The following is a 72,089-nucleotide window of genomic DNA, read 5'->3' as shown; positions in this document are numbered from 1 at the left end:
GCAGAACATGCTTTTCAAGTTTGTTGAGTGGAGCAATAGCTCTCTTTCTGTCATTTAGCACTATCGTTTGTAGTGAGAAGCAGTAGCTTTCTGTCAATTAGCACTGTCTCACATGTACACATATTGCATTTATAGACAATAAAACGTTATTATTAATGTCTGTTAGCATCTATAGTTGCAGCAAGTAAGATGTTAATTCAACGTTTCTATGTAAAATCATTCCTTTCTTTTTAATACACCTCATATATGAATCAATATCTAAAAGATAAAATAAATACACACATTCATTCAAACCAAGGAAGGAAAATGAGTTTCCAAAAGATTTTATAATGTGATGTTATTTTAATAATATGATTTTATTTTAATTACTTAATAATTATTTTGAAATATATTTTTAAGATATAAAACAATCACTCCATTTTATCTATTATTTTTCATATAGCTTATCCATTTTTTATGTTTTTGATTAGAGTAAAATGGGTTTTGAAAGGACTTGAAACTCTTGACACTAAGAGACAACCAACCCTAAAGAGCCAAAAGATAACCAACAACTAGCTCCAACTAAACAAAAGACAAAAAAAGGGTATGGCGCCCAACCCAATAGCCTATAGAATTTCAGCATTCTTGTTAATAATATTTTCATTGATATTTAGCACATCCTAGAAAACCTGGGCTTGAACAGTCTTACCTTTGTCCCAACTTTGAGTTCTAGATCAAGGGCCAAGAATAGGTCTATCTGCATCATGTTGAACAACTGCATCATTCTTCCTGGAAATAGAGGTGTCTAATGCCCACCAAAATACCCTAGAGAAAATAACTAAACTAACAGATTTTTTTTTTAAAACATCTACCAATACAACATATTCATCCCATTATTCATTAAGCAAACATCCAAACATACACATCTAATTCATAATCATAAACAAATGAATGTAGTATGCTAGTGGAATAACAATACATCTCACTAACAATCATTCCCTAGGGTATCTCAACACCATTACTTAACTATCGTTAACACATAAACAAATCCATATACCATGATACCATTAACCTCCAATTTATTCATACTATCCATATACACTCAGAAGATAACCAAATCACATTACTTAATTGTTTAATTCCTTTCCAATCTAGAATTACATACATAAATAATATCCATTTACAACATTCATAATCTATTACAACATATCATGATCTCAACCGACAACAAGTCCTATCATGTGTGACCACAGGATATTAGTTACACAATCTCCTAACCAACAATTATCCATGCATATCCAATCTTCAATTCTAAAAAGTAAACATTTCTCCTTTCTAATAGAAGATTGCACACAAGTCTAAAGAATGATTTTCATTTCAATCACATAAGATACACATATTCCCAATCCAATAACTTCATTCTTCATTCATGAACCTTAATCCCTAATAGCATAGATATTCATTAACCAGGATACAATATAGGGCAAACAAGGATTACTACACTATATTTTATTACAAGGGTAATGGTCACATCCTACCACATCCTAATCTAGTTCCAGCAGGTAAGATGTTAATTCAATGTTTCTATGTAAAATCATTCCTTTCTTTTTAATACGCCTCATATATGAATCAATATCTAAAAGATAAAACAAATACACACATTCATTCAAACCAAGGAAGGAAAATGAGTTTCCAAAAGATCTTATAATGTGATGTTATTTTAATAATATGATTTTATTTTAATTACTTAATAATTATTTTGAAATATATTTTTAAGATATAAAACAATCACTCCATTTTATCTATTATTTTTCATATAGCTTATCCATTTTTTATGTTTTTGATTAGAGTAAAACAGGTTTTGAAAGGACTTGAAACTCTTGACAATAAGAGACAACCAACCTTAAAGAGCCAAAAGATAACCAACAACTAGCTTCAACTAAACAAAAGACAAAAAAAGGGTATGGCGACCCAACCCAATAGCCTATAGAATTTCAACATTCTTGTTAATAATATTTTCATTGATATTTAGCACATCCTAGAAAACCTGGGCTTGAACAGTCTTACCTTTGTCCCAACTTTGAGTTGTAGATGAAGGGCCAAGAATAGGTCTATTTGCATCATGTTGAACAACTACATCATTCTTCCTGGAAATAGAGGGGTCTAATGCCCACCAAAATACCCTAGAGAAAATAACTAAACTAACAGATTTTTTTTTTTTAAACATCTACCAATACAACATATTCATCCCATTATTCATTAAGCAAACATCCAAACATACACATCTAATTCATAATCATAAACAAATGAACGTAGTACGCTAGTGGAATAACAATACATCTCACTAACAATCATTCCCTAGGGTATCTCAACACCATTACTTAACTATCATTAACACATAAACAAATCCATATACCATGATACCATTAACCTCCAATTTATTCATACTATCCATATACACTCAGAAGATAACCAAATCGCATTACTTAATTGTTTAATTCCTTTCCAATCTAGAATTACATACATAAATAATATCCATTTACAACATTCATAATCTATTACAACATATCATGATCTCAACTGACAACAAGTCCTGTCATTTATGACCACAAGATATTAGTTACACAATCTCCTAACCATCAATTATCCATACATATCCAATCTTCAATTCTAAAAAGTAAACATTTCTCGTTTTTGATAAAAGATTGCACATAAGTCTAAAGAATGATTTTCAATTCAATCACATAAGATACACATATTCCCAATCCAATAACTTCATTCTCCATTCATGAACTTTAATCCCTAATAGCATAGATATTGATTAACCAGGATACAATATAGGGCCAACAAGGATTACTACACTATATTTTATTACAAGGGTAATGGTCACATCCTACCACATCCTAATCTAGTTCCAGCAAGTAAGATGTTAATTCAACGTTTCTATGTAAAACCATTCCTTTCTTTTTAATACACCTCATATATGAATCAATATCTAAAAGATAAAATAAATACACACATTCATTCAAACCAAGGAAGGAAAATGAGTTTCCAAAAGATTTTATAATGTGATGTTATTTTAATAATATGATTTTATTTTAATTACTTAATAATTATTTTGAAATATATTTTTAAGATATAAAACAATCACTCCATTTTATCTATTATTTTTCATATAGCTTATCCATTTTTTATGTTTTTGATTAGAGTAAAATGGGTTTTGAAAGGACTTGAAACTCTTGACACTAAGAGACAACCAACCCTAAAGAGCCAAAAGATAACCAACAACTAGCTCCAACTAAACAAAAGACAAAAAAAGGGTATGGCGCCCAACCCAATAGCCTATAGAATTTCAGCATTCTTGTTAATAATATTTTCATTGATATTTAGCACATCCTAGAAAACCTGGGCTTGAACAGTCTTACCTTTGTCCCAACTTTGAGTTCTAGATCAAGGGCCAAGAATAGGTCTATCTGCATCATGTTGAACAACTGCATCATTCTTCCTGGAAATAGAGGTGTCTAATGCCCACAAAAATACCCTAGAGAAAATAACTAAACTAACAGATTTTTTTTTTAAAACATCTACCAATACAACATATTCATCCCATTATTCATTAAGCAAACATCCAAACATACACATCTAATTCATAATCATAAACAAATGAATGTAGTATGCTAGTGGAATAACAATACATCTCACTAACAATCATTCCCTAGGGTATCTCAACACCATTACTTAACTATCGTTAACACATAAACAAATCCATATACCATGATACCATTAACCTCCAATTTATTCATACTATCCATATACACTCAGAAGATAACCAAATCACATTACTTAATTGTTTAATTCCTTTCCAATCTAGAATTACATACATAAATAATATCCATTTACAACATTCATAATCTATTACAACATATCATGATCTCAACCGACAACAAGTCCTATCATGTGTGACCACAGGATATTAGTTACACAATCTCCTAACCAACAATTATCCATGCATATCCAATCTTCAATTCTAAAAAGTAAACATTTCTCCTTTCTAATAGAAGATTGCACACAAGTCTAAAGAATGATTTTCATTTCAATCACATAAGATACACATATTCCCAATCCAATAACTTCATTCTTCATTCATGAACCTTAATCCCTAATAGCATAGATATTCATTAACCAGGATACAATATAGGGCAAACAAGGATTACTACACTATATTTTATTACAAGGGTAATGGTCACATCCTACCACATCCTAATCTAGTTCCAGCAGGTAAGATGTTAATTCAATGTTTCTATGTAAAATCATTCCTTTCTTTTTAATACACCTCATATATGAATCAATATCTAAAAGATAAAACAAATACACACATTCATTCAAACCAAGGAAGGAAAATGAGTTTCCAAAAGATCTTATAATGTGATGTTATTTTAATAATATGATTTTATTTTAATTACTTAATAATTATTTTGAAATATATTTTTAAGATATAAAACAATCACTCCATTTTATCTATTATTTTTCATATAGCTTATCCATTTTTTATGTTTTTGATTAGAGTAAAACAGGTTTTGAAAGGACTTGAAACTCTTGACAATAAGAGACAACCAACCTTAAAGAGCCAAAAGATAACCAACAACTAGCTTCAACTAAACAAAAGACAAAAAAAGGGTATGGCGACCCAACCCAATAGCCTATAGAATTTCAACATTCTTGTTAATAATATTTTCATTGATATTTAGCACATCCTAGAAAACCTGGGCTTGAACAGTCTTACCTTTGTCCCAACTTTGAGTTGTAGATGAAGGGCCAAGAATAGGTCTATTTGCATCATGTTGAACAACTACATCATTCTTCCTGGAAATAGAGGGGTCTAATGCCCACCAAAATACCCTAGAGAAAATAACTAAACTAACAGATTTTTTTTTTTTAAACATCTACCAATACAACATATTCATCCCATTATTCATTAAGCAAACATCCAAACATACACATCTAATTCATAATCATAAACAAATGAACGTAGTACGCTAGTGGAATAACAATACATCTCACTAACAATCATTCCCTAGGGTATCTCAACACCATTACTTAACTATGATTAACACATAAACAAATCCACATACCATGATACCATTAACCTCCAATTTATTCATACTATCCATATACACTCAGAAGATAACCAAATCGCATTACTTAATTGTTTAATTCCTTTCCAATCTAGAATTACATACATAAATAATATCCATTTACAACATTCATAATCTATTACAACATATCATGATCTCAACTGACAACAAGTCCTGTCATTTATGACCACAAGATATTAGTTACACAATCTCCTAACCATCAATTATCCATACATATCCAATCTTCAATTCTAAAAAGTAAACATTTCTCGTTTTTGATAAAAGATTGCACATAAGTCTAAAGAATGATTTTCAATTCAATCACATAAGATACACATATTCCCAATCCAATAACTTCATTCTCCATTCATGAACTTTAATCCCTAATAGCATAGATATTGATTAACCAGGATACAATATAGGGCCAACAAGGATTACTACACTATATTTTATTACAAGGGTAATGGTCACATCCTACCACATCCTAATCTAGTTCCAGCAAGTAAGATGTTAATTCAACGTTTCTATGTAAAACCATTCCTTTCTTTTTAATACACCTCATATATGAATCAATATCTAAAAGATAAAATAAATACACACATTCATTCAAACCAAGGAAGGAAAATGAGTTTCCAAAAGATTTTATAATGTGATGTTATTTTAATAATATGATTTTATTTTAATTACTTAATAATTATTTTGAAATATATTTTTAAGATATAAAACAATCACTCCATTTTATCTATTATTTTTCATATAGCTTATCCATTTTTTATGTTTTTGATTAGAGTAAAATAGGTTTTGAAAGGACTTGAAACTCTTGACAATAAGAGACAACTAGCCGTAAAGAGCCAAAAGATAACCAACAACTAGCTCCAACTAAATAAAAGACAAAAAAAGAGTACGGCGACCCAACCCAATAGCCTATAGAATTTCAGCATTCTTCTTAATAATATTTTCATTGATATTTAGCACATCCTAGAAAACCCGGGCTTGAACAGTCTTACCTTTGTCCCAACTTTGAGTTCTAGACTAAGGGCCAAGAATAGGTCTATTTGTATCATGTTGAACAACTGCATCATTCTTCCTAGAAATAGAGGGGTCTAATGCCCACCAAAATACCCTAGATAAAATAACTAAACTAACAGAATTTTTTTTTTTAAAGTATCTACCAATACAACATATTCATCCCATTATTCACTAAGCAAACATCCAAACATACACATCTAATTCATAATCATAAACAAATGAACATAGTACGCCGACGGAATAACAATACATCTCACTAGCAATCATTCTCTAGGGTATCTCAACACCATTACTTAACTATCATTAACACATAAACACATCCATATACCTTGATACCGTTAACGTCCAATTCATTCATACTATCGATACACACTCACAAGATAACCAAATCACATTTCCAATCTAGAACTACATACATAAAGAATATCCATTTATGACATTCATAATCTATTACAACATATCATGATCTCAACTGACAACAAGTCCTATAATGTGCAATCACTGGATATTAGTTACACAATCTCCTAATCATCAATTATCCATACATATCCAATCTTCAATTCTAAAAAGTAAACTTTTCTCATTTCTGATAGAAGATTGAACACAAGTCGAAAGAATGATTTTCAATTCAATCACATAAGATACACATATTCCCAATCCAATAACTTCATTATTCATTCATGAACCTTAATCCCTAATAGCATAGATATTGATTAACTAGGATACAATATAGGGGCAACAAGGATTACTACACTATATTTTATTACAAGGGTAATGGTCACATCCTACCACATCCTAATCTAGTTCCAACCACATTAGACATACATACAACACTAAATTCACATAAATAGATCCATTCACATCATTTCCATCAATGAATCAATATCCAAGATACAAAAAACACAATAATGTGTTCTCTTACTAGAGTAATAACTATATCCCAATATATCTGCTATCATTACATATATATCATAGGGTCATAGTTCTCATCTACATATGCAATTATCTTAGGAGATCCACAACACATATGCTATATGAATCATGTGCATCCATCTGTTACAATATCCATCCATAAGCTGTAGAGATAAGAATTCCACATCCATGCACAAGAGTATCCAACACGAACATCCCAATGGAAGAAGGCATCAAAATACCTGACCATGGGGAACCATAAGGAACCACCCCTCATGCTAGGAGATGACATAGGGTTCCAGCTCACACTCAAGAACTAGGTTGACACCTAACATCCAAGGAAATCAACATGACACCCACAAAATAATAACCAAGAGCTTGATAATCAACTCACATCTCAAGGCTAATCATAAATCAATAAACTCCCAGAGGTGTAATTGGTGTAGGAGAACCTACCTATGAAGGCATGAGCCAGGAAAAAGATGATTTTCTATTAGTTAGAAGAAATGTAATAAGACCCTATGGGTCCCTTTTGTAATTCAATTTCCTAGGAGTGTGACAAGTTTGTCCATGTTTGGGTCAAATTGTCATCTAGCATTTGGTAGAGCAAATTGAGTTAATAAGGGTCACAATGGTCTAAATTGGGGGATCAAGTGACCACAAGTCTATTTGAGTCCTTTTTGATGTTTTAGAATCAAATTTAATCATTTTGGTGGACTATGACACTCTACAGTCTAAGTTGGTCGAATTATGCAAAAGTTGTCATATTGTCAATTTTTTGTCTTGACAATTTTGCACTTTTTGTAAGTTGTGATTCTACAATGGTGAGTTCGGTTTGAAAAAAATTTGGAGTAGGTTGTTGTCATTTGGAAAACACATTTAAAGGCCCCAGAAATATAAGAATGTATGTTGGTTCTATTGGTTGATTTTGGAAAGAAATTGAAGCATCAAGAACTATTGGAAACTCGGAAAAACTGTCTAATTTCTATTGATTGCATACTGAAGGTGGATTGGTAAGAGTTCTCATAGCATAAATCCTATAATTAGATTGTTTTACCTTTTTTTTTCTATCAGTGTGAAGTCTTGAAGTGATCGCTTCCCCATTTTACAAGCAAATCTCTACCAGGTAGCCTAAACCCTTAAATCCCTAGGGTTTGACTGCAATAATGGGTTTTGGCCTATCAATCCTTAATTGAACACTTTGTCATTATAGGAGATGATAGGCCACTATATCATACGTCAGTAGCCAAATCCATTAAGAGGATACAATAGGTCGAAGAGGATGGAGAACTAACCCTAGGTCTAACATCTCTATGTGATAAATTGGTTTGATGAGTGCAGTGCGTGAAAATTGAGTCGTAGAGCACTGGAAAAGGGTTTAAATGTGGTAGAAGAGTACTTTGGAGGTTTACATCACATTTCATGGTCAGTTATGGTCACTCATTAGGAGAAGAAAACTAGTTTGTGAAAGGCATTCAGTCAAATAAGTCTGAAAGCCCTATTAGGTATGTTAGTGCACCACCGGTTGGAATATTTGCAAGTTAATCCGGTACTGAAAACTGAGATATTGTTTAGAATAGTTCAAAAGGAGGCCTAATAGCAATTGGATCAAGTTTGTGGGCAAGTGAGTCAAATTGGATATTCCTGTGGAACTAAACCATGAAATCCTATTTCATTTGTGTTCAGGTGTTGTGAGAACACCCTTCCAAGGATTGGTGTTTTGAATTGGTTAAGTGGTCCATTCAAACCCTTAAGCCTAGTAGTAGCCCACTCATTGTATGCAAAGGTGTGTGTAGTCACATGAAAAATTGAGAAGTGCTAGTTGTCTGTAAGTGGACATAGTAGAGCCTTGGGGTTGTCCAAGGTGTTTTTTGGTGTCATTGAACTATTTCTTGAATTGATGTTCTGTAAGGATATTTGGAAACAGGGATTACCAGTTGAGTCTATGAGCCTTAGAGTTTGGCAGGTTCAAGGTTTACCTCCTTTTGGTCTGTTGCCTCCTCATCACATTGGTATCAGAGAAGGATTTTTGAAGATCACTTGGGTGGTGTGGTCTTAGTGTATGTCAGAGGAAGAGATTGAAATAGGGGTTGACTAAATGCCTCCTAAGAGTATGTCATAAGATGCGGTGAAGATGATTGAAGAGATGCTTCAGTCCAAGCTTGAAGAATTGAAAAAGACTAAGGATAAGGAAGACAAAAGTGACACTGATGAAGAAGGGGATAAAGAAGATGGGGAATCCTCTAAGCGGGTAGAGGATATACCTGCAGATCAGAGGGTATTTGTAGATGCCTTGAGGTTAGTCAATAGGGACACCATTGATGGGTTGCCTATATATAGTGGAAGTACGGAAGTAGAAGAGGTGATGGGATGGATTGAGGCATTGACCTATCATTTTGAGTACAAAGAAATCCCTAAAGATAAGAGAGTTAAGTTGGTAAAAATGAGGTTGAAGGAGTTTTCCCTTACATGGTCGAACTATGTACAAGGGGATAGAGTTAAGGAGGGAAAGAGTATGATAACCTCCTAGGAAAGGATGAAAGATAAAGTCAAGGCACAATTCATGCCCATTTTCTATGAAGTGCAGATGTATAGGAAATTGCAAAACCTCAAACAGGGAGACCTTGATGTGAATGCATATACAGAAGAGTTTCATAAACTTGGTCTCAGATCAAAGAGACGAGAAGAAAAGTCAGAGAAAGTGGCCAGGTACTTGAACAACCTAAGGATAAACATCCAAGATGAGATCATCCTACACTAGTTAGAGATATGTCCAAACATCCCACAAGCATAGCATCTCTTGTTTTGAAAATTATTCATTAATGCACTACACATATTTAACCTGTGACCAAAATTATTGCATATGAAACAGTGACCGGAAAAGGTAGGACCATTGTTCATATTATTCATTTCATTATTCATCCTACTTCTACATTGATTTGCCATATGACCAAATTTATTGCAAATAAAAAATCTACCATTGAATTTATGATCATTAGGCTATCTTACCAAAGGGTTCTTTCTCTTCTTCTGATTTGGCTTTGCATTGCTTTGTCTAGATTGGGAGGATTCTCCTTTCTAAAATCCAATTCCTCTCATTTCCTTTCCATGTCTTTGACTTTCCAGCATCTCATCAAGCCTTGCGAAGCTAGCATTGAATTTTTCTTTGTATTCATTTGCAGTAGAAAGTTCATCTCTTAGGGCAATAATTTGTCACTCAAGTTCTTGACCATTATTCTTTGATTGTGTCAACCCAAGCTCCAATTGATCATTCTCATAGGTAATCCTAAATCATTCGTCTTCTCTATCCTTCAATGATTGAGTCAAATTCTCTTCATTCTTCTTTCGGTCTTCAATATCCTTAGTTAGCTTCATCACAATGGATTGTATTTTATTCTTCAAAAAAATAGTCTCTCTCTCAAGCTTGTCACCTTTGTCCTCATTCTCCATGCATTGATCTTCTTTCTCCTATAGCTTGTTCATCAACAATTTCCTCTTGTCTCTTGAAGTGTTGACCTTATCTTTCAAATCATTAATGGAGTCTTCAGCTGCATTCAGGTTTGTCTTTAAGGAACTTATCTCATTTCTTGTTGTGTCAAGATCCTCAAGTGCCACACTAAGTTGTCTCTGAAAATTGAAATCCATTGACTCAATCTCTTGGACCTTCCTCAAGAAGTTAGGCTCTAATACCAATTGTTGGAATCAAGGAACACTGAGAGGGGGAGGGGTGAATTAGTGTTCTATCAGTTATTAAATTTTTGACTTAACCTTAAACCACTAGAAGCATAAGCATGAAATTGAAATGCAAAAACATAAAAAAATCAACCACAAAATCATAACACTAGGATTTTTATGTGGAAACCCAAATGGGAAAAACCATGGTGGGATTTGAACCCACAATATTATTCTACTATGGCCAATAGGAAAACAATATTACATGAAGGGGAATGCACAAGCATTCAAGCACATTGCCTAGAGCTTACAACTTAATTACAATAAGGACTACAACCCCAGAAGGATCACTGCTTTACATATCAATTACAATGATGAATTAAAATGAAAGAACTCCAAAATAGAACCTAACAATGCCTGGATGAGTTCTGATTAAGTGCAAAACTCTGATTGTATCACCTATGCTACTCTACTCTATTTACTATCTCAGTCAGCTACCAGATCAAGAATGCGCATGTGTAACTATGCCAAAAGGGATTCTTGATCACTACTCACTCATATTACCTCATACCATACATCAAAAAAGATCTTCTCTATTGGTCTTATATATCCACAATCACAAAATAGATAATTATCAAGTCGACCCATAGTGTAAAGTGTAGAATTGAATTGGCTTGATTGGATAACCAAAAACAAAAGTGGATCATAAAAAAGATGATAAAATGATGTCTCTATGTTATCCCTATCATCCCATGCACGATTCATAACAACGCAATCACTAGAAAGCTTCCACACCAAAACTGCTTTTCTCAACTTGAAATATGGGTTAATTGGTTATCGATTCACATCCACTTCCGGTAATCAAGGTTTGTGATTACTAGATATGATTCTCATGAAGAGTTTCCATCAATGACAACCCAAAAACTATTATCCATGCAACAAAATTCATAGGATGAGTGTCAATTGCCAATAGTAAAACAAGAGGCCTTAGACATAATTCAGCCAATTAAATGCTTAAAGGAAAATAAGAAATTACGCAAGATTAATTTAATTTTAAAAATTATGATTTGTTGCATAAACCACTTAATTTTAAAAATTTAAATTTGAAAATTTGAATTTTGCAAGGAGGGAAAATGAATTTTTGAAATTGAAGCAAAGACCAAATTCAAGATCTACACAATCCACAAGGTCAATTTTAAAATTAAAAATTAGGGTTTTGTGATTTAACCACTTAATATTAAAATTTTGAAAATTGAAAGTGTAAATGAAAACTTTGAATTACAAAATTGAAGAGTTCTCAGATCTGAAACAATCAATCCAATTTAGACAAATGACAAGCTCAATTTTGAATCTTAAAATTAGGATTTTTGTGAATTCCACCTCTAAATTTTTAAAAATTGTAAGGAAATTAAACTTGTAAATGAAAATTTGAATTTTGAATTGCATACACTCAGATCTGAAAAATAAAATCAGAATTAAGGGTGTAAGGAGTTGGGCTCACCAAAATGTAAAGCAAAAAATTGGAGAGCTTAGCTAATTCTCCACATGGGAAATGCGGATTCAGTAAGCTCAATTTTCACTTGGGGAAACTTTACATTCAAAAGAGGGGTTGAATTTACTAGATCCAATCCTAAATGACATGCGAGGACTGAATACTATGTATATTGGTTGAAATTAGAATGCAATTGATCCTCTTTTATAACTTGATTAATTGAATTAAGATTAAGTGCTAGAAATAAAGACAAAGTATGAGAAAACAATGAGATACATATTCGGGATTTAGTCGTGCACATGGATCAAAGAAGTTTGAGATGATTCGGAGCTGCTCCATGAAATCAGTAAAAATTTGTAGAGACCGTGTGTTTGGACAGGGGCACCCTCCAATCAGTCCTCCAAATGTTTCGCATGTCGAAAAGGGTTTTTCATATTTGTGAATAAAGGTTAATTCCATAAGTACAGTTGTAGATCTATTTCCTGCACACATAAAGAAAGGGAAATATGTTGGGAATAGGGGTTTGCCTTCAGGTCAAACCCCAATTTTGGAATTAACCAAGTGGTTGAAATAATGTAAATGAAATGACTGAAAGTAGAAATCCTGCTCTTTGAGGGGATGTTGAATTGACTGAAAATGAAATGCTTATACTTCCTTGTGAATTTTTTGTTGCCTCCACATGGAATTATGATTTCATGTAATAGGATGATGATCTCCTCTTCAATGCTTGCATTCTTGACTCTATTATTGCTTCATATCTTGAAGGAAGATTGAAAATGTTCAATTGCTCTTGAATGCTCAAATTCTTGATAATGATTGCCGATGGATTTCATGTTATGTCAAATGAGAGGGGAAATCCCTCATATATACTTTCCAGTAGGATTAATTGACTGATTTTTTCACTTGAGCCAACATAGGGGGGATTTTCTCGCTATAAGTTTGAGTTAGGTCAAGGGGAGGGGATCAAGATAGGTCCCCATTAAGGGGAACCAGGGTGCCACGCCCTAGTCCCGCCCTATTTTGAGGCAGGATCAAGGTATCTTTTGAGTGCATTGTTTAGTTACAAGGTGTTTCTGATGTGAATGAGCATATTTAGGTCTTCGATGAGGCTGAGGGGTGCAAATACTAAGGCGAAGACCCAAATACAATCAAAAATTGAAAGGGGTGCAATTTTAGGATGTTACACTTGCCTGTCGGATTAATTGACTAATTTTATAACATGAGCCGACATGGAGGAGTTTTTTCCACTTAAATTTGAGATGGGTTAGGGGGTCCAAAATGGGTCCCCATTAAGGAGGACCAAGGTGCCACACCTTAGTCATGCCCTATTTTGGGGCGGGATCAAGGTGGCATGTGAAGTGCACTTTGAGTTAGATGACGTTTTTGAATTGTATGAGCATAATTAGGTATTTATTTAGGTCAAGGGGCACAAAACACTAAGGAAAAGACCCAAATGCGATCGAAAATTGCAAGGGGTGCAATTTTAGGATGCTACATTTAGCCCCCACTTTAGTGAGAGTATCAGCTTATGCAAATAATCATGGTAAAGTACAAGGATTTCAGATTGAAAGACTTTCACCATGTCAAAGAGGAAAGATACACCAAGCCCCTAGTTGATTTCAAGATCTTACAACTTCAATGATAAGGTAGAAGGGAAGATCATGAGAGGAAAATAAAGAACCATGACTAGAAATACTAAGGTTCTCTTACTATGAGTCATGAACAAGAGAAATACCAAAAATTACAAAGCAAAGACAAAGTTCGCTAAGTAACACTAAGCATGAAAAAGAGAGAGTCATGAGGAAAGTGTATGCCCCCACGTTAAAGAAATTGCACATGCCTTGCTAGGAGAAATGGCTTTAAGGTAGAATTCACCCAAAAGACAAGCATGTTATCACAATAATTTAGCTTCCAAGAGAGAGAAAATCAATAGATAATGAATGAAGAACACAAAGCACGAGGTGGTTTCACCTAATTTTGGATTCAGCATGCTTTTTATGATAGCTCATGTACATCATATATATGTGTGTACATAGAATTGTCATCATCCCCCAAAGAAAGGAAACCACCATGGAAGAAGGGAACACATGTGTCTTTTGAGACAACATGGGAGAGACCAAAAGATATCTCAATTCTTTGCATCATCCTCAAGTAGAAAACACTAGGGACAACAAATAGAAGAATAGGGAAACAAATAGAAGAAGGACCACAAAAAAGAAAGAGAGGAGAGAGAAAGAGAGTCCATGGTGCTAATGAAGCTAATCAAGCATGCCATTAGATGCAAAGGGTTTGATGATAATGAACAATCTCCTTGGCTTCTTCTATGGGTTAGTACTTAGCACCATCCAATGGTCCAATACCTTCAACCTTCCAAAGGTTCTTAAGATTTCACTTGACCCCTTCCAAGGATCAATCCACTTAGGACAACTTGGTTTCACAAGGAGACTCCTACTCCTATGTGCTCAACCCCCTAAACTAAGACACCTCACAACTCCAAACCCTTGCCGAAAGGACCTTTTGTTCAAATGGTGAAATATATCATGCATGGGTGTTTGAACATGTTTGACATGGTCTTTGCATTTATTTGGACCTCTTTGGTCTATTCTTACAAGACCCTTCTGTCTTTTGTTCTTAGTGACCTAGGAAATAGTGCTACAAGCAATTAGGCCTTTATTTAGGATTTTTCCTCTCTACCTACCAATATCTCCAAACAACCCCTTGAAAAAAATTAATATTTAGACACCCATTTGGATCCCCTCAAGGATTTCAAACTTTTTCATCTATGTTTTGAATGTAAGTATTCAAACCCTACTTTACCTATTTTGACCTTGTTAGTTGGTATAGAGGTTTTGGGCTTCAAAGTCTTCACAAGTCATATGGGAATAAAGATTAGACTTTATTAAAAGGTCTACACATGTATAAGGGTCCCCTCCATGCAATTTTTGACCATTTTTTGGTCCATTGTACCAAGGATTCAATCAATCATTCACTGCATAGACTTGCCACATGGGAAATGTCAAGTCTAGGGAATCACTCCAAAAATGTAAGATGAGGTCTCCTACTTCCAAAATCAAGAAAATAATTTAGTATACATGGTGAACCAACATTCCCCAGGGTTTCAGACCATCCCCATAGAGGAATGTTGAATGGTGGCACCTTTTGCATCCAAACCTTGATTTTTGGGTTTTTCGAGAGGCAGCGAGAAAGAAATTTCAATAACTTTGCAACCACTAAGTTTCAAGTCCTCAAACATACATAAAATTAAATATGATTCACTTTTACAACCTATTGAAGACATTATCCCTTCTATATGTCCATACAAATCTGTACCAAAGTCAAGAACACAAGAAAATGTAGTAAAAATGGCAGTTGCTGAGTTGTTGGAAGAATAAATTTCATTCAAAGTCTCTATCTGACCTTTGGGAATCATTCCTCAGGCTTAAATAATTCCAAGGAACTCCTCTAACCACCTCCCAATGTACAAGTTCAACCAATTAGCCATTGGGTAACCACAGCTCAAATTTTGACAAAGTTGCCTATGACAACATGGCAACTTTGGAAAAATTATTACATTACAAACTTGCCTTCACACCAAAGGTTAAAAAGTGGACACACAACACCTCTAGGACCCCTAAATAACAAAAACATAAATATAATTCCCATACAAGGATTTTGACCAAGTACACACACCTTGGAGCCTTAGGGCTTATTACATAGCATTGGACCTACCACATCCATTTAGGACCTACTCAAGAAACCTTCAAGGAAACACTAATTGTTGCATTCAAACATATGTTGAAAGATACTAACACACCTTTGAGTTCCCCTACACCATACTCCCTAGGACAAGAAAACTCAAGTCCCTTGAGTTGCTAATTGGGTGACTGAGGTTCCATACTTTCTGATGTTACTTTCAGACATCCAAGTAGCTTCAAACTTAGGGAGGCCCTTCCACTTGACCAAGTAGTCCTTGTAGACCCCTCTTCTAGATTTTTTGATTACCTTGGAATCAAGGATACTCTCCAACTCCAATGATTTTCTAGGTGGAAAATTCTTCACCCAATCTACATCCTCTTCCACAAGAGATGAACCAGGTGTTACATTAGGTAGAAAAGCCTTGAAGGCTGTCAAATCACATATATTGAAAATAGGAGAGATCCCCAAATCTGCCAGAAGTTCAACCTCATAATCATTATTACCAAATTTATGAACCACCCGGAGAGGTCCTATCTTCTTCATGAGTATCTTATATGGTTGGCCCTTGGGTAGGCTTTTTTTCCCTAGGTAGGCCATCACAAAATGTCCTACCTTAAACTAAACATCCCTTCTCTTAACATTTTCCCTGAGTTTGTATTTTTTTGCACTTTGGTGAAGTGAAGTCTTTACTTGATCATGGATCTCCTTCATAGTGATGGAAAAGTCCTTTCCCTGGGAACTCCTTCTTTCCATACCTCCAAGGTCTCTAAGTTTAAGTATCCCTCTAGGATGTAATCCATATACAACCTCAAATGGGCTTCTCTTTTTACTTCTATTAACTAAATAATTATATGCATATTCAACTTGTCCAATCACCAAATCCCAACTTTGTCCATGCTTCTTGGTAAGACATCTAAGAAGACTGCCAAGAGATCTATTAACCACCTCACTTTGGTCATCAGTCTGAGGATTTTATGCTAAATAAAATGATAGATTGGTACCCAATTTCTTCCAGAGAGTCCTCCAAAAATGACCCACAAACTTGGAGTCTCTATCAGTGACAATATTGAGAGGTAGACCATGTATCCTTACAACTTCTCTAAAGAAGAGACCTACAATATGAGATGCATAATTTGTGCATTTACATGGCACAAAATGAGCTATCTTGATGAACCTATCAGCAACTACAAAGACACTATCAAACCCTCTAGGAGTTTTGAGCAAACCAACTACAAAATCCATTCTAAGGCTTTCCCAAGGCCTAGTAGGAACCAGTAAAGGTTGATACAATCGAAAATTAGTAGAAAATCCTTTTTCCCTTTGACAAATGGGACAATTCTCCACAAATATTCTTACCTCTACTTTCATCTTAGGCCAAAATTAAAACCTTGATACCTACTCCAAAGTTTTATCCAAACCAAAATGACCGGCAAGGTTGCCATTGTGCTTTTCCCTAATGGCATTCTCCCTCATGGAGCATTGAGGAATACATAGTTGATTCCCCTTAAAGAGAAATCCATCCTGCAACATGAAATCAGGGAACTCAACATGAAAGGAATAAAAAAACTTAGTACATACATCATAAGCATCCTTAAAATATTTATCCTCTTTATACATGGTTTTAAGAGAATCAACACCAACACTTTGCCATTGGATTTCTTGGATAGTGAGGACTCTTCTACTCATGAAATCTACAACCTTATTAGACACACCCTTCTTATGCTTGATATTAAAGGTTTTAGGTTGGATTTGTTTAACCCACTTGATATGCCTTTGATTCAACTTCTCCTGCCCATTAAGAAAACTCAATGCATGGTTATTAGTATAAAAAATGAACTCTTTTGGAAGAAGGTAATGGTGCCATGTTTTGAGTGCTTTCACAATAGCATAGAGCTCCAAATCATAGGTTGAATACCTTTTCTTATCCTCATTCAACTTCTCTTATAAAGAATGTCACTGGATGCCCTTCTTGATTAAGAACTACAGCTATTGCCTACTTGCTTGCATCACATTCAATTGTAAAAAGTTGATCAAAATTAGGGAGCCTCAAGGTATGAAGTTTTGCAACCTTCCTCTTCAAAATATCAAAGCTTTGGGATGCCCTCCCTATCCATTCAAACATGCATTTGATTCCTCCTTTTATAGTGTCAAGAATTGGAGCACAAATATGACTTAAACCCTTGATGAATTTTCTATAAAAGGAAGCCAATCCATGAAAGCTCCTAACATCACCTACTATCCTAGGTGTAGGACAATTGATAATATCCTCAACCTTTGAAATATCCATTTTTAAATATCCCTTAGAAACCACAAAATGTAGATACACCAATTCAGTTTTCATGAAGTCACACTTCTCAAGATTGATTACCATTTTCTCCTCATGAAGCTTCCTCAAAACCTGATCCAAATGCTTCAAATGATCCTCCTTGGACCTGCTAAACACAAATTTGTCATCAAGATAAAAAATAACAAATTTGCGAATAAATTCAACCAATACCTCATTCATGAGGTGCATAAAGGTACTAGGTGCATTTGGGAGCCCGAAGGGCATCACCAATCACTCATATAAGCCCTCATTTGTCTTAAATGATGTCTTCCACTCATCACCAAGTTTGATTCTAGTTTGATGGTAACCTTATTTCAAATCAATCTTTGAAAAGTAGCAAGATCCCCCAAGATAGTCCATTAGGTCTTCAATCCTAGGCATAGGAAATCAGTACCTAATTGTGATCTTGTTAATGGCTCTAGAATCAGTGCACATTCTCCATGTTCCATATTTTTTGGATGCCAACATAATAGGTATAGCACATGGAATTAAAATCTTCCTAATCAACCCCTTATCCAGTAGTTCTTGCACTTGCCTTGATATCTCCTCATTCTGTTTGGGAGTCATCTTGTAGGCAACTTTGTTGGGCAAGGTTACACCAGGGATCAAATCAATTTGATAACTAATTTCTCTTATTGGGGGAAAGTTATCAGGCATGTCTTTGGCTATAACTCCTTAATACCTATCCAAAATGGTTTGTACTTCACTACGAATATCCCTCTTTGCACCATTCTCTTGTTGAGGTTTATCCTTTGGGTATTAGACTAAAGCATAGCCTTGGGTCTCCTCTTTCTTAAGGACATCTGATATTGTTTCCCACTAACCATGATGACACTTGGACTAACAATCTTCTCTTCCCCTTGATTAGGAAAAGGTTTCATCCTAAACTATTTACCATTCTTGGAAATGACATACAGATTCTTTTCCCCATCATGTTGGGCTTTGATATCATACTACCAAGGGTGGCCTGGCAACACGTGGCAAGCATCCATAGGAAGGATTTCACACAAAATCCTATCCTTATAGTCTCCTAGTTCAAAATCCACCCAAGTTTTTTCATCTACTACTACATGTTGCCCCTTCTTAGGCAAAGATACCCTATAAGGTCTCACATGTGGTAACCTTTTCAATTTTAACTTCTCTATAATTTCCAAAGCAACAATATTCTCAATGGATCAATCACCTTACAAACCTTACCATGAGACTTACAAGTAGTCTTGAAGAGTGACTTTCTTTGTGGTGGCTCCTTATGTTGGGGTACCTTCAATAATGTCCTCCTTAGCATGAGGCTTTCTCCATCCAAGGTAGGACCTACATTTCCCATGGGTGAATTGACACTTTTTCCATCATCTTCTTGTACAAGTTGATTCCTTCTTTTTGGTCCATGTGAACTAGAAGCTTTCTCCAAGCATCTACTCATGGTATGACCCACTTGGTTGCAATTATAGCACTTGCTAGTGAAAACACCAGGACCTCTGCCTTGACTTCCTTGTCTACCCCTACCAAAGGGTCTTCTTCCTCCTCTAAAGCACCCATTCTTATTGTTGAACTCTCCATTGGACTCTTGTTGGTTAGAGTCACCATCTTTTGAAGGAGTTTTTCTTCCTATTGGCAATATGAATGAATTGATTATGTGTTGCAATATGGTTTTGGTTACCGACAGAAGATCTAGTGTTACCGGCAAAAGGGACTATCTGTTGGACACTTCCAGCATGCTTGGATCAATAAAGTATGTTTGGTTTTATGTGTTACATGCTTCTTTAGCATGTTTTGGTCACTTGGTTTTGACTTGGTGATCAGATGCTATCATACACTCTTGTAAACCCTTACCGGCATGGGTTTAAGGTTTAAACGACATATCTTTCACTCAGAATCCTTGACAAAATGCTAAGCAGTGTTGGTGTGGCTTCTAGATGGAATTCTGGTTGCAGAAGGTGATCCTCGATTGTGTCTCAACTAATTGAAATTTATTTGGCATGGTAGACCCAGATTAGGTTCGATACCTATCTAGGTTATGGACTGGTATCATGTTAACGTGTTCTCTATATTTTATCAAGATGATTTATGGATTGGCTATTGTTGTTTTGGTCTAAAGATGACATGACATATCAATGTAATATGGATGTATGTAATGATCTTATTGTAATATCTTTTAGGTGGCCGACCTAATTGGTTTATGCCTTGTAGTTTGTATAAATTAATGTAAGATCACATTGTAGATCATGGTATGGTATGGGAATGAAATAAGTGTGTCGTGGTCGTGGAATGCAATATCATATATGAAGGAAATTTGGTCAATCATAGGTGATCAAATTGGGTTTACGGAAGAGGTCAAAGGCCTTCGGTATTGATCTTAATTGGGACTATAATCAAGCATGGTAGATGCTATCTCTATTATTTCACTCTTCTGGATTGTTGTCCAATTATCTTGAGGTGGTTATAACCTCTCTATAGTCAATGAGACTCTTTTGTAATGAGCAGTACGCTCTAGGTAGTGTGCCTTTTTGCATGTGCAGTATCACATACTTTTTGCAGAAGTATCATCTGACTGTGAGTAGGATTCCCACCATGTTTTTTCCCTTTACCGAGTTTTCCACATACAAATCATGGTGTTATGTGGTATGGTTGCATTGTGTTAATTCTCTGTTTCATTCTTAATTTTTTTTGCTTACTGTTATATGTTTCTGCTATTCTGGTATTCAATGTTCATGTGCTCTAATTAAAGGTTATTAAGTTGTTTGATTGATATAATCTGTTAACAACTGATTCACCCCCCCCCCCCCCCCCCCCCGTCTTAGTTGTTCACCAATTATCCTAACAATTGGTATCAGAGATTTGGTCCTCTGTTGCAGAAGCTTAACCTCTTGAGGTAGATCCTATGGTACCTAATACTTCAAATCCACCAACAACTATTTTCAAAAGAGAAATTCCTAAGGTTGATGGAATAAATTATGGGATATGGAAAATCTAAATGGAGACTCATCTTAGATGTATTGGAAAGAACATTTGGGAGATCACTGAAAAAGGATATACACCTTATGATCTGGCATCTAGAAATCCTACTCCTGCAGACCTGGACAAGAATATTAAAAATGATTGCAGAGCTAGAGAAGCCCTCTTGTGTGCACTTATTGATCAACAAATCATGGGACTGACTGATAAATCATTGGCAAAGGTCATGTGGGATAAATTGCAAACTCTGAATGAAGGTGGTCCTACTATCAAAATTGCTAAACTTGATGGTTACCGGGTAAGGTATGAAAACTTGAAGATGGAAGATAATAAAAGAATTGCTACATTTATGGAAAGAGTAAATGAGATTGTCATGGGATTTCTATATTGTGGAGGATCTCTAAGTGAAGATGAAATAATTTCCAAAGTCTTGAGAACCCTTCAATCGACTTACAAGATGAAGGCAACTGCAATTAATGAACTGAGAACAATGGAAAACTCTTTAGTTAATAGAGATATTCTGATTGGGAAATTATCTGCTTTTAAGCTTGAAGAATTTGGACCTTTTGAAGCTGCAAAGTCTGAACCTTCTTTTCATGCATCATCATCTATCGGTAAAAGTGATTGGAAAGCCTTATATGCAAAGGAATTGGAAGATATGAGGAAAGAGGATGAAGAATCTGAGCAACTTGAAGCCTTATTTGCTAGAACAGTACCTAAAGGGCCGACATGAAGTGAGTATGAAGGAAAAGCACCTTTTAAATGTTTTGCATGTAATAAGATTGGTCATTTTGCATCTAGATGTCTTGAAAGGAATGTAAGATTTGAAGAAAGAGTTAAGAAATCATTTAAGCCTAATCAGAACAGATATAGATTCAAGAAAAGAAAACAATGCTACATAGCAAATGAGGAAGGAGTAAGTGATGACTTGAGGATGAACCAACAACAGACTCTGCTAGTGGATCTGGCAATGGAAAGGAATGGGTGTTCTATGATTTAAAGGAAGATGAACTAGAACCGGATATCAAAAATGAAGAAAAGGCCCTGGCAGTAAAAGTTGAAGACAAGGATGAATGGGTAATTGATAGTGGATGCTCGCATCATATGACAAGAGATAAAAGAAAAATTTTGTCCCTGCAAGAATACAATGGTGGTCAATTCAGATTTTGAGATGACACAGTATGTATGATCAAAGGTAGAGGTATTATTTCTCTAGAGGGAAAGCATAATACTGATAATGTCTATTATGTAGAAGGTTTAAAGCATAATCTTTTAAGTGTTGGTCAATTGGTGGACAAGGGTTTCCAACTTCAGTTTAATGATAGAAAATGCAAAATCATTAAAAAAATTAGTTTGGAGATTGCAACTGGTACTCAAACTAGAGGTAATATCTTTCACTTGAACACTGGTAATAAGACATGTTTGATTGCTCATATTGATGAGAGTTAGTTATGGAATAAGAGGTGTCGTGTTAATTTAAAAAAATTTATTGTTAAGATCAGTTCAACTAAGTCAGTTAGAGATATACCTATGATTATGATGCCTCATAATTCGGCATGTAGGGAATGTCAATTGGGAAAGAAAGTTAGAAATTATTTTAAGAGCATACATGATAAATCTAATGATGTACTTGATTTGATCCACACTGACTTATGTGGTCCGACAACGACTAGAATCTTTCAAGGTGATAGGTATTTCATGCTGATAATTTATGACTATTCTAGGATGATGTGGGTGACTTTTCTTAGGGAGAAGTTTGAATCCTTTTAGAAATTCAAGATCTTAAAGCTAAGGTAGAAACAGAAACCAGATTGAAAATGAAATGTCTGAGATTAGATCAAGGCGGCGAGTTCACTTCTCATGAATTTAATAGTTATTGTGAGACAAATGGAATTAGGAGACAATTATCTGCACCTCAGACTCCTTAGCATAATGGAGTAGTGGAAAGAAATAACATAACCATTTTGGATGTAACAAGAACTATGGTGATGGAAGCCAAATTGCTTCACATCTACATGAGAGAAGCAGTGAGTACAACAGTCTACACATTCAACGGAGTTCACATCAAAGGTGAAATCGGTAAGACCTCTTATGAATTATGGTTTGGACATACACCTACTATTATATATTTTAGAATTTTTGGAAGTAAATGTTATATCAAAAGGAATGATTCAATTAGGATGTTTGATCCTAGATGTGATGAAGGGATATTTCTTGGATATTCAATTCAAAGTAAATCATATAGATATTATAAAAAAAGATTGCAAAAAATTGTGGAGAGCACAAATGTGAAAGTGGATGAGCAATATAGAAATCAATCTATATCATATGGTAGGGAACTGGTAGTGGAAATGATCATAACTAAACCAACAATGCCTCAATCGATACAAGATACTGAGACAGTTACACCAACACAATCTAAAATTTCAACTGTGACTGATGATCAGATCAGTGAACCTAAAGTTTAGAAGACACCAAGGTATGTGAGGTTAAATCATTCTGAAGATCAAATTATTGGAGATAGGAACAAGGGAGTTATGACAATAAGAAGACTGGAAAATGAAGAGGTATGTCTTATTTCTCAAATTGAAATGACATCTGTTATTGAAGCTTGTAAAGATAAAAAATTCGTTAAAGGCTATGGAAGATGAATTAGATCAGATAGAGAAGAATGAGACTTGGACTTTAGTTCCCCAACCTAAAAATAAGAATGTTATTGGAACTAAATGGTTTTTTAGGAATAAACTAAATGAGGATGGTCAAGTTGTAACAAACAAGGCTGGACTGGTTTGTAAAAGATATTCTCAAATGGAAGGAATTGATTATGGTGAGAAATTTGCACCTGTAGCTAGAATTGAAGCTATTAGACTACTTCTTTCTTATGCAACTTATAAGAACTATAAGGTCTATCAAATGGATGTGAACTTGAGGAAGAAGTATATATTAAGCAACCTAATGGATTTTCACTAACAGGATGATAAAGATATGGTTTTTAGATTAAGGAAAGTTTTATATGGATTGAAACAAGCTCCTAGAGATTGGTATGCAAGGTTAGATGCATATCTTTTGAATGTTGGTTTTACTAAAGGTAGTGATGATATTGATTTATATTATAAGATCATTGATGATGATATTCAGATTATTGAAGTATTTGTTGATGATATCATTTTTGGAGGAGAAGATAAATTGTGCATGGAATTCTCTATTAATATGAAGAATGAATTTGAAATGTCCATGATTGGTGAGATGATATTTTTCTTAGGTTTGGAGATTAATCAAACTAACAAAGGCATCTTTATCTATCAATCTAAGTATCTAAGGGAATTGCTGAAGAAGTTTGGTATGGATAATTCCAAACCGGTAAGTACTCCTATGTTGACAAGTGAGAAATTATCTATCAAAGATACATCTGCACTAGTAAATCCGAAAAAAGGTATAAGTATATGATTGGTGGCTTGTTATATCTAACTAAGACTAGACCAGATATTATGAATGTAGTAAGTATTGTTTCAAGATATCAAAGTAATCCTAAAGAAAATCATGAATGTGTTGTAAAGAGGATATTTTGATATTTGCAAGGAACAACAGAATATGGCTTATGGTATTATAGAGATGATAACTTCACTTTATGTGCATATACAGATTCAGATTGGGTAGGAGATACAAATGAAAAGAAGAGAACTTTTGGTGGAGCTTTCTTTCTTGGAAAGAAATTGGTTTCATGGATCAACAAAAAATAGTCATGCATTTCTTTATCTACTGCAAAAGTTGAATATGTTGCAGCAACAACTAATTGCACTCAAGTCTTGTGGATGAAGCAAATGTTGAAGGATATCAAGGTAAATTATAGTGAACTAGTAGTTATCTATTATGATAACTCTGCAGCTATTAACATGTCTAAGAATCTAGTATTTCACTCTAAGACTAAGCACATATAAATAGAATATAACTTTCTGAAGGACAAGGTAGAAGAAAAGGAAGTCAAATTGGTTTATGTGAACACTAAAGAGAAGATCACAAATATATTCACTAAACCACTATCTAAGGATTCATTTGAGTATTTGAGAGATAGGTTATGGGTTTCTGTCCCTCTGCTAGAGACTTGATTGATGCAGTTTGGAATCAATCTGACATGCATTATCAGAGATACTATTCATTTTGACACTAATGTAGTGGTCCTATTACTCAGGGGGAGTGGTCAGATTTGAGATTTAAAGGCTTATATTCTTGCATTTATATTTTTGTCAGATTTCTAGCATTGATGTCAAAGGGGGAGTGATAGTGATGTGAAAAATAACTTTACAAAAATATTATTCACAGGAGGAGAGTTATTGATATTCAAGAGATTGCTGGTTGTCTTCTATAGGGGGAGACTTGTTTGGCATTTCTTGTTACTTAGATGTTTTTCACATCTAGTGTTTCCATCAATGCCAAAGGGGGAGATTGTTAGCAATATGGATGAATTAATTATGTGTTGCATTGATATTTTGTCATTGATGTCAACACTAGCTATTATGGTTGGTTACCGACAGAAGATCTAGTGTTACCAGTCGAAGGGACAATCTGTTGGACACTTTCGGCATGTTTGTATCAATGGAGTATGTTTGGTTTTATGTGTTACATGCTTTTGGAGGATATTTTGGTCAGTTGGTGTTGACTTGGTGATTGGATGCTATCATACACTCTTGTAAACCCTTACTGACATGGGTTTAAGGTTTAACCAATAGAGCTTTCACTGAGAATCCTTGATAGAATGCTAAGTGGTGTTGGTGCGGCTTCTAGATGGAATCCAGGATGAAAAAGGTGATCCTTCATTGTGCCTCAGCTGATTGAAGACATTTCTTTGGCGTGGTGGACCGAGACTAGGTTTGGTACCTATCTAGGTTATGGATCGGTCTCATGTTAACATGTTCTATACACGTTACTGGGATGATTTATGGATTAGTTATTGTTGTTTTGGTCTAAATCTGACATGGCATATCATTGTAATATGGATGTATGTAATGATCTTATTATAATATCTTTAGGTGGTTGACCTAATTTGTTTAGGCCTTAGGGTTTGTATAAATTAATGTAAGATCTCGTTGTAGATCATGGTATGGTATGAGAATGAAATAAGTGTGTCATGGTCATGGAATGAAATATCATATGTGAAGGATATTTGGTTGATCATAGGTAATTGAATTGGGTTTAAGGAAGAGGTCAAAGGCCTCTAGTATTGAGCTTAATTGGGACTGTAATCAGGCATGGTAGATGTTATCTCTGGTAGTTCACTCTTTTGGATTATTGTCCAATTATCTTAAGGTGGTTATAACCTCTTTGTAATGAGAAGTACGCTCTAGGCAATTTTCCTTCCTACATGTATAGGCCCCTTATTGTATCGCATACTTTCTGCAAAAGTATCATCTGACTGTGGGTAGGCTTCCCACCATGGTTTTTCCCTTTACTAAGTTTTCCAAGTACAAATCAGGGTGTTATGTTCTATGGTTGCATTGTGTTAATTATCTATTTCATTCTTAAGTTTTTTTGCTTACCAATATCTTTTTCTTCTATTCCCGTATTCAATGTTCATGTTCTTTGGTTAAAGGTTATTAAGTGGTTTGATTGATATAATTTATTAACAACTAATTCACCCCCCTCTCTCATTTGTTCATCGATTATCTCAATACTTCCTCCATAGCCACCTCTACCTATAAAGTTCCTACCTCCTCTTCCTCTATTGTTTTTCTCTCCTCTTCTCTTTATCTTATCTTCACTCTTAATGCCAATTGGAAACATTTCTGCATAGTGTCCTAAGCCATGATGTTGATCTCATCTTGAATGTTTTACTTTAACCCATTCAGATATCTAGCCACCTTCTCTGCCTCTTCTTCATGCTTCCTTGACCTAGGACTTAGTTTGTGAAATTATTTAGTATATGCATTCACATCTAACTCCCCCTATATGATATTTTTCAGCTTCTTGTACATCTTAACCTCATAGTCTATTGGTAGGAATTGATCCTTGATTTTTCTTTTCATCCTCTCCCAAGAGGATATCTTCTTCTTCCCTATATTTATCCTTTATTTTTGAAACATTGTCCACCACAACAAGGTAGACCCCTTGAGTCTAGACTTTTCCAAACTCACTCTTTTCTCCTCAAAAACTTCTTTGTAATCAAAGTGGTTGTTGAGTGCTTCTATCCATTCAAGAACCTCTTCTCAATTCAAGCTACCACCATAGATAGGTAAACTTTCCACATTGTCTCTATTTACTGATTTTGAGGCATCCAAGAGAATCTTTTGATCAGGTGCCATATTCTGAGCCTCTTTATAAATGGCCTCTTGTTCTTCATTCTCCTCCTCTATTTCATCATCACAATTTTTTTCATTTCCCTTGGTCTGTCTGGTCTCTTTGAGTTTCTCTTCAAGAAACTCCTCTACCATCTTCTTGATGGCCTATGGGTTCATTGGCTTAGGAGGCATTGTATCAGCCTCACTTCCAAATTTTGTGTCTGAAATACACTATTCCACCCTTGGTATAACTCTGGTACAATATGATGCAAAGGGTTTGGTGATAATGAGCAATCTCCTTGTGCTTCTTCTATGGGTTAGCACTTGGCACTAACCAATGGTCCAATACCTTCATCCTTCCAAAGGTTATTAAACTTTCCCTTGACCCCTTCCAAGTATCAATCCACTTAGGAAAACTTGGTTTCACAAGGAGACTCCTACTCCTATGTGCTCAACCCCCTAAACCAAGGCACCTCACAACCCCAAATCCTTGCCAAAAGGACCTTTTATTAAAATGGTGAAATATGTCATGTGTTGGTGTTTGAACATGTTTGACATGGTATTTTTATTGATTTGGACCTCCTTGGTTTGTTCTACAATCCCCTTATGTCCTTTGTTCTTAGTGACCTAGCAAACATGGCTACAAGCAATTAGGCCTCTGTTTGGGATTTTTCCTCTTTATCTACCAATCTCTTCAAACAAACCCTTGAAATTTTTTTATATTTAGACACCCAATTGGATCCCCTAAAGGATTTTAAACTTATGCATCTGGGTTTTGAACGTAAATATTCAAACCCTATTGTGCCTATTTTGATCTTGTTAGTCGACATAGAGGTTTTTGGCTTCAAAGTCTTCACCAGTCATATGGGAATGAATATTGGACTTTAGGAAAAGGTATGAAAATGTCTAAGTGTCCCCTCCATGCAAGCTTTGACCACTATTTGGTCCATTGTACCAAGGGTTCAATCAATCCTTCACTGCACAGACTTGCCACATGGGAAATGTCAAGTCTAGGGCATCACTCCAAAAATGCAAGATGAAGTCTCCTGCTTCCAAAAAAAAGAAAATAATTTAGTATACATGGTGAACCAACATTCCCCAGGGTTTCAGACCATCCCCATATAGGAATGTTGAATGGTGGCACCTTTTGCATCCAAACCATTATTTTTTTCCCCAGGCAACGAGAAAGAAAATTCAATAACTTTGCAACCACTGAGTTTCAAGTCCTCAAACCTAAATCAAATGAAATATGATTCACTATTACAACTTATTCAAGGAATTATCCCTTCTAGATGTCCATACAAATCCATACCAAAGTCAGGAACACAAGAAAATGCAGTAAAAGTGATAGTTGTTGAGTTGTTGGAAGCATAAATTTCATTCAAAGTCTCTATCTAACCTTTGGGAATCATTCCTCAGGATTAAATAATGCCAAAGAACTCCTCTAACCACCTCCCAACATACAAGTTCAAGAAATTAGCCGTTGGGTAGCCACAACTCAAATTTTGACAAAGTTGCCTATGACAACATGGCAACTTTGGATGAATTATTACATTACAAACTTGCCTTCACACCAAAGGTTACAAAGTGGACACACAAAACCTCTATGACCCCTAAACACCAGAAACATAGATAAAATTCCCATAAAAGGCTTTTGACCAAGTACAAACACCTTGGAGCCTTAGGGCTAATTACATAGCATTGGACCTAATAAAGAAACCTTCAAGGCAACACATTATGTTGCATTCAAATACATATTGAAAAGATGCTAGCACACCTTTGAGTTCCCCTACACCACCACCCTCCACTCAATCTTCTTGATCATCATTTTGGGAAGGTGGACAACACAACATTGTCCTAGCAACATTGAGCACAGTAGATGGAGCTATCGCAAGTTCCAAACAAGGACCATGCTCTAATGATGATTCACTATGTTCGTTACTAGGAGCTAGGATAAATGCTTTTGAAAATTTTGTAGATAAATCATTGTTAACATCAACATATTTATATTCATCATAAAAAATATTAGGATAAAAATTTTCATCATTAACAACATTTTCACCCATTCTTCATCAAGATTAATAAAATTAGGATCTCTAATAGGAATAGAACTTGTTGGTTCCGAAACCAACAGTCCTTGAGCCCTAGAGGAATTGCCACTAACTCATTGACAAACTCGGTGAAGGTTTTTGGCCAACGAATGGGATTCAATCACAAGATTAAGATCTCATGCACTTTTGGCTTTGCGAGACCAAGGTGAGTGAACCTATGCAATGTCTAACAACTTTTAGCTTCACACTACTTAGAAAACTACAACTTACAATAGATCATTTGAATGAAAGATACTAAGGAAGATGTATAAAATCATTTTTATGGCTTTGACCTTAGTTTGTAAGCATCTAAGCACTCATTGAGGAGGTTTCTAAACTACTCCTACTCCTAATGTAGAAAGGAAATGTAGAAAGTAAAAACAAATTGATTTAAGGAATGATTCTGAAAACTGGAAGCAACAAATATGACTAGTGCCTTGTATGGGAAATAGAGTTAACCTCACAACATGAAATTTTAATAGTCAAATAGGGAAAAATTCAACATTTGAGCTTTGAATGTTAATGCATTACATCAACATTCTCCCTTTTGATTTCACCAACAACCATACTGAAGAATCTGAGAGATACACAACATTATTCCTACACCCTGAAGAAGCAAATCAATCTCTTCCTGGAAGAGAAGAAAACAACAAGATATACACTTGGATTGCAGGGACAAAACAAAATATCCTTGATCATTTCATTTCATAAAATAGAGCATACGTAAGAGAGATGGCTGCAAATAAAACCTCTAAATCTGCTTGTACTCTAGTTACAGCTGTTTGAAACATTAAGAACTACAAACTAAAAGAAAACTCAAAATAGCATTAAAACTTGCACTATACATGGAAGCCTTTCTTCTAGGAGAAATTACATTCAAAATCAACCCATTCACAATGGCCCTGAATTCCCTTTTATAAGAACAAGGGAGAAAAACAAGTCATAGGCCAAGTGAGATACACATGTCAAAATTTGATTGCCTCGGACATAGATGGGCCACTATATGTCTATTTTCTTGCTTTGTACACAATCCATCAAGAGGCAATTAATGCAAGTAGGTATGAAGATAGCCTTTGGGACTTGGGACCATGAGCTTGAGGACAATTATAAGTGTTTTAATCCACACAAAAATTTGCCTTAAGTTCGTCCTCTGCTACATCCTGACCGATCTCTAAACCTAAATTACTATACTTAGCAATCTATATCTTTGTGTCCTCTCATCTCCTTGTTCAGTGATTGTTTGGCATGCTCGAGGTAGTGAAATATCATAGACAAAGGATCCTCAAATTTCATGGAGCTTCTCAATTGGTCATCTATCCGATCCTCATTAAATGTTATCTCCCTCTTGGGCTTTGTCGCTGTGATCTGATTTGATTCGGTCATAGAAAACTACGCACAACATGTCGGCACAATTATTTTCATTGGCATCATCTCCTCTTTTGATAGATCAAATTTGGCCAATTTGAACATGCCACATCTCCAAAATATTCCCCCTACCCTTTAGTCCACCTTCATCAACCCTTCACGTGGACAATTTAACAATCGGGTTGCATGGCAGTGTTGTCTACAAGTCGCATAACATGTTTGTCATGTGCACTATGACTCCATCTCATGGCCTTAAGCACTACGGTTTAGCAAGTTACGTCATTCTCCTTGTTCTTACTTATGCAGCGAGCCCCTCATTATATTTCTTTCATATTGAGGGATAATGGGGAGCTCTATCTCCCTCTGCAACTTCAACATTTTTCATTACCCTCGCGGGGATGTGGGGGATAAGGAAATTCATCTCTATTTTCCTTTGCTTTATTATTCCACAAGCCATGGGGGTACTCTTATTTCCTTCACGAGATAAGCCCCTTCTCCATCACCTTCATGTTTCCTTATCCCGCATCCTTTGGAGAGATCTTCCTTATCGCCATGGGATAAGCCTGTCGAGTCTCCCTTTTATCTTTTGTCTTAACATTTTCTTATCCCACTGGCCTTAACTGGTTGATGGGAACCTTTACAAGACAAGTATTTCTTTAGTATCTTTCGATCATTCTTATCACATGTTGTATTTTCATGTTCTCTCCTTGTGTCTTCATACACTAGCAGTATTGATCTTTGTTGCCATGTGGATAAGTCTTTTCATCTCTTGCTTTGATATTTTGTTATCCCAGATTGCTCATATTCCTTTTATATTTTCCCTTCTTGATCATGTCTCTTTATCATGTTCTATGATGATGCAGGATAAGCCTTTTGCCCTTTACCTCAGTTCCTTCTTATCCCCATGGGGACACGAAGGATAAGAAAACCTTCTACTTTTCCCTTGTTAACTTGTCCAGCATGACCCTTGTTTGTTGGTTTCTTCTCCACAAATTAAGGAAAACCTTTCCTTCCCTTTATTGCCTTTTGGGCCTTATCCCACTTAACATTTGTTCATCGCCTTTTACCCTACGGGATAAGGGAAATTTCCCATTCATTGCTTCACCTTCCTCATCCCGCATGACACTTTGGCTGGTCATGTTGTCTCATGAGATAAAAAATGATGTTACTGCCAGCTGGTAATGATGAGCCTAGGAGACCAGCCGACCAATGGTATGAAACCCATTAGACAGCGAAGCTTAAGTGAGTTGACTGGCTAGACCGGTCAACCTAAAAAATAGATTTTTGGAGCTTGAAAAGACTTCATCCTATGCTGCAATATATTTAGCCACCTGTCGCTGCCCCAACGATCAATAACATGCTTCCCACATACTCAAGGCAGTCAATAACATGACATGTTATTGACATGATATGTTGATGTTAGACATAGGGTCAATAACATGTTATAATCAACACATTGTTGCCTACCAGAGTATGATAACTTGCATGTTATCCTACACGGGGATTCTATGTGCAAAAATTTAAAATATCATGCCCCTTGTGGGCATGGAAAGACCCCATATCTTTGGGGAGTAGACCAGGTGCCTTCTCCATTAGGTGACAGAGTCAAAAAATGTCTTCTCTACCCCCAAACTATTGTTGCTTGAGCATCAAACCACATATGATGGCCCAAAACCACCTGAAAATATCAACCAATGCTTTCCTCTATCATACACACTATTCCCCTCATAATGCATTGAAGCCAATGTGAAAGTATATCTAGGATGCCACTGATCAAACATGTTGGCATCTCTTACCCAACCACCATACTAAAAATTAACAGTGTGCTCACTATCATTAAACATCTGAAACCCATGCAATGACTGAAAACTCTGATTATTGTGTGACATAAGTGTATTATGCTCATCAAAAAATACATTGGCCTGCTCTTCATTACACACATTATGGCCGAAACCACTATCACACCTCATGGAAACATCACCCAGCTGAAAACGAATAACCTCTTGCACAAGCATGCAGCTGGTTTCATTTTAAAAAAATTCAGCACAAGTTTGCATGTCAAACTGAAAAAACTCAAGAGGATACTCTTGCAAATTTTGTGACTCCTTCAAACATTCATCCAATACATGCATTGACAAAGAATCACATATTGGTTTACTTTGTGACAACAAGTCACTATTATGGAAAAAAGGATCACTTGGAAGCTCTAGTATACCCATAGGTTCATGCAATTCTTCATCTACCAAGCATGTTGTTGCACCATTGTCTGTGTCCCATATAGACTCATAAGAGTTTGATTCTAGCTAATTGGAAAATTTTGGCTCAAAGTGATGATCATCTTCCACATCTATGTGAAGGTTCTCCAAAGAATTCTTACACTCATAAGAAAACTCATTGTTCAGTCCAACAATATGAATAATAAATATAGTTAAAGTCTCAACCCAAAGTTTGGACATTCACTCTATGAAGTTACTATCTCCATAGCTGGAGTTCATTTGATTATCAACCTAGGGACATATTACTTGGAATGGGTTTGCACTATATATGCACTAAGTTCCTGTGATAGCTACCCTGCATTACTGCAACAACTAAAATCTATGCGAAAAAAGTAAGAAAGAATTAAAACAACTGAATGGCTATAGGAAAACTATGCATTAACATAAATCTTACTCAATAAATACCAACTAAGCCCAAAGTTGTCAAACAAGAATTAATTTATTTGCTTTGGCAGCAGGAACTGTCAATGGATCTGTTTCCAGTGGTTGCAAGAACAGTTAATGCAAGGATGTCTATTGCAATGAAAGAAGAGAACTAAATTTAACAAAGGGATAGGAACAGTCACCAAGTGGGCCCACTTGGATGAATGTATCCAGGCTTCCAAAATAACTCAAAGTTCTCAGAATAACATAACTTTTTTCATTGTTTCTCAAAAGTCGATACATTATTCAGAATGAAAGGAAACTCAAACACTCTACAAGTTTATTTTTAAATCTTCTTCTCTTTTTCCCTCTCTTTCCTTTCTAACCTTATAAAAGAGATGGAGACACATATTTAAAAGAAAACAACAACTTCCTACAATTAAGATCACACCGATGGGAAGAGGCAGATAACATTCATGAAGGAGAACATTCGGAGTTAAGCCACTAAAAGTGTGGATCTAAACTAAACCATAGCCAAGAACATAGCATGGCGGTATTACAAGATTGATACCCACTAGATCAGACATAAATGAGTCTTGTGTGCCCAACTTATCCTCTAACATTCCTTATGCTCATTATCCTCTTCGCTGATTTGAACTTTTAGTCACCTCGTTGAATATCTCAAACTGCCAACGATGTGATAGGACAACCTTCTCCGCAACATCTCATTTATTCTTGCAATTGAAAAGAGAGAACATACAAGCATATGCATATCTATTTTAATTAATCATAACATCCATTAATTTCACACATGATATCACCTATAATAATCCGTATGGCAACATGAATAAAGCACATGGCTACAGGAATAACTAGCAAACACAAAACATGGTTTAATGGGTTTAGTTAACATCTGAAATGCATATAGACAAACTTTAATACATCATTACCATCCCATCATATAAATCAAAACGTGACAAAAACTTATGAGTTCTAGGAATAAAAGGAGCTAATATCTCAACTCATCACTCATCACCAAGGAATTTAATGCACATGGTTGAGGTCTGGCATGTGTGTGATAAATTGGATTCATCATCACACTCATCAAAGCTATTACTACTTTGATCATGGCACTCAAACACCACATCCCTATCATGTGCATTATCATTATGCATGCTGACCCACTCACTAGTAAAAGAAAAATCAGATATGTTGTCATATATGGCCTCACCAAAAGTTTAATCCTTGGCCTAAGAAAAAAAAAAGGATTGAGAACCACTTCTACCCATATGTTTCTGATACTCAATTGACAACAAATCTGAAATTTGATCACTATTTAATAGACCACTTCTTTGATCTATATCTTCTACCTACTCTTCTTCTTGATCCTCACTATTGTTGTTGGTATACTCAAGCTATAACTCATGATCAACAATGCTATCATCATCAAACTGTGAAAACTCAAAGGGCTGATCACAAAGTAGTACTTCATCATCATAGGAGATTGCATCTCCAACAACCTTAAAAAACTTATAGTCTTAGTCTTGCATAGGATGAAATATTTTTGTAGGTTCATCTTAATTTGCATTTGGGTCTTCATGGTTGCACTTCATGCTTACACATTGGTCTTCAATGGATTGATTACACTCTTCATCTTGTTGATGTTCATCACTGTACTGAGTTTTATCATTGTGCATCTCATTGATGTCTTCTTCTGATATGTATCCCTATTGAGACTGGGAAAAAGGAACACCATTTCCATCAATCTCAAGGATGCAATTTTCTTCTTCTTCGATCCCTACCATGTCAATCATGCGCTGTTCTTCTTTTGAGAATGAAATTTCTTGGTCACATGCATCCATGCAGCTGTTTGCAACTTGAACACATTTTCTACCATCATTGAGACTTGTGGACAATAATTTTTTCATGTATTCATGTCTCATTCTATCCATAATGTCCATATAATTATAAGCCATCTACATATTAACAATTTTGAGATCTTCCAATAGTGCACTAGAACCTTCTTCAAAGGCTTCAAAATACATACTAGTAAATGTTGTGGTATTAGGCCTAAAACCTTTAAGGATTTGTGAAAATGAACTTGCAAACTTGTGACTGAATGCGATGCTAGTATCTTTATCCTACCTCCTTATCTGAGATAATTCTTTGACAAGATCAGTAGGTTCTCTTACAAATTCTTCCAAATATGCACCCACTAGCTCACCCCAATAAGCAAAGAATTTCTTGAGGAAACCTAAGTACCAATCCTTAGCTCTTGCATCAAGAGACCTAAAAACAAATCTCATGGACATGTCCTCTTCTCTAAACAAATGTTTCTGTATGAAACTATGAAACCTTTGGACATTAGCATTCCCCTCACATATGTTGAAACCATCAAATCTGCTCATCTGACTATAAATTTGAGTTGGTATGGTTTGGAATTCATCCTCCACCCATGATAGGTTGAACAGATCATACAACGGATCAAGAGAATAAATAGGGGGTCCAACTACTTGAATGGGAGGTATATCATGATTAACACTTAGCTGAGCTTGTCATGACATCAACCTCTCATTCAAATCTGCAATACTTTCATCAAGCACTGCCTCTTCATTTTGGATTAGCACATGTGCATATACATTTGGATACATGATATTTAGGGACCCCCAAATCTGAAACTTACTTAGTTCCTCAATCTTTCTATTCATTTGGGGCAAGGCTTCTAACATTTTTTCCATTCTATCATGGTTATACACAAGAATTTGCATATCTAAATTTTCAAGAGGTGTAGAAGCATAACTACAATGCAAGGTAGTACTACTAAGATACATATCAATATGGCAATGCCCAAGATTCAAATCATAAATAATAGGAAGAACACCCATGGGATGAACAAATCCATTACATTCAGGCATCACTAATAAATCCTCAAGTAATTAATAGACACTCCTAAGTGCACCAACATTTATATTTGGTATATTAGAATCAACAAACAAGAACAAGAAGAAACTTGTGTACCCTCTCTCCCCTAGCTAATACAACTTTGAATGGACAATTTTTCTGAGATACACATACATTTTCTAAGTTCATCTAGTAGAGTCTTCAACTTTGTGTGAGTTACAAACAAACACTCTGAGACCTAGAACCTTTTCCACACAACTTTCTAGTTCCTTTCATGACAGATTCGCCACCTCCTTGCAGAGGAATATTTTTAGCAATAGGGAGCCATTCAAAGTATTTTATCATTCTGGGTCCTTTCTTCACCAACAAAATTGTTTGAATCTTTCTTCCTAAAGGCTACTACAAAACTTCTTCCAAGCTACAAACCACATAACATCTGAAATAAAGTTTAGAGTCTTCACTTTGTTGACTCTTTCCAAATGGAGTGATGGGGAAATGTATATGATGATGTAAACTTTAGAAACAAGAGATTCTAGACACTTCCCCAGTAGATTTGCCATTTTGTTGGTTTCCAAACCAATAGTCCTCGAGTCCCAGAGAAATTTCCACTAACTCATTGACAAACTCGGGGAAGGGTTTTGGCCAACGAATGAGATTTAGTCACAAGAGTAAGATCTCCTACACTTTTGGCTCTGCGAGACCATGATGGGTGAACCTATGGAGTGTCTAACAAATTTTATCTTCACAATACTCAAGACACTATAGCTTACAGCAAATCATCTCCATGAAAGATACTAAGGAGGATGGATAAACTTTTGGTTATGGCTTTAACCTTAGGTTGTAAGATTATAAGAACTCATTGAGGAGGTTTCTACATTACTCCTACTCTCAATACAAAAAGGAAATACAAAAAGTAAAAGAAATTGGATTTGAGGAATGATTCTGAAAGCTAGAAGCAACAACCATGACTAGTGCCTTGTATGAGAAGGAGAGTTAACCTCACAACATGCAGATTTAAAATTTAAATAGGGAGACATGCAACCTTTGAGATTTGAATGTTAATGCATTACATCAAGATTCTCTCTTTTGATTTTAGCAACAACCATACTGAAGAATCTTAGATATACACAACAATATTCCTACACCTTGAAGAAGAAAATTAATCCTTTTCTGGAAGAGAAGAAAACAATAAGATATACACCTAACTTGTACTGACAAAACAAAATATCCTTGATCATTTCATTCCATAAAATAGAGCATACATAATAGAGACAACTACAAATAAAACCTCTAAATCTTCTTTTATTTTGGTTACAACTATTTTTAACATTAAGAACTACAAACTGAAAGAAAACTCAAATTGGCATTAAAACTACATGGAAGCCTTTCTTCCAGAAGAAATTATATTTAGAATTAATGCATTCACAATGGCGTTGAATTCCCTTTTATAAGAACAAGGGATAAAAACAAGCCACAGGCCAGGTGAGATACACATGTCAAAATTTGATTGCCTAAGACATAGATGGGCCATGATGTGTCTATTTTCCTTCTTTGTATGCAATCCATCTGGAGACAATTAATGAAAGCAGCTATGAAGATAGCATTTGGGACTTGGGACCACAAGCTTGAGGACAATTAGAAGTAAGTGTCTTGAGCCACACACAATTTTTCCTTAAGTTCATCCTCTCCTACATCCTAACCGATCTATGAACCTAAACTACTATACTTAGTAATCTATACCTTTGTGTCCTCTCATCTCCTTGGTGAGTGATCCTCTGGCATGCTTGAGGTAGTGAAATCTCATTGATAGAAGATCCTCATATTTCATGGAGCTGATCAACTGATCTTTTGTCCAATCCTCATTAAATGTTATCTCCCTCCTGGGCTTTATCACTGTGATCCGATTTGATTTGGTCGCAGAAAACTACCTGCAACATGTTGGCACAATCATTTTCATTGTCATTGTCTCCTCTTTCAACAGGTGGAATCTGGCCAATCTGTACATGCCACATCTTTAAAATATTCCCCCCTATCCTCTAGTTAACCTCTGTCAACCCTCCACATGAACAATTTGACCATCAGGCCGCATGGTGGCATTTTCTGCAAGTTGCATAACATGTGTGTTATGCATGCTATGACTCCATCTCATGGCCTTAGTGACCACAGGATAATAGGTTACCCCATTCTCCTTTTTCTTACTTACCCTGTGAGCCCCTCATTTTATCTCTTTCATAGTATAGGATAATGGGGAGCTCTATTTCCCTCAGTAGCTTCGACCTTTTTCTTATCCCTATGTGGATGCACAGTATAAGGAAATTCAACTCTATGTTTCTTCACTTTCTTATCCCACAAGTCATGGGGGCACTCTTATTTCCTTCATAGGATAATCCCCTTCTCTTTTTCTTAAATATTTCCTTATGTCATAGACTCTGGAGACATCTTCCTTACCTCTGTGGGATAAGCTTGTCGAGTCTCCCTTTTGTCCTTTTTCTTAATATTTTCTTATCCCGCTGGCCTTAACTGATTGATGGGAACCTTTGTGGGATAATGATTTCTTTACTATCTTTTGATCATTCTTACCTCGTGTTGTATTTTCATCTTCGCTCCTTGGCTCTTCATACACTGGCAGTCTTTATCTTTGTTGCCACATGGGATAAGTCTTTTCATCTCTTGCTTTGATATTTTTTTATCTCGCATTGCTCATATTGCTTTTGTCTTTTCGCTGCCTTACCATGTCTCTTTACCATGTTATGTGCCAATCCGGGGTAAGCCATATTCCCTTTACCTTAGTTCCTTCTTATCCCGCAACCCTTTTCTTATCCTCATGGGAACTTGTGGGATAAGAAAATCTTTTACTTTTCCCTTGTTTTCTTGTCCCACATGACCCTTGCTTGTTGCTTTCAGCTACACAAGATAAGGAAAACCTTTCTTTTTCTTTGTTGCCTTGTGGGCCTTATCTCGTGCAACCTTTGTTCATCACCTTTTACTCTACGGGATAAGGGAAACCTCCCCTTCCTTGCCTTGCTTGCCTTATCTCGTGTGACCCTTTCGTTGGTCACATTGTCTAATGGGATATCAGATGATTTTACCACTAGTTGGTAAGGATGAACCCTGGAGATTGGCCTCCCAATGAGTTGAAACCTATTAGCCGGTGAAGCTTAAGTGAGTTGACTGGATAGATCAGTCAACTCAAAAAATAGATTTTTGGATCCCAAAAAGACATCGTCTCGCGCTGCAAAATATTTAGCCACCTGTCACTGCCCTAGCAATCAATAACACGCTGCCCACATACTCAAGGAGGTCAATAACATGATGTGTTATTGACATGAGATGTTGATGTTAGACAAAGGGTCAATAACATGTCATAAACAACACATTGTTGCTTGCAACAGTACGATAACTTGCATGTTATCCTCCAAGGGGGTTTTTGAGTGTAAAAATTGAAAATTTTGAGCTTGGGATTTTAAAATTAGACAATTTTTTAAGTCCCAATAGTGGTTCTATCTTTGGAATACATGCCCCTTGTGGTCATGCCAAGATCCCAAATCTCTTGGGAGCAGATCGGGTGCCTACTCCATTGGGCAATAGAGTAAAAAAAGGTCTTCTCTATCCCCAAACTATTGTTACTTGAGCATCAAAGCACACATGATGGCCCAAGGCCACCTAAAAAGAATAGCCAATGCTTTCCTCTAGCATACACATTCTTCTCCTCAGATTGAATTGAATCTAATCTGAAAGTATAGCTAGGATGCCACTGATCAAATATGTTGGCATCTCTTACCCAACCACCATACTAAAAATTATCAGTGAACTCACATCTGAAACCCATATGTGAGGCCCTACCCTGACCCATCCTATCTCTTCACTTATTTTCATAATTGGAACTATTATGCATGCTTTATTTTGATACATTATGGATATATAACTTTATATGGTCCCACAAATTTGGTAATATTGATATATATTGATGCTTCATTTCTATGCTTTGTGGATATAGAATTTTATATGATCCTAGAATAGGGTAACATTGAGATGATGTATGTCATTATCTGATTTGTAGGATTTGATTATGATGCTAGAAATATGATTGCATATCTTGTAAATAGATCAATTTATGAGGACTATGATGAATTGATTATGTGAATTGCTTTGATATGTTACAATCATATTGTGTAATGTCAATTCTGTGCAGAATGATTGTATTGTATTCTAATTATGTGTTTTATATTATATGAGGCTATTGGAAAGTGCTAATGTTTAAATTGAGATGCACAGGAAATTATCCATGTGACCATGGAAATATTATGGAGAATCAAGCCTAGGCCTATGTGTGTTCGTAAAACCAAGGGTTGTCTATTTGGAGAGACAACACCCCATATGTATTGTATTTTATTCATAAATTTAAAATGTTGCATGAGGGTAAATTGTATTTATTGAATTGTTTAAATCATTTAAGGGACAATTGCCATGTGTGTATTTGTGATGTGGAATTATTTTGTAGTGTCACTTGACACCTATGTTGTATATTGTGTTGGCAATTTGTCATGTCACCTTTTTGGAAAGTTTTTATTTTTGTTAATCGTTATCTCCTAATTATCCTTGAAGGAACCAAGATATCTAGGTTAGTGAGCCACAAGGAGGGTCAACTCAGAGTTGACCCGTAGGTTAACTTTAGGTGGACTTTCTAAGGGTTAAATCAACTCATAGAGTATATTTTAGAGCATTTTTATTAGGCCTCATGGGGTACCTATGGGTGAAGGCCAAAATTGGCCATGTTTCTTTCCCTTGGGGCTTGTTTAACCACCCAAAAAAGTGGTTTTCCCAAGATGGACGAATTCCATCTATAGGAGTGCCATCCTTGATAGCATAACTTTCTTGATAGGTGTAATCCCCCTTCCCCATTTCATTCCCTTCCTCTAGGTGCCTTGGTTAGGGAGTGTGTAAGACCTAGGGAAGGCCAACCAATGGGAGTCCCTCACTTTATCCAAGAGGGTGGAAGGAGTGAGAGAAGCTTTCTTAGGCTAGGAATGGAAGCTTAGTGAGTTAATCACCCACTCTCCATCCTTGGAGATTTTTGAGAATTTTTGGAGGAAAAATAGTTTGGGATAGAAAATTTGCCTAAGTGTTGCAGAAAAGATTGAGGATTGGGCTGCTCTTCATCAAGCTTTCCCCTAGAATACCCTTGGCAGAGTCAAGGTTGGTGTTTTCTTTTCTTACTTGTGAATATGAGAATCTTTTGTAGAATGCTGGAATGGAAAATGTTGTATTTTATTTGTGTTGTACTTATGAAAGCTTTATGTGATTTCTTGCTTATTTTCTGTTTTATCCATTGTTGTGTTTTGGGGAGTGTCCAAGACCATCTTTCCCTTGGGAGGGAAGATTGGTCTTGTGGGTGGAAGGAGTATGACAACCTTAGGATGAGAGGCTCTCATTATGAGAGTGATCTCAAGGGTCTGTCCATGTGACCCTTGCTGCATTTTTGTGTTATTTCACTTGGGGGTCCTAAGGGGAGCAAATATGGTATGTTTGCCTTTTTTGGGGGTCATAAGGATGTAGTGGTTAAGAATGAGTTTTGGTTATGTTTTCTTGGGTGCCATGAGTTGGCTGTGAGTTCTATCTAGTAGAATCTCCCCTGGGTACCTCGGTCCACTTCCGTCCTAGTAAAACATCAGATAATGTGATGAAGTTTCAGCTTGGGAAGGGAATGTGTTTGTGGTGTTTTGTTTCCCCTCTACTTGTTGTGTGTTTGCTTGATTGTAACCCCATCTAGGACTTTGTTCTCCAAGCTCGGGGTAGCTTCTAGTAGGCCTAGGCTAGGAGGTGAGCACCCCATGGTTAGAACCTTATGATTATTTGCAGGTTGCTTGGAAAGAGGAAATTAAACTAGGAGTTGCAGATTCTATTTGGTTCAGATTTTATTCAGTTGCAGAAAAGGAAATAGGAAATGTAATCCTATGATTTGTTGCAGCAATGTAAATAGGGAAACTCAATGTTGTTTTTATTTCTTTATAAGGAAATGTATTCTTTTATTCAAGTCCTCATTATTATGAATGAGAGAACAGTTGGTTATTTCACCCATTGCAATAGTGGGCCATTGTATTCAAAAAAAAAACTGTACAAGAAAAATGCATTTTATTTAATTTCTGAAATCTATAATGTTGCTATAAATTTTATTAAATTTTGTCTCAAAAGGAATTCTGTTAATTTGTTTATTCTACAAATTGAAGTAAAGAAAAGAAATGAAATAAAGAAAAGAAATGCAATATGTTTTAATAAGTATTTACTTGCAAAGTTTAAATGCTATTAAATTCTGTCATTTATTCATTTTCTGTTTTTATATAATAGAAAATTAACCCATACACAAAATAAATTTGATGTAGAAAACCTGTTTGTATAACTGTCATAAAACCCCTAATGCTGCATATTAAATTAAAACACACCTAGGAAATGAAACATATAGTCATTGAAATGATGTCATTATTTTATCCAATCCTGCAAGCTTTAAAACAATATATATATATATATGTATTGTTGTTAAAAGAATAGGGCCTGCATGATTAGGTGTTAATTTATTCAAAAAAAAACAAAAAAACAGAGATTTCCAACCTTAATACTTGATATTTCTTTATATATATATATAATCATGTATTTAAAAATATACTCAAATCAAAATATTAGAATATGTTCAAATTTGTTTCTATATACATTTATATATAGATATATATAAATATATCTATATATATATATATACATATAAATATTTATAAATATATATGTTTATTTTATAAAAAAAAATTGATACAAAAAAATAATGATTTGTTGGGGGGGCCGAAACCCTACCCCTCCTCATGAGAGACATCGTCGGCCATGCCGCTAGTGTGGAAACCCATAGTGGGCAGAGCCGAGTCCGCCACTATGGAAACCCACAGTGGGTGGAGCCGAGTCTGCCACTATGGGCAACCATAGTGGGCAGCGTCGGCGCCACCACTGTGGGTGTCCACAATGGGTAGCGACGGGGCCGCCATTGTGGGCTTCCACAGTGGTATCCCCATGTTCGCCCCCCTCCCTCTTCAAACCCTCTTTGCCTCCCATGGTCGTCATGCCCTAATCCAACCATGTTCCCGCATACACAAACACACACACACCACAAAACAAAAGAAAAATATAATACAATAAACCCTAACCCATTTCGGGTTAGGGTATAAGTTAATAGAAAGAAAATAAAGAGGTGTTAAAATAAAAAGAAAATGCAACCCTAACCCAATTTTGGGTTAGGGTTAGCATTTTAAGAATAAGAGATTTTAAAAGAATTTAAATTAGATGTAAGGAAAAATTTCCTCAACCCTATTTAGGGTTTAAAATTTAAAAGTTTAAGTTAAAATAAGAAAAAGGGGGAGGAAATGCTTTTCAATTTTGGAAAAGAATTTCCCCCATATAACTTAGCCATATGTGTTATTTAAATAAAAAAAATTCATTAATTCGTTTGGGAAGAGAATTAAATTTTAGTGTGGTCTTTTTCTTCAAAATTTAAAATGGTAGATTAATATCATTTACATTGATCGTATGGTTGATTTAAATTATTTCGGCTAAGGACACTTTACATTTATTTAATATATTTTATTTGTATATAGTCATTAAAGTTAAAATTGGAAAAAAATTTATAATTGAAGATTATTAAGTATTTTTAGGAATTCTTAGCCCTTGAGGCCAATATTGGCCAGATTAATTATATCGTCAAATTTAAAGGTTTAGGGGAATTAAAACCAGATTTAGCTTGCAAACATCATTATAGAATTTCAAACCCTTATCAGTTGGATTTAAATAATAAATTTGTGTGTGTATCAATTAATTAATAGCATTATCATTATCTTGTCGAGAATGATTTAAATGCATTCGAGATAACTAATTATTCCTCATTTTTTATTAGCAACAACTTAATTAAGATAATTGGACTAACTAACTGATTTGCAACATTAACTAATCTCCACTAAATAAAGTTGCTCGTTTGAGTTGGTTAATTAATCCAACCTTAGAAAACAATTTTATTTACATCCTAGTTAAGACAAAACTCTATTGAACTTATTATAATTTAAGATATGTTATGAGTTTATGTGTTCAAAAAAAAATTTGTTGTTCCCTTTTTTTGCCCAAAAGTTTGGGCATGACATTTTGGTATCAGAGCAAGGTTTCCAACACTAGGAACCTTACTCCATTATGTTTCACTTTAATTATTTAATTAATTAAATTTTTTGCCAAAAAAAATAAATTATTTATTTATTTGATTTTCATTTTATTTATTCAAGGATGCCTTCGGCTACGTGACAAGCTCGCAAGTGTGGAAGGGGTCCTAAGCATATGTGTATGACAGGCGAGGATGTTGATAGGGAGGAACCAGTTCTAGAAGGGAACCCGGAGGCCCCTCCCAAACCTGTGGTTGCCCCAGACCAAGCCATCTTATTAGCACTTTAGAACCTGATTGGGATAGTGCAGGATAGGCTTCCAACAGTTGACCGTCATACATAAAATTAGAACTCAGAGAGCCATAGGTTAGAAGATAGGGAACGGAGTAGGAGTCCACCTCCTAACACCGTAGAGGGTCAGGCTGAGCATGAGCCTGAGTCTATTCATCTACCCAGACCACCTCCAGTAGCAGCACCTATGTATTATGAGAGAGCATGTCGGGAACCAAGAGATCTAATTAGGGAGGTTTTGCGCCTCTAGCCACCATCTTTTGGGGGATCTACTGATGGAGTAGAGGTTGAGGCATGGCTTTTGAGCCTGGATCGGTGCTTTGCATTGCATTCTTACGAAAGCAATCTGAATGTAGTCCACCTTCTGAGATCGACAACCTCCACATGGTGGAAATAGGACGAATTCAAGTGTGGTCTCACTACAGACACCCTCACATGGGAAATCTTCACAAAGAGGTTCAAGGAGAGGTACCTGTCAGAGCACTTTAGGTAGTGTAGGATCGACGAATTCTACAACCTCTAATAGAAGGGTCTCTCAGTGACCCAGTACGAGAGAAAGTTCATTGAGCTCCTACCTTATGTAGACTACGTGAAGGATGAGAAGCTTCTCATCAACTGATTTATCAGGGGACTTAATGTTGGGATAGTAGGACCGGTGAGGATGGCCGCTCCAGGAAGCCTTCGGGTTGTCGTGGAGAAGGCCCTGATAGCCAACGAGATTCAGATTAGGCCACAAGACACGAGGGATCAATTTCAGAACCGAAACCCAGCACCCCAGTCTTTCAGGTTTTAGAAACCCCATTGGAAAGGCAACCACAAAAATTCATTGGGGTCCTATAAACCCCCTCCTCCGCAGTAGTCATAGCAGAGTTAGATACAAAGGCCCCCTTAGGGACAGCAGGGCTCCAGGCCCAAGTAGTGGCAATCACAGGGTCCTAGGCGTGACCAGAGAGCATAGGGTACATACACACCTCTGACACAGACTCAGCAGTCCTCTAGGGGTGGGTACAATGGTTCTAGCAGGATAGGTGGGCAGCCCTTCTCTAGGCCTCAGGGCACACAGTTTCAGGCATGCGATGCTTATTTCATGTGTGGAAACATGGGGCACATGGCGAGGGAGTTCCCACAGGGTTAGATGATAGGAAATCAGAGGATGGTAGCATCAGAGCCTATAGTTGGAGATATGGGCAAGTCCCATAGAGTCGTCGCAGCGGTTGACAACCGCCAGGCAGAGCACCAGGCCACAGTCATTGAGGCTGTAGGTAAGATCAGAGGTAGCAGTATTTCTATATTATTTGACTCAGGAGCGACTGACTGCTTTATATCTCCATTGGTTATTGAGCATTGCGGGCTAGTGGTAGTTAGGCAAGGTGTCAGCTGGGAAGTGGAGTTAGCTTCAGGGGCTAGAGTGTTAGTGGATTAAGAGGTTAAGGGATGTCCGCTCTAGATTGGTAATACCACCACCTTAGTAGACCTTAGAGTTACACCACTTGGATCTTATGGCATCATACTTGGTATGGATTGGCTTTACACCCATAGAGCCAAGATGGATTGTCACCCAAAAAAGATCCAGTGTGAGGATGATCATGGTGCTCCCATAGTAATCACTGGGATTCAGAGACCCGTGTCTCTTCATATGATTTCCGCTATGCATCTTAAGCGGAGCATGTGGAAGGGATGCCAGTTGTTTGTTATCACTATGAGTGATAGAGAGGAAGAAAATGAGAAGGAGCCTTCCATAGATGATTATCCCATCCTTGAGGAATTTGCAGATGTGTTTCCAGCTGAGCTACCTAGTATGCCACCTAGCAGAGAGATGGACTTCCACATAGATTTGGTACTAGAAGCCGAGCCAGTTTCGAGAGCACCTTATACGATGACCACACATGAGCTTAATGAGCTCAAGATGTAGCTAGAGGAACTTTTAGAGAAGAGTCACATTCATCCTAGCATCTCCCCTTGGGGTGCACTAGTCATCTTCATGAAAAAGAAGGATGGGTTCCTTCGGCTATGCATGGATTACAGGCAACTGAATAAAGTAACCATAAAGAACCGCTATCCCTTGCCTAGGATCGATGACTTGTTTGATCAGCTTCAAGGTGCTAAAGTGTTTTCCAAAATAGATCTGAAGTCGAGGTATCATTAGTTGAGAATTGTGGAAAGTGATATCCAGAAGACCGCGTTTCGCACCAAATATGGCCACTATGAGTTCACAGTGGTCCCATTCGGTCTTACAAATGCTCTAGCTATATTTATGAGTCTCATGAATGGGGTATTCTTCACCTTCCTTGATTGATTTGTGATTGTGTTCCTTGATGACATATTGATATACTCTTAGAACGAGAAGGAGAATGAGGAGCATTTGAGGCAGGTTTTGCAGTGTTTGAGGGACAACCAATTGTTCGACAGTTTGTTGAAGTGTGCTTTCTTTAGATCAGAGGTCAAGTACCTAGGGGATGTTATATCCAGCAATGGGATCTCAATTGACCCATCAAATATCAGAGCTATTATGGATTGGCCAGCGCCAACCAGTGTGACAGAGGTCAGGAGCTTCATGGTTTTAGTAGGATACTACAGACGTTTTGTTGAGGGATTTTCCATAGTTGCACACCCCATCACATCCCTCCAGTGAAAAGGAAATAAATTTGAGTGGACAGAGAAGTATGAGAGGGCTTTCCAGGATCTAAAAAGGGCACTTACTAGTGCACCTATTCTTATTGTGCCAGGCCCCACGGCCAATTTCATGGTATGCGCAGATGCTTTCTTAGATGGATTAGGAGCAGTCCTTATGCAGGAGGGTAGAGTTATAGTGTACGAGTCTAGGAAACTTAAGACTCACGAGCTTAACTACCCTATGCACGACCTAGAGCTTGCAACAGTTTTTCATGCACTTGTGAGGTGGAGACACTTCCTTTTAGGTCATCACTTTGAGCTTCATTCAGACCATTAGAGTTCGCAGTACATCTTCACCCAGCCTAACCTTAATGCACGTCAGAGGAGATGGATGGAGTTCCTATGTGAGTATGATTTTGATGTCCACTACATCAAAGGGAAGGAGAACGTAGTCGCAGATGCTCTGAGTAGGAGACGACATGAGGTATACACCATATCTATGAGCACAAATGTGAGAGACTGTATTTTGGAGTGGTTGCCAGAGGATGTATAGTATCTAGAGGTTTGTCAGAGGATTTGATCTCAGGAGACCCTAGAGGGGAAGTTTATGGATTACTCTTTGCAATCCTATGGACTATTACACCATAGAGAGTGCATCTATGTACCTTCTCCCAGAGGATTGTGAGATTTCATTATCATGGAGGCTCATAGAGCTCCTTATGCAGTGCATCCCGGGGTTAAGAAGATGCATGCTGACTTGAGACAGTTATATCATTGGCCAAGTATGCAGCAGCTTATCACTAAGTTGGTATCCCGATGCCTTGAGTGTCAAAGAGTCAAGGTGGAGCATCACCATCTAGGTGGGTTACTTCAGTCCCATGATATACTAGAGTGGAAGTGGGATACTATATCCATGGATTTTATCATTGGTCTTCCCATGTCATCTCGTCGCCATGATGTCATCTTGATGACAGTTGACAAGTTGACCAAAGTAGCCCATTTCTCACCTATTCGGACTACCTTCACAACAGCAGTAGTGGCACAAGTGTTCTTGTTAGACATAGTCAGACTTCATGGTATTCCACGCAAGATTATATCTAACAGGGATTCCCTCTTCACTTCTTCCTTTTGGAAGGCGTTATAGGCAGCTATGGGCACCAAGCTCAATTTCATAACAGCCTATCATCCAAAAACGGATGGACAGACAGAGTGGGTTAATTAGGTATTAGAGGATATGCTCCACATGTACGTCATGGATCATCAGACCAAATGGGAGGAGTACCTACATTTAGTATAGTTTGCCTACAATAATGGGTATCACATGTCCTTGGGGATGCCACCTTTTCAGGCCTTGTATGGCAGACCTTGCAGGACACCTTTGAGTTGGGACCGTATTGAGGATAGAGTGGTCATAGGCCCTAAGATGGTTCGTGATATGGAGCAGTAGGTAATTTTGATTAGATGTCACCTTAGAGAGGCATTGGATAGGCAGAAGAAATATGCAGTTGCAAAGAGGATAGACCAGAGGGGATAGAGTTTTCCTGAGAGTGCGATCGCATAAGAGTCCAATCCATTATGGAAAGGGTTTTAAGCTTGCAACTTGCTTTGTCAGACTTTTTGAGATCCTTGAGAGGATAGGACCAGCTGCTTATCACCTAGCTTTACCACCTAGCCTGTCACGCATCCACGATGTGTTTCATGTATTAGTTTTGAGGAAGTATATCTATGATGAGTCTAATATTTTAGATTGGGATGCTTTGCAGGTGGAGTCAGATGGGAAGATAGCTTTGGAGCCTATTTTCATTTTGGCTCGCTGGACATTGGCCCTTTGAGGTCGAGAGATGGACCAAGTTAAGGTCTAGTGGGATTGCTATGATGAGGTTATAGCTTCATGGGAGGATGCAGCACGTATGAGATCACAGTACCCTCATCTTTTTGATGAACTCCAGGAGGACATTCATGCCTAGAGGGGGAGGGTGTGAGGCCCTACCCCAACCCATCCTATCTCTTCAGTTATTTTCATAATTGGAACTATAATGGGTGCTTTATTTTGATACATTATGGATATATAACTTTATATGGTCCCACAAATTTGGTAATATTGATATATATTGATGCTTCATTTCTATGCTTTGTGGATATAGAATTTTATATGATCCTAGAATAGGGTAACATTGAGATGATGTATGTCATTATCTAATTTGTAGGATCTGATTAGGATGCTAGAAATATGTTTGCATATCTTGTAAATAGATCAATTTATGAGGACTATGATGAATTGCTTATGTGAATTGCTTTGATATGTGACAATTGTATTGTGTAATGTCAATTCTGTGCAGAATGATTGTATTGTATTCTAATTATGTGTTTTATATTATATGAGGCTATTGAAAAGTACTAATGTTTAAATTGAGATGCGTAGGAAATTATCCATGTGACCAAGGAAATATTATGGAGAATCAAGCCTAGGCCTATGTGAGTTCATAAAACTAGGGGTTGCCTATTTGGAGAGACAACACCCCGTATGTATTGTATTTTATTCGTAAATGTAAAATGTTGCATGAGTGTAAATTGTATTTATTGAATTGTTTAAATCATTTAAGGGACAACTGCCATGTGTGTATTTGTGATGTGGAATTATTTTGTAGTGTCACTTGACACCTATGTTGTATATTTTGTTGGCAATTTGTCATGTCACATTTTTGGAAAGTTTTTATTTTTGTTAATTGTTATATCTCCTAATTATCCTTGAAGGAACCAAGATATCTAGGTTAGTGAGACACAAGGAGGGTCAACTCAGAGTTGACCCGTAGGTTAACTTTAGGTGGACTTTCTAAGGGTTAAATCAACTCCTAGAGTCAATTTTAGAGCATTTTTATTAGGCCTCATGGGGTACCTATGGGTGAAGGCCAAAATTGGCCATGTGACTTTCCCTTAGGGCTTGTTTAACCACCCAAAAAAGTGGTTTTCCCAAGATGGACGAATTCCATCTATAGGAGTGCCATCCTAGATAGGATAACCTTCTTGATAGGTGTAATCCCTCTTCCCCATTTCATTCCCCTCCTCTCGATGCCTTGGTTAGGGAGTGTGTAAGACCTAGGGAAGGCCAACCAATAGGAGTCCCTCACTCTATCCAAGAGGTTGGAAGGAGTGAGAGAAGCCTTCTTAGGCTAGGAATGGAAGCTTAGTGAGTTAATCACCCACTCTCCATCCTTGGAGATTTTTGAGAATTTTTGGAGGAAAACCAGTTTGCGATATAAAATTTTGCTAAGTGTTGAAGAAAAGTTTGAGGATTGGGCTACTCTTCATCAAGCTTTCCCCTAGAATACCCTTGGCAGAGTCAAGGTTGGTGTTTTCTTTTCTTACTTGTGAATATGAGAATCTATTGTAGAATGCTTGAATGGAAAATGTTGTATTTTATTTGTGTTGTACTTATGAAAGCTTTATGTGATTTCTTGCTTATTTTCTGTTTTATGCATTGTTGTGTTTTGGGGAGTGTCCAAGACCATCTTTCCCTCAGGAGGGTAGATTGGTCTTGGGGGTGGAAGGAGTATGACAGCCTTAAGGTGAGAGGCTCTCATTATGAGAGTGATCTCAAGGGTCTGTCCATGTGACCCTTGCTGCATTTTTGTGTTATTTCACTTGGGGATCATAAGGGGAGCAAATATGGCATGTCTACCTTTTTTGGGGGTAATAAGGATGTAGGGGTTAATAATGAGTTTTGGTTATGTTTTCTTCAATACCATGAGTTGGCTGTGAGTTCTATCTAGTAGAATCTCCCCTAGGGTACTTGGTCCACTTCCACCCTAGTAAAACATCACATTATGTGATGAAGTTTTAGCTTGGGAAGGGAATGTGTTTGTTGTGTTTCATTTTCCCCCTGCTTGTTGTGTGTTTGCTTGATAGTAACCCCGTCTAGGACTTGATTCTCCAAGCTCGGGGGTGGCTTCTAGTAAGCCTAGGCTGGGAGGTGAGCACCCCATGGTCGTATCCTTATGATTATTTGCAGGTTACTTGGAAAGAGGAAAGTAAGCTAGGAGTTGGAGATTCTATTTGGTTCAGATTTTATTCAATTGTAGAAAAGGAAATAGGAAATGTAATACTATGATTTGTTGCAGCAATGTAAATAGGAAAACTCAATGTTGTTTATATTTCTGTATAAGGAAATGCATTCTTTTATGCAATTCCTCATTATTAAGAATGAGAGACCAGTTGGGTTGTTTCACCCATTGCAATAGTGGGCCATTGTATTCAAAAAAAAAACTCTATAAGAAAAGTGCATTTTATTTAATTTTTGAAATCTATAATATTGCTGTAAATTTTATTAAATTTTGTCTTAAAAGGAATTTTGTTACTTTGTTTATTTTGCAAATTTAAGTAAATAAAAGAAATGAAAAAAAAAAGAAATGCAATATGTTTTAAGAAGTATTTATTTGCAAAGTTTAAATGTTGTTAAATTCTATCATTTATTCATTTTCTGTTTTTACATAATAGAAAATTAACCCATACACAAAAGAAATTTGATATAGAAAACCTCTTTGTATAACTGTCATAAAACCCCTAATGCTACATATTAAAATAAAACACACCTAGGAAATGAAACATATAGTCATTGAAATGTTGTCATTATTTTATCCAATCTTGCAAGCTTTAAACGAATATATATATATATATATATAAAATCATGCATTTAAAAATATACTCAAATGAAAACATTAGAATATGTTCAGATCTATTTCTATATACATTTATATATAGATATATATACATATAAATATTTATAAATATATATGTTTATTTTATAAAAAAAAATTCATACAAAAGATAAATAAACGATTTGTGGGGGGCGCCGAAACCCTACCCCTCCTCATGAGAGACATCATGGGCCATGCTGCCACTGTGGTAACCCACAGTCGGTGGAGCCAAGTCTACCGCTGTGGGCCACCATAGTGGGCGGCATTGGTGCTGCCACTGTGGAAACTCATAGTGGGCGGAGCTGAGTCCGCCACTTTGGGCAACCACAGTGGGCGGCATTGGAGCCACCACAGTGGGTGGCGTCGGGGCCGCCACTATGGGCTTCCATGATGGTATCCCCATGTTTGCCCCCCTCCCTCTTTAAACCCTCTTCGCCTCCCATGGCCGTTGTGCCCTAATCTGACCCTGTTCCTGCATACACAAACACACACACACCACAAAACAAAAGAAAAATATAATACAATAAACCCTAACCCATTTTGGGTCAGGGTATAAGTCAATAGAAAGAAAATAAAGAGGTGTTAAAATAAAAAGAAAATGCAACCCTAACCCAATTTTCGGTTAGGGTTACCATTTTAAGAATAAGAGATTTTCAAAGAATTTAAATTAGATGTAAGGAAAAATTTACTCAACCCAATTTAGGGTTTAAAATTTAAAAGTTTAAGTTAAAATAAGAAAAAGGGGGGGGGGGGAATGCTTTTCAATTTTGGAAAAGAATTTCCCCTATATAACTTAGCCATATAAATTTAAAAAATTCATTAATTCATTTGGGAAGAGAATTAAATTTTAGTGTGGTCTTTTTCTTCAAAATTTAAAATGGTAGATTAATATCATTTACATTGATCATATAGTTTATTTAAATTATTTCGGCTAAGGACACTTTACATTTATTTAATATATTTCATTTGTATATAGTCATTAAAGTTAAAATTGGAAAAATATTTATAATTGAAGATTATTAAGTATTTTTAGGAATTCTTAGCGCTTGAGGCCAATATTGGCCAGATTAATTATATCGTCAAATTTAAAGGTTTAGGGGAATTAAAACTGGATTTAGTTGGCAAACGTCATTATAGAATTTTGAACCCTTATCAGTTGGATTTAAATAATAAATTTGCGTGTGTATCAATTAATTAATAGCATTATCATTATCTTGTCAGGAATGATTTAAATGCATTTGAGATAACTAATTATTCCTTGTTTTTAATTAGCGACAACTTAATTAAGATAATTGGACTAACTAACTGATTTGCGACATTAATTAATCTCCACTGAATAAAGTCGCTTGTTTGAGTTAGTTAATTAATCCAACCTTAGAAAACAATTTTATTTACATCCTAGTTAAGACAAAACTCTATTGAAGTTATTATAATGTAGGATATGTTATTAGTTTATGTGCTCAAAATTTTTTTTGTTGTTCCATTTTTTTGCCCAAAAGTTTGGGCACGACACCATACAATGACTAAAAAATCTGATTATTGTGTGACATAAGTGTGTTATGCTCATCAAAAAATACACTAGCCTGCTACTCATAACACACATTATGACCGAAACCACTATCACACCTCATGAAAATATCACCCAGCTGAAAATGAATAAACTCTTGCACACACATGCAGTTGGTTTCATTTAAAAGAAATTTCAGCACAGGTTTGCATGTCAAACTAAAAAAACTCAAGAGGACACCCTTGCAAACTTTGTGACTCCTTCAAATATTCATCCAATAACTGAACTAGCAAAGAATAACATATTGGTTTACTCTATGACAACAACTCAATATTATGGAAAAAAGGATCACTTGGAAGCTCCAACATACCCATAGGTTCATGCATTTCTTCATTTTCCAAGCATGTTATTGCACCATTGTCTGAATCCCATACAGAATCATAAGAGTGTGATTTTGATTTAGTGTAAAGTTTTGGCTCAAACTGATGATCATCTTCCACATCATTGTGAAGGTTCTCTGAAGAATAATTAATTTCATAAGAAAAATCATCACCATGGAATTTAATGCATGGGGCTGAGGTATGGCACGTGCTTGATAAATTGGATTCATCGTCACACTCATCAGACCTATCACTACTTTGATCATGGCACTCAACCACCATGTCCACATCATGTGCATTGTCATTATGCATGCTGACCCACTCACTGGTAAAAGAAAAATCAGATATGCTGTCATATATGGCCTTACCAAAGCATAATCCTTGGCCTAAGAACAACATAAGGATTGAGAACCACTTCTATCCATATGTTTCTGATACTCAACTAACAACAAATCTAAAATTTCATCATTATTTAATAGACCACTTCTTTGATCTAAATCTTCTACCTCCTCTTCTTCTTGATCCTTACTACTACTATTAGTATCCTCAAGCTACAACTCATGATCAACAATGCTACCATCATCAAACTATGAAAAACCAAAGGGTTGACCACAAAGTTGTACTTCATCATCATAAGAGATTGCATCTACAACAACCTTAAAAAGATCATAGTCTGGCATAGGATGAAAACTTTATGTATGTTCAATGTAATTTGTATTTGGGTCTTCATGGTTGCGGTTCATGCTTGTACATTGGTCTTCAATTGACTGATTGGACTCTTCACCTTGCTGCTATTCATTATTGTACTGAGTTTTGTCATTGTGCATCTCATTGATTTCTTCTTATGATATGTATCCCCATTGAGACTGAGCACAAACAACACCATTACCATCAATCTCAAGGCTGCATTTTTCTTCATCTTCGATCCCTACCATATCAATCATGCATTTTTCTTCTTTTGAGGATGAAAGTTCTTGGTCATATGCATCCATGCAGATATTTGCAACTTTAGCACACTTGTCACCATCATTGAGACTTGTGGATGATAAATTTTTCATGTATTCATGTCTCATTCTATACGTGATGTCCATAGAATTAGAAGCCATCAACATATTAACTATTTTGAGATCTTCCAATAGTGCACTAGAACCTTCTTCAAAGGCTTCAAAATACATACTAGTGTATGCTGGTGTATCGGGCCTAAAACCTTCAGGGATTTGTGACAATGAACTTGCAAACCTATGACTGAAAGTGATGTTGGTATCTTTATCTAGCCTCCTAATTTGAGATAATTCTTTGACAAGATCAATGGGTTCTCTTGAAAATTCTTCCAAATATGCACCCACTAGTTCACCCCAACAAGCAAAGGATTTGTGAGGGAAACCTAAGTACCAATCCTTAGTTCTTGTATCAAGAGACCTAACAAAAAATCTTATGGACATGTCCACTTCTCTAAACAAATGTTTATGTATGAAACTATGAAACCTTTGGACATGTGCATTCCCCTCACATATGTTGAAACCGTCAAAACTATGCATCTAACTATAAATATGAGTTGGCATGGTTTTGAACTCATGCTCCACCCATGATAGGTCCAACTGATCATACAATAGATCAAGAGAATAAATAGGGGGTCCAACTGTGATGCAGGAGCGCAGGAGTAGTTCAAATCAGCACCTTGATTTTGATCCCAGTGAGACATCGATCTTGGTATTGGCCCAGTATTGGTGTGCTCTTATCAGTTGGTTTTTGCAGTGTATGTAACAAAGATGAATTGAGTTGTGGGTGGTTTCCATAACTTACGGATTGTTGAGAGATGTTGTTTTGGGCCTTGTCCAATGTCTTAGAGGATCACTTGAAGTTTATGCATTTGAAGATGTTCTTGGTGATTTGGGCGGACATTTTATTGTTTGCACATTTCATCATGCACTAGTTGTTCTTTGGCTGACTTGATCAAGTTTTTATTGCTTGTAGATGGTATAAAGGGAAACTTTAGAGATTCATTTTGGGAGGACAGAGGTTGAAGAAAGTAGAGACCGAGCGAAGATGTAGTTTTCAGAGATATTCTGGTCCGGGAGGACTAAAGTCTGGAGGGACTGAACTCTGGATCAGTGCACAATAATGTAGATTGTTACCGGAGGCCTATTTGTTAAGAAAAAAATCTATGGATCTTATATTTGTGTTGCATGGATTGTTTTGTAATCCTGGGTTGCAGTCCATCATATGTAGCCATTGAAGGCTTATGCAATTCTTTAAAATATTATAATAATAGATTTATTTGTTACTGGCTATATTGTGTGTTGCTTCTATTGGTTATATCTTTTTACTAGTTGGTGGTATCTTGCATAGTGCTTTGTGTTATGTTGGTATCTTGCATTGTGTTATGCTAGTATATTACATGGTGTTTTGTGTTATGAGCTGCAAGGTGGGGATGTCCTTCATTGGATCTTTCTACTTTGACTACATTGGGCTACTTGAATGGGAGGCATTTCATGATTAAAAATCAGTTGATCTTGTGAAGACATAAATATCTCATTCAAATCTACAATACTTTCATCAGGCACTACCTCTTCCTTTTGGTTCAACACGTGCATATACATTTGGATACATGATATTTGGGGACCCCCAAATTTGAAACTTACTTATTTCCTCAATATTTCTATTCATTGGGCCAAGGCTTCTAACATTTTGGCCATTCTATCATGGTTATGCATAGGAATTTTCATATCTAAATTTTCAAGAGGTGCAAAATCATAACTACAATGCAATGAAGTACTACTAGGATACATATAAATATCACAATACCCACGGTTCAAATCATAAATGATAGGAGGAACACCCATGGGATGAACAAATCCATTACATTCAGGCATCACTAATAAATATTAAAGTGATAAATAAACACTCCTAAGTGCACCAACATTTACATTTCACATATTAGGGTCAACAAATAAGAACGAGAAGAAGCTTGTGTACCCTTTCTCCCCCAGCTGTTACAACTTTGAATGAATAAGTTTTCTGAGATACACATACATTTTCTAAGTTCATCCAGTAGAGTGTTCAACTTTATGTGAGTCACAAACAAAGACTCTCAAACTTGGAACCCTTTCCACACATCTTTCTGGTTCCTTTCATGAAAAATTCACCCCCTCCTTGCAAAGGAATATTTTGAATAGCAGGGAGCCATCCAAAGTATTTTATCATTCTGGGTCCTTTTTTCACCAATAATTTATCATTCTAGGTATTTTATCATACCGTGTCTCCACTATATTGACTCTTTCCAAATGTAGTGATCGAGCAATCTATACAATGATGTAAACTTTAGAAACCACAGATTCTAGACACTTCTTGACCAGAGTCACCATTATGCTAATTCCCAAACCAATAGTCCCTAGGTCCTAAAGGAATTTCCACTGTCTCATCGACAAACTCAGGGAAGGGTTTCGTCCAACAAACAAGATTCAATACAAGACTAAGATCTCCTACACTTTTGGCTCTACGAGACCAAGGCGAGTGAACCTATGTAGTGTCTAACAACTTTTAGCTTCACAATACTCAAGACACTACAACTTACAACAGATCATCTCAATAAACGATACTAAGGAAGATGGATAAAATCCTAGTTATGGATTTAACCTTAGTTTGTAAGCATCTAAGCACTCATTGAGGTGGTTTCTACACTACTCCTACTCCTAATGCAGAAAGGAAATGCAGAAAGTAAAATAAATTTAATTTAAGGAATGATTCTGAAAAACTGGAAGCAACAACCATGACCAGTGCCTTGTATGGGCTATAGAGTTAACCACACAACATGCAAATTTAACATTCAAATAGGGATACATGCAACCTTTGAGGTTTGAATGTTAATGCATTACATCAACATTCTCCCTTTTGATTTCACCAACAACCTTACCAAACAATCTCATATATACACAACAGTATTCCTACACCTTGAAGAAACAAATCAATCCCTTCCTGGAAGGGAAGCAAACAAAAAGATATACACTTGACTTGTAGGGACAAAACAAAATATCCTTAATCATTTTTATTTTATAAAATAGAGCATACATAAGAGAGACAACTGCAAATAAAACCTCTAAATCTGCTTGTATTTTGGTTACAACTATTTGAAACATTAAGAACTACAAACTAAAATAAAACTCAAACTGATGGAAGCCTTTCTTCCAGAAGAAATTACATTCAGAATCAACCCATTCACAATGGCCCTAAATTCCCTTTTATAAGAACAAGGGAGAAAAACAAGCCATAGGCCATGTGAGTTACACATGTCAAAATTTGATTGCTTGGGACATAGATGGGCCATGATGTGTCTATTTTCTTGCTTTGTATACAATCCATCAGGAGGCAATTAATGCAAGAAACTATAAAGATAGCCTCTAGGACCTAGGACCATGATGTTGAGGACAATTAGAAGTAAGTTTCTTGAGCCACATAGAAATTTTCCTTAAGTTTACCCTCTTCTACATCCTGATCAATCTCTTAACCTAAATTACTATACTTAGTAATCTATACCTTTGTGTCCTCTCATCTCTTTGGTCGGTGATCCTCTAGCATGCTTGAGGCAATGAAATCTCATTGATAGCATATCCTTAGATTTCATAGAGCTACTCAACTGATCTTCTATCTAATCCTCATTAAATGCTATCTCCCTCTAGGGCTTTATCGTTGCGATCCAATCTGATTTGGTCGTAGAAAACTACCTACAGCATGTCAACACTATCATTTTCATTGGCATCATCTTCTCTTTCGATAGGTGGAATCTTGGCAATCTGCACATGCCACATCTTTAAAATATTACCCCCTATCCTCTAGTCAACCTCCATCAACCCTCCATGTGGACAATTTGACGATCGGGCCACATGGTGGCATTATTTGAGAGTCACATAACGTGCATGTTATGTGCACTATTACTCCATCTCATGGCTTTAGGCACCATGAGATAACAAGTTACACCATTCTCCTTGTTCTTACTTACCTTGTGAGCCCCTCATTCTATCGCTTTCATACTACGGGATAATGGGGAGCTCTATCTTCCTCTCTAGCTTTGACCTCTTTCTTATCCCCATGGGGACGCATGCAATAAGGAAATTAATCTTTGTGTTGCTTCACTTTATTATCCCATGAGTCATGGGACTGCTCTCATTTCCTTCATGGGATAATCCCCTTCTCCATCATCTTCATGTTTCCTTATCCCGCAGCCTTTGGAGACATCTTCCTTACCTCTACAGGATAAGCTTGTAAAGTCTCCCTTTTGTCTTTTGTCTTTTTTCTTAACATTTTCTTATTCTGCTAGCCTTAATTGACTGATGGGAACCTTTGCATGATAAGGATTTCTTTAGTATCTTTTGATCATTCTCATCTCACATTGTATTTTCATCTTCACTCCTTGTCTCTTCATACACTAGTAGTCTTGATCTTTGTTGCCACGCGGGATAAGTTTTTTCATCTTTTGCTTTGATATTTTTTTATCCTACATTGCTCATATTCCTTTTGTCTTTGTACTACTCTATCATGTCTCTTTACCTTGTTCTGCGTTGATGTGGGATAAGTCATTTTCCCTTTACGTTAGTTCCTTCTTATCTTGCAACCCTTTTCTTATCCTCGTGAGGATGTACAGGTTAAGAAAACATTTTACTTTTCCCTTGTTAACTTGTCCCATGTGACCCTTTCTTGTTGCTTTCTCCTTAGTAGGATAAGGAAAACTTTTCCTTCACTTTGTTTCCTTGTAGGCCTTATCTTGTGCAACCTCTATTCATCATCTTTTACCCTGTGGGAGAAGGGAAACCTTCCCTTCCTTGCTTTGCCTGCCTTATCCTACATGACCCTTTGGTTGGTCCTATTGTCTTGTGGGATAACAAATGATGTTACTATCAGTTGGTAAGGATGAACCCTGGAGTCTGGCCCACAAATGAGATGAAACCCATCAATCCGTGAGGATTAAGTGAGTTGACTAGCTAGACCTATTAACTCAAAAAATTTAGATTTTTGGAGTCTAAAAAGACTTTCTCCTACACTACAAAATATTTATCCACCTACCACTGCCCCAACAATCAATAACATTCTACCCAAATACTCAAGACGGTCAATAAAATGGCATGTTATTGACATGATATGTTGATGTTAGGCATAGGGTCAATAAAATGTTATAATCAATACATTGCTACTTACCACAGTATGATAATGATGCAATCACCAGTTAGGAGGGACCTCAAAGAGATCAATTTGGACTGGGAAACAAGAGTAAACACAATAGAAACAAGAAGGTGTGATGAATGCAATAGAGAACTGAATGAATTAGATCATGAGAACTGATTACAGATAATTGGTAACATCTAGATTAAAAGATTTAGCTCACTGGCCTGCTACATACCTACTTAGTTACAAAATTGGTCAACTCCAGACCTATAAATCTTAAGATCTATTTTCTATGCTCTATCTGATTGATTTATGATGCTTAATTACATTGATTTATATGATCCAAGGAGATCTAGTCAGGCCAAAAGGGATTAAATGTCAAAGAACAAGATCAAAGTGAAGGTCATCCACATGCTAAGGAACATTGGAATTAATGAACTGGTCTCCACAAGCTTTGGAAGGGATTTGGTACATTCAAAAATGCAAATATCTCCAAGCGGTTTCGGTGCCAGAAAACTGTCTTAGAATCCAGATTTGATAACTTGCCAGAAAATGATCCAAATGCTTCGTGGTTTAGGAATAAGGAAGATGATTCAAGGCCAATACATGCTATGATTCACAATTATAATTTTACCATTATGAGGAAATTTCAAACACTTATGATGAGTAGAAGCAATTTCTTTCATGGAAGAGATACAAGGATGTCCCAACTTCACATGAAAATGATCAGATGTAAGAATGATAGAAAACTTAGCATCTAAACATTTAGTGCCAACATCAATAGGAAGTGTTATAGAGCCTAAAGAAGGACAAGAGAAGCCATCAAAAATTTTAACTAACACATCAGTATCATCATATATCACTTGATGCAATTGTAAATTATAAACAAATTATTTAGTTATCACATTAACCATGCAAGTGGGATAAATGAGTACTCCTCTAGCAGGTATACCTTTGATTTTTGCACTTATGTATAACGGGCCATCACATACTTTAATGGTCTCACTAGGATCAAATTTGATACACAAGTCTTTAGGAGGTTCTTGTTTATCTACAAGGTTCACTACTTTATTAGATTCAAGGCCAACATCATTGGGAGAGAAAGCAAGATGATTAGTCTCAATTACATTAGTGGAATGGGATGGTAAAGGATCAGTGAAAATTTGAATATTTTGATTAGGAGGAGCTACAAACTTGTTTCCTTTATCATTCACACCTACCACATATATGGAATTGTTATCAATCAAGTATTGAATCTTACTTCTCAATGAAAAACACTTTTCAATGTCATGACTAGGTTGACAATGATATGGACAAAAGGATTTAGCATAAAAGTAAGGCGAAGTTGACTTAGATGGATCAATTGGTTGCTTGGGGAAATTTTTAACACATTCCTTTGTAATAGCTTAGACATAATGCTATGCAAATATTCATTCAAAGGAGTGAATTATTTTTCTCTTTTAAAGTATTTAGAAAAAGGAGGCACACCTATAGTGGCTACTACATGAGTGTTATTGTTGTTGTCATTGAATTTGATGAATCCTTTGTTTGGTTTGAACTTCACAAATAGTTGTTGAGCACTATCACCCTTATCAGTCGGAGCCATGGAAGGAGATTGCTCCAATTGACTCACAATCAGTTGATAATTGTGAAGTATTGCACATGACTGCAAAAAGAAAGTAAACTTAGTTAAGAGAAGTTTATCCCTAATTTGTTTTTGCAAATTAGCAATAAAAATTATTTGGATATATTGATCAGGAATAGTAAAAGAAATCTGAGAATACAAATGCTTATATCTACCAATAAAATTAGTCGCTTTTTCTTTAAAACCTTGTTTATAATGCATCAAATTATTCAAAGTAATTTTAGGACCAATGTTATTGTGAAATTGCTGAATAAAAGGATTAGCCAATTGTTGAAAAGAGGTAATAGAATAAGGAGGCAAAGAAAACTAGCATTGCAAAGCTTTATCCCTTAATGTTCTAGTAAACAATTTTGCTAACAATCTTTGATCATGAGCAAAGTCACTACACAAAGATTGGAATGTTTTAACATGAGTTAAGGGATCACATTTTCCATTATAAGTTCCAATTGAGGTACTTCTACCTGTTTGGGAGGGAAAACTCTAACAATGTCGTTAGATAATGGGCTTGCTATATCAAATGTGGGCACATTATACTTAGATTGATTCATAGAAGCTATTTGTTGTTGTAAGGAGGACACTGTTTGAGATGAATTATTCATGGTAGCTTCGGTTGAAGTTGTATCCATTTAAGTTTCACCTTAGAGATAAAACCTTCAAACTCATTAGCCTATCATGCAAATATAACTCAAGCTTCAACCAATGAAACAACATGAAATGAAAAGGGAAATTAAATTGTTATACCTTCATGGATTATGTCTCATTGTGTCCTAGCCCTATTGTTATTGGTTGCAGATGATTTTTCTCTCAGATAAGCACTAGTAGCTTCCAAGATGGCAAGTGTGGAATGGACAAATAATTGATATGATATGAAAAGATAAACTGTGATAATGATTTATGCTAAATTGCTCAAAAACAGCTATAAGATTAGCTATTAGTTTCAAAAATGGCTTAGGAGACTTCTATTTATAGATTTTTGAGTGCATAAGCTTATGTGGCAAAGATCAATGATCATGATTAAATCTTGCAATTTGGATGGCTATGAGAAAGAGGTTAAGATGTGAGAGAGAAAGGTGGAAGGTGTTACTCCCACACCTATAGAATGGAGCAAAAGATGGAAGGAGAAGTTGAGTGTTATTCATCTCACCTTGACTAAGAATGAAGACTGAGAGAATATAGGATAGTTAGAGAATATTTAGGGATAAGAGGACAAGTGGACTCAACTTCATCCAAAGATATAGGAAGGTTGAGGAATGTGTGTACTATTGCCATTGGATTGTCATTGATTTCAACCGGTATGGGATGACTATCGGCATGAGAGATGTATGTGCAACACTCTCAAGAACAAGTATAGGTTGAGATATCTTGGGTATCACTATTGAACACAGAATACCACTGAGAGGGGGGTGAATTAGTGGTTCCTAACCTTTTTGCTTTTTGGATCTAACCTTAGAATATTTGTTCTTCACTTAACTACCAAACAATCATATCGATAGTATAAAAAGAAGGCCAAAATGATCATTCACTTGCAAGTAACTTCACAACACCAGATTTATGAGGAAAACCCAATATGGGAAAAAGCTCGGTGAGAAAAATTGGTGGAGACTACTGCTCCAATCTAGCCTCATAGGTAAAACACTAACTTACAAATATTTTGGGCACTAACCCCTACACTTTTAGGGAACCATCCCAAGGAGCACCAACCCTTGCACCAAGCTTCAACTTGGAAATGTATATTGAAATACTATTTGAATACAATTAAGGCTTCTTGTTGCAAATGAATTCTGCAACTCTTTAATCAAATAACTCTCTGCTGGTTGATAGTCATTTCTCCTTCACTGAATCTCACACTATTAGTTGTGAGATTACTCTCTCTGATTCTTGACCTATTTTATATTTCTCTCCCTCTCACACATACTCTCTCAAAATATTGTGTCACACTTTGATGTTGCCTAATCTGCCACACCTTGCCGGTTAGGCTCAACTGCAAGATTATAGTTCTACTAGTAGAATCCTCTCACTGGTATACTTGCTCACACACACTGAAAATTTCTTAGAATGCTCCCTATGGCTTGCAATCCTTCTCCTTTCTCACATGCTCTCCTCTTCTCCTTCTTCGCAGCATCAAGAAAATTCTATCTTGAGTTCTTAATTCTGTCTTGAGTTCTTATTTCTTATACTGTGATTTACCACCAGAACAGAATTCAAAAAGCTGAGCGGAAAGGGTTTCCTCTTTTCAACACAATCTTCATGAGATCCAATCCCACCTATCTTGGATCAATCACTTGTCCTTCACGGATGCACCTGTACATGGTTTCCATTATCCAATACACATTTTATAGAAAAAAGCAATCTCAAATTAGATCTTTTGTCATGAAATCAGTCGACACATAAAGTGTTTCAGTAGTTTCCTTTTCGAGGACTTCTTGAATTGGATTTCCTTTGCATTGATTCAAGCGCCAACTACTCCTTGATCTTCCTCTATCATTCCTTCTTCCTAGAGCCACAAATAATCAGATATAATCCTGTGATTAGTCGCTCCTTCATTAATGGTGATTATTTGTTTCATCAACCTTATCGATGAGGCTTTACCAACCACAACATGTTTTCTAGCTCTATTCCACATGGCATTACAATGATCAAGACATGGCCCACCAAAACACAGGTGATCTAGAAAACACATACCAGTATATCCCTTTTCCATTACAGCTTTCTTCTTTTGTTTAGCTAGTAGAGCACACTATACCGGTAGTACAACTTCCCCTTAGTAGTTTGTGACAACTTTTACATTCTGCCTCTTCATCATAAACAAGAAGCCAACCTTCAGACCAAGTTTTACTGTATAGGTAGACCTTCAATCTTTATGCTTACCCTTATGTGAATATCCATCATGCCGGTTGACATCAATGACAACTTAGTGCCAAAATGCCAACAATCTCCCCCTTTAGCATTGATTTCAACTTCTCACGATTCACTCCATATGGGTACATTTCTCCCCCTTTGACACAATGACAAAGGGTACTATGCACTCCCCCTTTGATCCATACCAAGCTCCCCCCGAGCCACATAAATCCTACCTAAACAAATGACACAAATCCCAACTGGTGTCGGAGATACTCAAAAGTTCTTATTGGTAATGGTTTGCTGAAGATGTTTGCTACTTATTCACTAGTAGGAACATAATCCATCCTTACCTCCTATCCTTCAACCTTTTCTCATAGAAAGTGATACTTGATAGCAATGTGCTTTGTTCTGCAATGCATGACTAGATTCTATGGTATGTTGATTGCACTTGAATTATCACACTAGATGAGAATACGATCAGTGATGTCCACCTATATATCTTTGAGAGTCCGGTTCATCCAAAGCACCTGAGAGTAGCATGTAGCATTGTAGCGTCCTAAAATTGCGACACTTGCAATTTCGACTGCATTTCAGTCTTCACGATGGCGACGCAACACGCAACCTGAATGGACACCCCGAAACCTGTTTTTGACACCAAAAACTGCATTTTCTTGCACCTTGGCCTGAACCTCCTTTGCACCCTGCTATCCTGGGAGGTGGGACCAGAGCGCCCAGCGCCCTGGTCCTTCAGGACCAGGGCGCCCAGTGCCCTGGTCCCCCAGGACCATGGCGCCCAGTGCCCTGGTCCCTGGCCCTATTTTGGGCCTGGTCTCCTATGGGACTTCGGGTCTTTTTGTTTGCAAATTGGAAAATTATCTTTCCTGGTCGGCCTAAGGTCGGGAAAATCAGTCTATCAGCCCTAATTGACAAGTATATAAACTACATTTTCCTCTCCCATTTGGGTAAGAAGGACATATGTGTACAAGCGTGGAAACTATACTCAAACATTCAAGCATTCAAGCATTCAAACATTCCTTCAAGCATTCATTCCAAGTCTCCATTCAAGGCTAAGTGTTGCATTCAAGACAAGGATTCAACCATTGAAGAGGAGATCACATACTACAACATACAACATACAACAAACAACAACATCTATACCTTCGTACATAAGGATACAAACATCCTTACAACAAGGTATTAGTACTTGTTTTACATTACAAACATTTACATTTACAGCATTTCTCATTTCTTGGTTAATTCCAAAACCGGGGTTTGACCTAAAGGCAAACCCCTAATCCCTAATCCCCCAATTGTCTTCGCTTTTCTATGTGTAGGTTGCAGGTACGCGGCTGAAATTGAAGATCTGGAATCCTTGTGCAAAGACGAACAGATCCCCCTTCGTTCATGGATTTTTCGGAGGACCGTGGCACCGGGCGCCATCGTCCCATCAACTTTTGTTCAAATTTGCAGGACAGCGCCGTATCGACATTTTACTACTAATTCCAGGTCTGCAGCTTCATCCTATATCCCTATCTCAGTTTATAAGCGAATCTTTCTCACTTTCTATGCATTTCTAGCCTAATCATTCTATAAACATTCTTTACAAAAGAGGGTAGCCTTGTTGTCTTAACCCTTGAAATGCATTTAGCATCCAATCTTGCATTGTGTGGGATTGGATCTTGTGGGTTTCAACCCCTCTTTTGAATGTAAAGTCTCCCCTAAGTGAAAACCATCAACCCTAGCGACCTCCCTTCTCTCTCCTTGGAGTTGGAAGAGGGGAGAGCAATTAGGGTTTGATTGCGATTTTCCGCTTTACATTTTGGTGAACCCGACGTGAACATCCTTTCTGATTATTCATGATTAAATCTGAAAATTTGATTCCTTGATTACATTTCCATGTTTGATCTTTTGCAAAATTTTAGAGGTTGATTACATAAAAAACCCTAAATTTTCTTTTTGGTAATTGAACTTGTGAAATATTTAATTGTTAATGCTTGTTTCAGATCTGCTCTTCTATTACAAATTATCAATTCATGTTTGTGCTTTAATTTTGAAAATTAAGTGGTCAAGTGTCAAAACCCTAATTTTTGAAACCCTCTTGATTCAACCTTTGTCCGACAATTTCACTGATCAAAACATTTCCAAATCAGCTGTAACTTTGGATTCCGCAATAAAATCACAAAATCTTTCATCCCTGAAAATTTGGAAAAAAGTTGCGAGGACTGTGTGCACTCCGAGCGCCATCGTCCCCAACATTTTTTCTGAAATTTCAAGAGCAAGATTTTACTGTATTTTCCTGCTAAAATCCAGAATTTTGGCTGATTTTGTCAATTATAACACTTTCAAAATTACAGTCAAAGTTGGTCTTGTGATTGCTTGGTTTAGGGCTTCTAATCATTCAAAAATCATTGGAATTGAAATTTTGTGTCAAAATTGTGTTCTTACTATCCTAAATCTGAAAAGTGTGTTTGCATTCATTCGAAATTTCAGTGCTTTATTCAAATTCTTGCAATTTGTGAGTTTTGAAATTAAGTGCTTAATTACAACAACTTTGATTTTCGCTTTCAAAATTGAATTTTGCGTGAAATTGAGTCAACTTTTAAATTTCAAAACTTGCATTGCTTTTGGTATTCCTTCTAAAATCATAAAATTCAAAATTTCAGTTTTCCTCTCTTTTTCAAAATTCAAATTTTGCATTTTTCGACAATCTGGGTAGGGTTCAATTTTGAGATTGCAACTTTAATTTGGCCTATCTACAGATTGTAAAATCACTCAATTTTTTCAGATTAGCTTTAAAATCATCATACCTTTCATCCCTGCAAATTTCGAAAAAAGTTGCAAGGACCATGTGCACTCCGAGCGCCACGGTCCCGGACATTTTTTTCGAAATTTCGGGAGACTGTCGTGATTGCATTTAATAGCTTAAATCTAGAAGATTGGCTGATTTTACTAAAAATTGCTACCTCTAAATTCAAAATTTTCTCTCCCTCTCTAGTGCATGAGTTTTACAACAATAAGCCCTACTTACACTATTCCCATTAGACGAAGCCGTAGAATTAAGTCTTTCCAAGGTTTAATTACCGAGGAGATGGAACCTAATTTGAGTAGTCTTTTTAACAAGGACATGGGTAATTCCTCTAATCCTCCTACTGATGAAGAAGCTCTCCATGAGGTTTCTGTAGAACAGCTTTCGAAATTGGATAATCAATTTGATGATTTTCGACAATGGATGTTTCAAGAATACCTTGATAGTCAAGCTCTTCCTTTAATTGAGGGTCTAAAACATATGCTTCAAAGTGATAAGAATGGAATTGATATTTTGCGTGGTATTGCACACATTGTGGATTCGAATGTGATGCCTATGAAGAGTTGTGCTGAAACTTTAGGTTATACACAACCTCCCACTCAAGCCAATCATTCTATTCCTTTGACAACTTCTATTGCTAGCATACCTACCTTTACATCAAACATAATGACTACTTCTATACAAGACATTCCTCCTATGATCACTAATCATGGGGGCAATCCTCCCCCTTCAATTAACCCTATTCCTTCATTCAATCCGACTTCTTCATTCATTCCTTCAATGAGTGTTCCTATTACATATTCACAAATGAACATGACGCAAGGGGGCAATTTGTTTAACCATTCCATTCCTCCTTGTAGTGTTCCTCCTATCCAATCATCTCCTATGACCAATTATCATAGGGTCCCACCACCTTACTCTCTACCTTCTTTCAATAACATAACACCTCCATCTCAATCTAACACATCTAATATGAACTCTTCGACTGAAGCGACCATTAACAGTCTTGCACAAACTGTCTCTTCTTTATAGCAACAAATTGCCTCTATGAATCAATCTAAGTTTAGTGTGCCCACATTTGATGTTGCGAGCCCACTTTCTCTTGACATTGTTCGAGCTATGCCTCCTAAACATTTTGAAATCCCGCATTTGAAAATTTATAATGGTAAAGGTGATCCTCTAACACATGTTAAGACTTTTCAAACAATATGTACTAATTTTGCTTATGACCAAAGGTTGCTTGCGAAACTATTTACTAGAACATTAAGAGACAAAGCCCTACAATGGTATTGCTCGTTTCCTTCTTATTCTATTACTTCTTTCGAACAACTTGCAAATGCTTTCATTCAACAATTTCAAAACAATATAAGTCCTAAAGTTACTTTGATTGATTTAATGCATTGTAAACAAGGTGTTAAAGAAAAAGTGACTGATTTCATTGGTAGATATAAGCATTTGTATGCTCAAATTTCTTTTCCAGTGCCTGACAATGATATTCAAAGAATCTTTATTTCTAATTTACAAAAAGATATTCGAGACAAAATTCTATTTTCTGAGTTTACTTCTTTCCAACAGTTGTGTGCAACTCTTCACAATTATCAACTGACTGTGAGTCAAATGGAACAATCACATCCTATGGCTCCGAGTGATAAGGGTGATAGCAGTCAACAACCATTTGGAAAGTTTAAACCAAACAGAGATTCCATCAAATTCAATGAAAACATCATCAACAACAATGTGAATGCAGCATCAGGTGTGCCTCCTATTTCTAAATTTTTCAAGAAAGAAAGAAAGTATACTCTGAATGAATCATTGCATAGTATTATGAATAAGTTATTGGAACAAAATGTGCTTACTCTTCCTCCTATAAGGTAAATTGATCCCGCAAAGATTACTTCACCTTATTTTGATAATAAAGGCTTTTGTCAATTTCATCATCAACCTGGGCATGATACTGAAAAATGTTTTTCTTTAAAGGGTAAAATTCAAGATTTGATTGATAATAATACTATTTCTGTTTCTGGAGTGAATGATAAAGGCAACACATCTGTAGCTCCTCCTAACCAAAATCTTCAGATTTTTACTGATCCATTACCTTCTCATACCTCTAATGCGATTGAGACTAATGACTCCTCTTTATCATCTGATGGTCTTGTGTCTATGACTCTGAATGTGATTAACTTTGTAGAGCAGCAAGAAAACCCTAAAGAACCTTCCATCACATTTGATTCTAGTGAAACTATCAGGGCACCTGATGGTCCTTTATACATAGTTGCAAAAGTCAAGAATACACCTTGCCGTGGAGTGCTTATTGATCCTTCGTGCATGGTTAATGTTATTACTGAAGAATTTCTTTTTACTTTGCAATTGAATCAAGTGATCTATGACAAAACAGATGTGATTGTGAAATTATTTGATGCATTTTCTTCTCCTGCAATTGGTTCTATTACATTACCTATTGAGGTCCATAATAAATCCCTTGATGTGAACTTTTCTATTATTCCTTCATCCGAACAATTTCGTGTGAAGCTTGGCTATCCTTGGCTATCTTCCATGAAAGCTATTGATTCTCCTATACATAAGTGTTTGAAATTTCCCCATAATGGTGAAATTGTTACTGTCAATCATAGTCTCTTTAAACCAGCTGAAAGAACTTCTAGTGTTCCTATTGATTACTTTTGGCCTAAACAATTCCAATCTCTTCCTCCACGAAGTGATCATCTTTTCAAATCTTATCAAAAGTGGAAAATAGATATGATCCTATCTCTAAGTGAACATAGAACACCTAAACTTGACATTCCTATCATTCTTGAGAAGAAAGTTCTTCCTTTGAAAGATAAAACTAATGTCTTTTCTCAAGAAGATTCCCAACCCGTTCCCATGGATGTGACTATGTCTATGCCTAATAAACCTTCTAAAAATAGACCTATACCTCCTCGTCATGATGGACTTGGTCTTCTTCCTAAACCAAAAATTCCTCCTTTATATGGAGCAGTTCCTCCTCCTTCTTTTTATAGAGAGAAGAGACCTTCTTCTCCTATTATCCATCCTAAGAGACCACAACCTAAACACCCAAGTGATAAGGATGAGAACATTCCTCCTCCTCAATCTTCTACACTCCCTACTAAGACTAGACGAAATCATTCTACACGTGAACACTGACGAAAGCGTCGTCTTAGAGCTCAAGCAGCTGCTTCTCAAACTTTCCAATCTCCAAAAACACCTTCAACAAGCATTATTCCATTTTCTCCTCAGCCAGAAATTGAGCCTAAATCTCCTAAACATAAGATGCATGATGGTCTTGATCCTATGCGAGTTAAAGATCCTATTTTTATAAATCTTGATGACGATATAGATGAAAATGTTATTTATGATGAACATGTTACTTCTCTTGCTTCTGATAGTGAATATGAACTTGTTGATATTGATAACCATTTATCTAATGAATTTTCTAAAGCACTTATCCTAGCTCCTAGACAAGAACAACGTGGCTCGGAACATGAACATAGCCCTTGTTTGGATCTTGTGATAGCTCCATCTACTGTGTTGGATGTTCCTCCTCTAGCATGTTCCCTGCCTTCCCGAAACATTGATCAGCAAGATCGGGGGGTAGATGACGTGCTAGACTAGTTACATTAGCATAGCAGATTCTCTCCTCCTCTCTTGTGTTACTTCTTCTATATGTTATTCTCATTCTTCTATTTGTTGTCCTTAGTGTTGTCTACTTGAGGACGATGCAAAGCATTGAGATCTCTTTTGGTCTCTCTCATGTTGACTCAAAAGACACATGTGTTCCCTTCTTCTAGGTGACCTTCCTTGATTGGGGAATGAAGAACAATTATGCATACATACATATGATATATATACATGAATTATCATACAGCATACTGACCCCGAGGAAAGCGAAGTCACCTCGTGCTTTGTGTTTTGTGTCTATTATCCTTGGGTTTATCTCACACTTGGGGGCTAAATCTTTGTGATAACATGCTCCTTCCCTTCTCATTTCTTATGTGTATCACTACGTTAAAACAATCACCCCCATTGAGGCGTGTGTGATCGCTTTAACATAAGGGGGCATACACCCTGTTTATCCCTTCAGGATACTTGAAAATTTCTTGGCGAACTTAGTTTTGCCTTGAAAATTTTTGGTATTTTTTGCATGACTCATAGTGAGGGAACCTTACTACTGACAGTCATGGTTCTCCCTCGTGATCTTCCCTTTTACTTTGTCAATCGAAGTCGTAAGATCCCTAGTCCACTGGGGGCTTGGTGTGTCTTGCCTCCTTGACGTGGTGAAAGTCTTTCAATGTTGTTTCCTTGTACTTTACCGGAAGTATGAGCATACATACTCCGGCTAAAGTGGGGGCTAAATGTAGCGTCCTAAAATTGTGACACTTGCAATTTTGACTACATTTCGGTCTTCATGATGGCGACGCAACACGCAACCTGAATGGAGACCCCGAAACCTATTTTTGACACCAAAAACTGCATTTTCTTGCACCCTGGCCTGAACCTC

This window comes from Cryptomeria japonica, unplaced genomic scaffold, assembly GCF_030272615.1.
Source record: "Cryptomeria japonica unplaced genomic scaffold, Sugi_1.0 HiC_scaffold_12, whole genome shotgun sequence".
NCBI classification, from domain to species: Eukaryota; Viridiplantae; Streptophyta; class Pinopsida; order Cupressales; family Cupressaceae; genus Cryptomeria; species Cryptomeria japonica.
This window is presented reverse-complemented; position numbering follows the sequence as displayed.